Source organism: Hibiscus syriacus, unplaced genomic scaffold (genome assembly GCF_006381635.1).
Source record: "Hibiscus syriacus cultivar Baekdansim isolate YM2019G1 unplaced genomic scaffold, ASM638163v2 tig00111095_pilon, whole genome shotgun sequence".
Taxonomy (NCBI): Eukaryota; Viridiplantae; Streptophyta; class Magnoliopsida; order Malvales; family Malvaceae; genus Hibiscus; species Hibiscus syriacus.
Genome location: NW_024062980.1, coordinates 8,972,223 through 9,044,311, shown reverse-complemented (window position 1 = coordinate 9,044,311; position 72,089 = coordinate 8,972,223). Strand labels below are relative to the sequence as shown.

The 72,089-nt window shown below is 34.8% G+C and overlaps 2 long non-coding RNA genes across 2 annotated transcripts; both read right to left on the bottom strand.

The window, feature by feature from the left end:
• Positions 1–21,600: 21,600 nt before the first annotated feature.
• Positions 21,601–32,998, bottom strand: LOC120152628. The gene is made up of 2 exons (XR_005518694.1): positions 32,912–32,998; positions 21,601–21,801 (listed from the first exon to the last, which is right to left on the bottom strand). It is a non-coding gene; the product is annotated as an uncharacterized LOC120152628 (long non-coding RNA).
• Positions 32,999–41,140: 8,142 nt separating this feature from the next.
• Positions 41,141–60,037, bottom strand: LOC120152627. Its single transcript, XR_005518693.1, has 3 exons — positions 59,895–60,037; positions 59,562–59,706; positions 41,141–41,191 (listed from the first exon to the last, which is right to left on the bottom strand). It is a non-coding gene; the product is annotated as an uncharacterized LOC120152627 (long non-coding RNA).
• Between the last annotated feature and the right edge of the window lie 12,052 nt (positions 60,038–72,089).

The window sequence follows — 72,089 nt, the reverse complement described above, 5'->3', positions numbered from 1 at the left end:
TTCACCCAAAAATATTTTGGCAAATTGTTTTCACAAAGCAAAGTTTAGCCATTTCTTCTAAAGTTCAATTTTTCATCTCAACAACTCCATTTTGTTGAGGGGTTCTAGGTGCTGAAAAATTATGGCTAATACCATTAGAATTACAAAATTCAGTAAATCCAAGATTTTCAAATTCAGTTCCATGATCACTCCTAACACTAGTTATAGAGTAACCTTTTTCGTTTTGAATTACTTTTGAAAACGTGATGAATTTTTCTAATGCTTCATCTTTAGTACTTAAGAATAGAACTCAAGTATATCTAGAATAGTCATCTACCAATACAAATGCATATTGTTTTCCACCCAAGCTAGTAGTTCTAGATGGCCCAAAAAGATCTAAATGGATCAATTGTAATACTCTAGTAGTGGATACGTCATTAATGGATTTAAAAGAAACTCGCTTTTGTTTTCCTTTAGCACAAGCATCACAGATTTTATCATTATCAAATTTTAGCTTTGGCAACCCTCTAACTAAGTCTCCTTGAATTAGTCGTTGCAAAACATTCATACTAGCATGTCCTAGTCTCCTATGCCATAACCAACTATCATGCTCATCCTTAGCAACTAGGCATAAATTAGTCATATAAATAGAATCTAAATGCACCATATATATGTTTCCTATTCTATGACCAACACGCATAATCCGATTAGATACAATGTCAATGACTTTACATCCATTAGTTTCAAACATGACATTGAATCCCTTATCGCACAATTGACTAATACTTAATAGATTATGCTTTAATCCATTCACATATAAAACATTATTAATTCGTATGGAAGAGGTATTACCTATAGTGCTTATACCTTCAATGTGACCTTTTGAATTATCACCAAAAGTCACTTCTCATCCATTTTTGGAGTTTAAGCTTTATGAACCAGCTCTTGTCTCCAGTCATGTGTCTTGAGCATCCACTATCAAGGTATCATGAGTTTGTTTCCCGTGCCTTGTAGCAATACTCCTTTTTCTACAAACATAGATTAATTTTTTATTTTTGGTACCCAAATTCTTTTGGGTCCATATTTATTAGTTTCCAAAATCCTAGTCCCCTTAGGTATCCATTTGTGTAGGATATCCTTATCTTTAGTAGTAATGAGTTCTTTAGGAACCCATATACTTCTAATGATTTTTCCATTAGAGGTTCTTCAGGGACCTCTATGATTATAGTTTTTAAAACTTTTTCTAACAAAGTTGGATTTAAACTTTCTCCATTTCCAAAACGTTTTGTTCCAACTTTATCAAAAGAAGCTTTAAAATAATTAATTTGCTTTTGATGATCATCTTGAACTTTTAAAAGTAAGTTATGCAAATCATTATTTTTCTTTTCAAAATCATCAATTTTGATTTGCAATTCTTTAATCTTACTTTCAAGCTCTTTGTTGGCTTTGGACATAAGACTGTTTTCATTTTTTAATTTTGATATATCATTTTTGTTTTTTGAAAATGAGTCTTATAATCCGAAGCCAACTCATTATAATCCTCTAATAACTCATCATAAGATAAATCATCTAAATCAAATGAGTTAGAGGTTACCTAAGAGTTTTCCCCGATAGTCATCAAGCACAAGTTTGCTACTTCTTGTTCCTCTTCATCGGAGCCTTCTTCATCGCTCCATGTAGCTACATGAGCCTTGTGTTTTTCTTTGATTGACCCTTTTTTCTTTAATTTAGGGTAATCGTATTTAACATGCCCCAGCTTTTTGCATTCGTAGCAAATGATCGAGTCTTTCTTCTTTGGTTCAGTTTTGAAGCCTTCATTTCATTTGAATTTTCTTCCTCGGTTGGGCCTCATTAATTTTCTGAACTGTTTGGTAAATAATGAAATTTCCTCATCATCATCATCTTCATTCGAATCACTCTCATCTTTTATGGATTTGAGAGAAACTCCAACATTCTTCTTCTTCTCCTTCTCCTTTGGTGTCTCATCAATCTTATTGAGGTCTACCTCATCTTGAAGCATCATTTCATGATTGAGGAGTGAACCGATTAGTTCTTCAAGGGTTAAGGACTTTAAGTTCTTAGCCTCGATGATTACAGTCTTCTTTGATTGTCATGATTTTGGAAGTGAGTAAACCAACTTCCTCACAAGCTTTTCATTTGGAATGATCTCTCCATATGATTTGAGAACATTAACAATCGTGGAAAATCTATTCGTCGTAGCTTTGATGTCTTCATCCGGTTTCATCTTGAAATTTTCATAGCTATGAGTTAGAAGACTAATTTTATATTCTTTTACCTCGTCGGTGCCTTCATGAGTGACTTGTAGTTTGTCCCATATTTCTTCAGCAGTTGTAAAAGGTGAAACTCTTCCATATTCATCTGGTCCAAGAGCACAAAAAATAATATGGATGGCTTTGGAGTTGAACTAGAACATTCTTGTCTCTCCTTCACTCCACAATATTGGGTGAGTGGAGGCTTGTTGACGGCCATTGAATCGAGAACGAAGTCAGAGTTTGAAGCGCCGGTCATTGATGACTTGGATATCGATGTAACTCTTTTCAAATCAACTCAACAGGTGATTAAACCTTCAAATGAGTGAGGCTCTGATACCAATTGTTAAGTTAATCGATCGACGAATATAGCCAAGAGGGGGTGAATTGACAATTAAAATTTCGGTGGAAGCTTTTGCAGAAAATTGAAAATAATTGCACAATGATTTAGAGTGGTTCGACTTTCTCAACCAAAGTCTACGTCCACTACCTTAGCTATCCACACTAAGAATTTTTCAAAAATTCACTAATTTGTCTTTCTTTTGAGGACAAAGAGTAACCTTACAAATCCCTCAAGAATTATACCCCAAATTCTTGAGAACGCTCTCTCCCAAAGAGAACAATACAAATTTTGCAAACTTACAGGAAAATCCTCATAAGGAAAGATATTTGCACAATTCTAGAACATAGAAATAACACTCAAGAATAATACAATTGAGCACAATAAGTGTTCTTTAAAGCAAGGATGAATATTGAATGAAATTTGGCTTGAAATTGCTCAAACTTGAGGTTTGATGTTTTCTCTTTGATTCTCTCTTGATTTTTGTTTCTTGTTATTGATCAATGGCTCCAAAGCTTGTTTAAATACTCCTTCAATTGATTCTGAACGTTGGGGATGATTAGTGGAGTCAATAAAGTCGTTTAAGTGTGAAAACAATTAATAAAATGTGTTGGGAGTGTCTGTGCATCGATGCATAGTCAAGGTGCATTGATGCATCAAGTGTAAATTTCAAATATTTCGACCGTTGGAACCCTTAGTGCATCAATGCACTAAGGGTGCATCGATGCATAAAATGCATTCGATGTTTCAAACAAGCCTGAGTGCATCGATGCATGGTCTGTGCATCAATGCATAAAATGCATTCGATGTTTAATAAAAACCTGAGTGCATCGATGCATGGAAGTGCATCGATGCATAAAATGCATTCGAAATGGTGAGTGCATCGGTGCATCCCTTCCCAAATTTTATTTTTGGCTCATTTTTGGTTCAAAATACTTTGTGAAAATTGTTTCAAAAATATTTTTAAGTATGAAACACAAATTTACGCTTTAGTAAGGATTGAAATTGAACTTTGAAAGACTTGGAGTAATATTTTGATATTCAAATAATTATATCGAATATACTTAGAAAATTATTTGTAAAATCTTAAAATTTATTTATCTTAATTTGTTATATCGAAACATCAAAATGTTTTCAACAAAATTATTTACCACTCAATCTAAATAATTAAATTAACCTACTTACAGCCATAAGCCTATAAAGTAAACAAAGATGAATTGAATTTCAAAATGTAAAAATCGGGGAAGTCTAAGGAAAGGCAACCTAATATAAGGATAAGAAAATGCGCTACCGGAAATGTTAATATTTTTTTAACATTTTCGGTAGAGCGCTACTTAAAATGTTATTTGTTTCTACCAGAAATTTTAATATCGGGAATATTCATTTTAGGTAGCGAAATTAACATTTTTTGTAGAAAAAATAACATTTTAGGTGGCGTTCTACCGAAAATGTTTAAAAATATTAATATTTTTGATAATTCCTTTCCTTAGTCTTATATTAGGATGCCCGATCGTGATATATGAGTTTCAAGTCATATATATGATTGCCCAATCGTGATTCTAGTAAGAGATTGAATTGCTTTCTTTGAATGGAATATGATAGAAGTTGTAGATGAAAGTATGGCGAAGGTATGGGTTGGTAATGGTGTGGAATGTGTAAGATGGATTGAAAAGAAAACAGATTGCTACCCTCTAACTATATAGAGTTAGGAACCAGCAATATAAAGAGATGGAATCAAAGTGGAAGTAGATGAAACGTGACCCACTAGCTATAGATGAGCTAAGAACCAACGCTATAATAAAAGGAAATGGATAAAGACTACAAGACTATCTTGAAGCCGATAAAGTTCTACAAGAGAACAAGAATGAAAGCAACCTCTCAAAGATGTTTTATATATTCAAATGTGTGTCTACAAATGATCCCAAAGGTGTCTGTTTATATATTTCTAAGCTGCATATGAAAAGACTCAAAAGAATAAAACATTCTCATCAATTTAACAATGAAATGCACTTGAATGATTTGTCTTCTTATCTTCAAGGTTGGATGAATATTCTAGATCAATTTGGGGATGAATATAGACAATGTAAAGCTGAATTTGACATTAATTTCGTCCAAGGGGTGGAACACTCTTGCTATTTCATGCTGAAAATTGTCTTAATAAATGCTCCCTTGAAGAATATGAACATCCCTTGAATTTAGATGATAACAATCAGCTTTGAATGCCTTGAATGGGTGAATTTATAGTCCTTCAATGGCTTGTCACTTGGATGAAGTTGAAAAGACTCTTCATTGGCACAAACGCATCCAAATCATCCATGCATAAAATTCCCGTAACAAAATTCCAGTTTGCACTGTCTTCAATAAATCGATCATATCTCAAGCTCCTGATATCATATTATGGTGATTCAAAAGGCGTTGGAAAGATAAGAGATAGAGGAATAATTTCCAATTGATTTCTAGAACCAAACACATATGTATCTCATCCAGAATCAGATGACATTCTGACTGACCTTCTTGCATCTTATGAAACCGTTCAACTTCTCTCATGCACTTACACACAAAGGTGAACTTTATTCAATATTTAATTGAAAACATGCATGAAACAAATAAGAGTTAGTTTATAAATGAACTAGTGTTATGAATGAACTAGTTTAATTAATGAACTACTTCCCTAAATGAACTAGATGATTTAAATACAATGCATGCTTGAATGAACAACACCCTTATTAAATGCAATGAATGTTATGCAAACTTCAAATTCTCATGAAAATTAATACATAAGAAACGTAAAGTGTTCCTCCCTTATTATTCCTCCTTCATCACGCCCCAAACTTGATGTAAACATACTCTCCATGGTTGCTTGAAACTCCTTAGCCGTTGCTCGAGTGATGAGACCACCTTGGGTACTTCTCCGGGTCTTTGATATTGGCGATCATATCAGTCCCTCCCTCTTTAAGGCAATTATCCCCAAATCATCACCTATATCATAAAGAGACAAGTCAGCAACATTACAGGTTGCATTGGCATTAAACTCACCTGGAAGATCTAATTGATAGGCATTGTTATTGATCTTCTTGACTATTTGGAATGGTCCATCTCCCTGAGGCATTAATTTGGACTTTCGTTGAGTTGGAAACCTTTCTTTCCTCATGTACAACCACACCCAATCCCCTGGCTCAAAAATAATTCACTTACGACCTTATCTGGTTGTTGTTCGTATTGTCTAGTTCCCTTTTCAATGTTCTCCCTTACTTGTTGATGAAGCTTCTTAACAAACTCAGTTTTGTTAAGTCCATCTTTATTCACAATTTGATCAGTGGGTAATGGTAACAAGTTTATCGATGCTAATGGATTGAACCCATACACCACTTCGAAAGGCATGCATATCGTAGTATTGAACGGTTGTATGCAAACTCCACATGTGGTAAACTCTCCTCCCATGTTCTCAAATTCTTTCGAATGATAAATCGAAGTAACATGGAAAGTACTCGGTTAACTACTTCAGTTTGGCCATCCATTTGAGGGTGGCAAGTGGTAGAGAATAGTAGCTTAGTATCAATCTTACTCCATAAGGCTCTCCAAAAATGGCTTAAGAACTTCACATCTCGATTAGACACAATAGTTTTGGTTATACCATGTAGCCTTAAAATTTCCCTGAAAAACAAAGTAGCAATATATGAGCCATCATTAGTTTTGTTACAGGGAATAAAATGAGCCATTTTGGAAAATCTATCAACAACTACAAAGATGGAGTCTTTGTTGTTATTTGTGAGTGGAAGCCCTAGCACAAAATCCATTGAAATATCCATCCATGGCGCTTCCGGTATGGGTAGTGGTGTGTAAAGTCCATGTGGCATGACTTTAGATTTGGCCTTCCTGCAAGTAATGCAACGTTCACATAACCTTTCCACATCTCGTTTCATTTTGGGCCAATATAGGTGTTCTTGAAGTATAGCCAAAGTCTTTGCTATCCTAAAATGTCCCATTAATCCTCCTCCATGGGCTTCCTTAGTGAGCAATTCTCGCATGGAACCTTGAGGGTGCATAATCTCCTTTCCTTGAATAGAAAACCATCGTGCTTAAAGTATTTATCAATCGTCCCTTTCTCACAAGCTTTGTAAATTTCTCCAAAATCAGAGTCAGAAACATATAAGTCTTTAATAAAAGTAAAACCCAACAACTTAGATTCCAAAGTGTTTAAAAGAACATACCTTCGCGACAATGCATCGGCAACTATATTCTCCTTACCTTTCATGTACTTGATAACATATGGAAAACTTTCAAGAAAGTCTACCCATTTGGCATGCCTTTTGTTGAGTTTATGTTACCCCCGAATATGTTTCAACGCCTCATGATCGGTGTGAATGATGAACTCCTTAGCCCAAAGGTAGTGTTTTCATGTTTTCATTACCCTTATAAGATCATACATCTCCTTGTCGTAGGTAGGATAATTAAGTGTAGCTCCACATAATGTCTCACTAAAATAGGCTATAGGACATCCACATTGAGACGACTGCTCCAATTCCTACACCTGATGCATCACATTCAATTTCAAAAGTTAAATTAAAATCAGGTAGAGCAAGTAAAGGGGCATGAATTAAACAATCTTTAATGCTATTAAAGGACTTCTCTTGATCTTTCCCCCAAAAGAATTTAGAATTCTTCTTAATAACACTTGTTAGTGGGTCGGCTATAGTGCTGAAGTTAGGGAAAAATCATCGATAAAAACTTGCAAGTCCATAGAAGCTCCTAACTTTAGAAATGATTAATGGTTGTGGCCACTCTTCAATGGCTTTAACCTTCTCTTTGTCAACCTCCAAGCCTTTACAACTCATAACGAAACCTAGGAAAACAACCCTATCAATACAAAACATACATTTTTGTAAATTAGCAAATAATTTTTCCTTCCTCAAAACAAGTAAAACTGACCTCAAATGTTGAACATGTTCTTCCATGGTTTTACTATATATTAGAATGTCATCAAAGTAAACCACACAAAACTTACCCAATAATGGCCTAAGAACATGATTCATTAACCTCATAAATGTGCTTGGTGCATTAGTTAAGCTAGAAGGCATAACTAACCACTCATAAAGGCCTTGCTTTATTTTGAATGTTGTTTTTCACTCATCACCTTCCCGTATTCATATTTGGTGGTAACCACTCTTAAGATCAACCTTAGAAAAGAGGTTAGAACCGATAAGCTCATCTAACATGTCATCTAAGCGAGAAACAAAGTCTTTGGCACAAGTAGAACTAACACGGCACATGGGCTAAGGCTTTCCCTCACGTAGCATTTTTCCATCAACTCAGATACTTGCCTTTGCAATTCCTTAGTTCTTCAGAGTTGCTTCAGTAAGTTGGTCGGTTTGAAATGACAGATCAGGGAACAAAGTCAATTTGATGTTCTATGCCACGAATAGGTGGCAGCTCACTTGGTATTTCTTTCATAAATAGGTCATCAGACTCTTTCAATAAAGACATTACAAAAGCAGGAAAATTTTGATCAAGGTAGTTAGTGTTCAAAACATTTTCCTTGTACATGAGCACAAGTGCTTCCTTTGCCATCATTAAACACTTTTTCAACTCTCTCTCTTTAGAAAGAATGATGAATTTCCTTTCCTCATTTTGATCACAGTCCTTTATTTTTACCTCCATTTTGGTCTAATTTTCCTCTCAATTAAATTTGCTCTTCATGTATTTGCTTTGGTTAAAGTAGAGCTAAAGTGATCTTCCTTGCCCCATGGGTGAATGTATACCGACTGGTATACCCATCATGGATCACTCGCCTATCAAATTGCCAAGGCCTTACAAGTAGTAAATGGCTTGTGTACATTGGAACGACATCACATAACACCTCGTCTTTGTACTTCCCAATGGAGAAAGCAATTTGAACTTGCTTGGTCACCTTGAGTTCTCCTCTATTGCAGTTTATAAGGTTGTGGGTTCTTTGTTGTTGCCAAGCCAAGTGTATCTACTATTAAAGTACTAGCAACATTAGTGCAACTACCTCCATAAATAATAACAAAGCATACATTTCCTCCAACAAGGCAGTGAGTATGGAAGATATTTTCATGTTGTTCATCTCCTCCATTGGATTACACGTTTAGGCTCCTTTTGACAACAAAAACATATCTCTCCATGGTATGCTCTAATTTTTCTTTATCAATGGTTGCATCTTCATTCTCATCATTTTCTTGTTCCAATTCAACTTCTCCATCCTCTCGAAGAAGCATGGTGTTGCGATTTGGACATTGGCTTGCAATGTGTCCACGCCCCAAACACTTAAAAAATTGTATGTCACGAGAACGATTTGGAGTGGTAGTAGTCTTACCCTTGCTGGTTTCAGCAATGGTCTTACTTCCTTTGGGTGGTCTTCTTCTTTCGTGGGATGGCAATGTAGGAGTCTTCTTGTATGAACTTTGCTCTCATTTTGAAGTTGTACTCCTATAAGATCGTATGACACCCTTCCTTTTGAGCTGTTTTTCCATCTTTATGGCCATATGCACCATGTCTTCCATCTCCACATAATGTTGCAACTCAACCACCTTCGCAATGTCCAGATTAAGTCCCGCTAGAAATCTTGCCATTGTGGCTTCTTGATCCTCATTTATGTTGGCTCGAATCATTGCTACCTCCATCTCCTTGTGATAATATTCAACACTTTGGTTACCTTATGAAAGGTTTTGAAGACAGTTGAATAACTCCCGACGGTAGTGGGTTGGAATGAATCGTCTTTGCATCACTACTTTCATTTCATCCCATGTAGTGATAGGATGTTCTCCATTGCGTCTCCTACTTGATGTCAATTGATCCCACCATATTAGTACATAATCCATAAACTCAAGGGCAGGGAGTTTTACCTTCTTGAGTTCGGAATAATCATGACATCCGAAGATGTGCTCTACCTTCTTTTCCCTTGCTAGGTAAGCCTCGGGATTTGTCTTGCCTAGGAATGGTGGAATGGAAATCTTGATATTAACAAGATTCTCATCCATTAATGGGCAAAACCTTTGGGGCCTTATACCTCAATTTCCCATTTTTTGTTGTGATGCACAATCTTCTTCTGGTCTTTCCATTTCTTAATTTCCTCCTTGATTGACATCTTCTTGCTCTTGGAATCCTTGAGTATGCTCTTCTTCAATGCGGTTCATATGTTCATGTAGAGGTTCCAACTCTTCCCTCAAAATCCTGGTCAATTCACACACCATGGCTTGCATTTGTAGTTTTGGTTCAACGTTATATGTAACTTGAGAATTGTCTCCCGAATGATGAGACATAATTAGTAATTAAAAAAACCTCACAAATAAAAGAAAAAACCTCATCAAACACTCCAAGAAAAGTCACTCCGACACATACTTCACTCGGGATGGCTTTTACCCTTGATGATCACTCTTGCCTTTTACCACCCATTCTTTGATTTCAAGTCCTTTTGGGAACTTCCTCAAGGCTTACAAGTGTCTAGTGGACTTCGGCTAAAACAATTGTGGCTTGGTAGCAAGGATAGTGAAAAGAAATTGACTACAAAGAAAAGAGATGGTAAGTAAAGGTAACAAAATTGAATAATGGAATATAAAGATGAAGTAAATATTATTTTCTTCAAAGATGAAAAAAATTACTCCCTCCCTCTTTAAACTTTTTTTTTAATTATTTATTTTTAAATTTTTTTACTAACCTGGTAGAGAGAAAATGATATGGTACACTTATTGAATCGACAAGCTCTGATGTCAAATGATATGATCTCGATTATAAGTTTTGAGTCATATATATGATTAACCGATCGTGATTCTAGTAAGAGATTGAATTGCTTGCTTTGAACAGAATATGATGGAAGTTGTAGTTTTGATGAAATGAAAGTATGGTGAAGGTATGGGTTGATAATGGCATGGAATGTGTAAGATGGATTGAAAAGAAAATAGATTATGACCCTCTTACTATATGGAGTTTGGAACCAACAATATAAAGAGAAGGAATCGAAGTGGAAGTAGATGGAAATTGACACACTAGCTATAGATGAGCTAGGAACCAACGCTATAATAAAAGGAAATGGATGAAGACTACAAGACTATCGTGAAGCCGATAAAGTTCTACAAGAGAAAAAGAATGAAAGCAACCTCTCAAAGATGTTTTATATATTCAAATGTGTATACAAATGATCCCAAAGGTGTCTATTTATAGTATTTCTAAGCAGCATATGAAAAGACTCAAAAGATGAAAACATTATCATCAATTTAGCAATAAAATGCACTTGAATGTTTTGTCTTCTTATTTTCAAGGTTGGCTGAATATTCTAGATCATTTTGGGGATGAATCTAGACAATTTAAAGCTGAATTTGGCCTTAATTTCATCCAAGGGGTGGAAGATTCTTGCTATTCCATGCTGAAAATTGTCTTAATAAGTGAATTAACTCACCCTTCATTGCATGCTCCCTTGAAGAATATGAATAACCCTTGAATTTAGATGATAACAATCAGATTTGAATTGGTGAATTAAGAATCCTTCAATGGCTTGTCACTTGGCTGATGTTTAAAAGACTCTCCCTTGGCTCAAACTCATCCAAATCATCCATGCATAAAATTCTCGTAACAAAATTCTAGCCTGCATTGTCTTCAATAAATCGATATCTCAAGCTCCCGATATTGGATTAAGGTGATTCAAAAGGCATTGGAAAGCTAAGAGATAGAGGAATAATTTCCAATTGATTTCTAGAACCAAAAATATCTGTATTGCATCCAGAATTGGAAGACATTCCTACTGACATTCTTGCATCTGATGAAACAGTTCAACTTCTCTCATGCACCTAGACACAAAGGTGAACTTTATTCAATATTTAATTGAAAATATGCATGAAACAATTAAGAGTTAGTTTAATAAATGAACTAGTTTGATGAATGAATTAGTTTAATTAATGAACTACTTCCCTAAATGAACTAGATGATTTAAATGCAATACATGCTTGAATGAACAACACACTTATTAAATGCAATGAATGTTATGCAAACTTCAAATTCTTCTACAAATTCATGCATAAGAAACATAAAGTGTTCCTCCCTTATTATTACTCCTTCATCACGTCCCAAACGTGATGTAAACATACACTCCATGGCTGCTTGAAACTCCTTAGCCCTTGCTCGTGTGATGGGACCACTTGGGTACTTCTTCGGGTTTTTGCTATTGGCGATCATATCAATTAGCATTTCCGATATTGTCTTTCCTTAGTCTTATATTAGACTGCAGTACAACAGAACTACCCGTAAAAATCTAACTGGTGTCGAAGTTGAGAATAAATAAAAAATATAGCTGTAAAACTGAGTGATGATGACCCGATTACCACACAGTAGATAAAATATTTAAAGACTCTTTATATGATTTATTATCTAATTTATTATAATTTAAAAATATTTCTATAAAATAATTATACTTAAATACCCATATAAGAATATAGGACCATAATTATTATACATGTACCCAATGAGATGTATAATTATCATAATCGATTATGATTTATTTTTTATTTCGATCCTAGTTTAGGTACTGATATCATAATCAAATAACATTCCCAGTGATTATAGAATCAACGAAGGCCAAAGTGGAGACCCTCAACTCAAGCAAAATTAGAAAGGCAGAAACGAGAGGTTATAACTCTCAAATCTAAGGATTTGATAACAGTTTCTCTCCCAAGTGAAGTCAATATTTCTTGTTTCTCTTTATTTTATATCATATCTTTGATTTTTCTTCGATTTTCTAGTTTTTAATAATTCTACCTTTATGATATGTATTTTCTTGCCTTTTGACACGTTTTCAGTTGTTTTTGTTTATCTTTTTCTCAAGATTGGGTTTAACGTTCGTCATAATTGATCAAGATTATGTTTACTTGTTATCATGTTGATCTCCCCTACTTTAGACCATCTAATTGAATTTAAATACGTGATTTGTGTTCTTAGATTATTTTCTCACGTCGCTCAACTCTTATTTGCGGTTTCTCGGTGATATTTGAATAGCTTCATCCCCTTTTATTGTATGTTTACTGATGTGATCAGGAATGTTTGTATCTATCTATTGTGTGAGTTTTTTTTATTAAGTTTTTAACCTTTTCCTTGTATAGTCCTTGTGTGATCTTAAGTGACTATCTTTTGTGTGGTTATAAGAAAAATATATTAATTATGTATTTAGTTTATAATTATAATTGTAAATGTTAAACCATATTTTATAATATTTTGATATAACAAATTAAGGCAAAACGTTTTTGGACTTGATTGAATTTGTTCAAAGTTTTCAAAAATAATTCAAAGTCCATTAAACTAGAATTTGAGCACAAAAAGCTTTTCTGGGTACGTAGTATCGATATTGTTTTTACAATATCGATACTACATGAACAATACCGATATTGTTCACGTAGTACTGATATCAAAGGTAAGAGAAGTATCGATACTCTCTAGGTAGTATCAATACTACCAGTTGTTTTCCAAATTGCTCAAATACCAGAATGCAAAATAGGTACCGATACCCAACGGGGTATCGATACTACTGCCGATACTACTTTACACAGTAGTATCGATACCATGAGCATAGCATTGATACTGGTCAGGCCCAACGACTAATAACATCAGTTTATTTAAATATTATAAAGGAAGTATACGTACTCATTTAATGAGTATCGATACTCCCTGTCCTGAGCAGTTTTATTTTGTAGAAAAATAATCTCCAATGGCTCTAAATCATCCCCAACGGCTAGAAATGGCCACAAGCTCATTCCAACATATAAAAACAAGTTGAGGACACTTGAAGTATGGTTAGAACACCTATCCAAGCAATCAAATACAAGAGAAAAGTTTCTCTTTCTTATTTTTCTTTCTCTTGTAAATGTTAGTGTTTTGTGAGCTTAATCTTGTAAACATCCTACCTTAGAGAGGTTTTCTTGTTTACATTTTATACCTTTTGTAAAGGCGGAGTGATTTTATCTTAGCCATTGAAAAGATAAAGATTTGTTAAGGTTATCTCTTTATCCTGTGAAAAAGAAAGAACAAATTAGTGAATTTGTTAGAAAATCCTAAGTGAGTAGGTTAGGTAGTGGATGTAGACTTGGTTGAGAAGTTGAACCACTATAAATCCTTGTGCATCAATTTGTTTCATCTTTAAATCTCCTTAATCCCTAAATTTTCTCATATTCACTTCAAACCCCTCTTGGTAAATTATCTGGTTGATCATTGAGCTGCATTGAATATCCCAACAATTGATATAAGAGCTTGACTAATTAGAAGGTCTAATAATATTGAGACAATCCTCGAAGAAACTCTATCAATTCTTGATGCAATTGAGAAGATGGATTTTACCTCCAGCTCTTACTACATGGAAGATTCTCAACCGGTCAACAAGCCACCTTATTTCAATGGAGCAAATTATGCCTATTGGAAGAATAAAATGATGCTCTTCATTCAAGCCAACGATCCAGTGGCTTGGAACTCAATCATTAAATGATACTTCATTCTAACTGATGAGATGGATGATTGGAGTGATTGAGAGAAGAAGAAGTTCCAACTCAATGCAAAGACTATGCACGTTCTATTTTGTGAATTAGACCCAAATAAATATGGAAGAGTCTCCTCTTATTCTAATGCCAAAGAGATTTTGTACAAGCTCCAAGTCACTCATGAAGGAACCAATGAAGTGAGGAAAACCAAAATTAATCTTCTCAACCATTGCTATAATAATTTCAAGACAAAATCGGATGAAGATATCAAAGCTATGAGAGATAGATTTTTCGTGATTGTTAACGGTCTAAAGGGATTTGGAGAAGTGATCCCTAATGAGAAGCTTGTGAGGAAGATGATATACTCTCTTTCAAAGTCTCGGTAATTGAAGAAGATATTGATTATCGAAGCTAAGAACCTAAAGTCACTCACTCTTGATGAGCTTATTGGTTCTCTTCTCACTCATGAGTTGATGGTAAAGGAAGAAGAATAAGATGAAGAGAAGAAAAAGAAGGTAGGCACTGCCTTCAAATCCACTAATGAGAGTGGTCAAGACTTAACTGAAGAGGTGGATGATGCAGATGAAGAAGAAGAGATGGCCAAGCTCTTCAAGAGATTCATGACTTCTAAGAAAGTGAAGCATGAATCAAGGAAAAAGAAGGGACCCCGGTGTGCTTCGAATGTCAAAGAACGGGACATGTCAAGTATGATTATTCGCTCCTAAAGAATAAGGGATTAACCAAGAAAAAGGCATTTGTGGTAGATTAGAGTGATGAAGATGACAATAATAATGAAGATGAAGTAGTCAACCTATGCCTCATGGCCATCGAAGAAGATTCATTGGTAACTTATAACTCTAATGAATCAAATTCTTATTCTTTTAATGAGTTACAAGTTACCTATGATGAATTATATTTGGAATTTGAGACCATGAATTCCAAATATAAGTAATTAATTTTAAAATTCAAAATTGAAAATGATTTTATTTTGAAAGCAAAATTGGATTTTGAAAAGAAAAATGAAATTTTGAAAATTGATTTTGAGCTTTCAAAAATCAAAATTAATGATTTGGAAAAAGAAAATCTTGATTTTAAAGTTAAGCTTGAAAGCTTAACAAAGGAAACATAATTAATTTCTAAAACCAATTCATCATATTTAAAAATGGCAAAATGATCACATTGCCATTTCCATAGTCATTTGGAACATATTTGTCCTTTAAAGAAAGGAAAACGTTTTAAAATTAAACAAGTATGGGTTCCAAAGGGAATTAGAGACATTGAAATTAACGTTCAAGGATCCAAAACAATTTAGATACCAAATCCAAATAAATGTCTCTTGTAGGAAAGTGGAAGCAATTATGATGAAAATGGAGATACTCAAATGCTCTAGCCACACTTGAAAAGGAATGGGTAACCTCTAAACTTAATGTTTTTTGTTTTGCATAATTGGTTGCTCATTTAGATTAAGCATGCATGAGTTTTGATTTTAAATAATTTTATGTTTTTCATCTCATGTATGTTGAAAAGTATATTATGATAAACATTTTAAAGTTTTAATGATTTTTCTTAATTTTTTTGTTCATCACAATGAATTTTGGTCAAAATTGGTTTTAATGCTTCGTTTTTTTTAATTGTTGACCTTAATTTAAATCTTTATGCATGTGATTTATTGCAAATGATATCTCTCTAACAATTGATATCAAATTTTCAAATGCATAACATTTTTGGATAGCTTTATGCACATGCACTTAAATACAACAATTTGTATTGCATAAAGTTTATTAGACTTGGATATATTGAATTTATTGTGCTACTAACTTGTTTGTTCATCTTGGTTGAAATTCAATATCTTTTAAGTGTCATGCTTTTAAAGTCAAATTTTTGTTTGGAATGCTTTTATTGAGGGGGAGCTTTGATTTTTCAAATGATTCTATGCTAAAATTTACCACTTACTCTCCATTTTTATTTTTGAACTTTAAAGTTGAATTAATTTTGATATAACAAAATTGGGGAGAAGTATGAGTTTGAAAAATTCAATTTCTCAATGAAAAATGGGGAGCTTTAATATTTTCTAAATATTTCTCTTTTTCATGAAATATTTTATTAAGGGGAGTCTTGCCAAAAACAATTTTTCAAATGTTTTGTTGTATCAAAAGGGGAGAGATTGTTGAACCATGTTTTATACTATTTTGATATAACAAATTAAGGAAAAATGTTTTTGGACTTGATTGAATTTATTAAAAGTTTTTAAAAGTTTTCAAAAATAATTCAAAGTTCATTAAACTAGAATTTGAGCACAAAATGTTTTTCTGGGTACGTAGTACCGATACTATTCTTACAGTATCGATATTGCATGAACAGTACCGATAATGTTCACGTAGTACCAATACCAAAGGTAAGAGAAGTATCGATACTCTCTAGGTAGTATCGATACTACCAGTTGTTTTCCAAATTGCTCAAATTTCAGAATGCAAAATAGGTACTGATACCCAATGGGGTACCGATACTACTTTACACAGTAGTATTGATATCATGAGCATAGTGTAATATCCCAAATATTGAATTAGGGACTTTATTGAAATGATTTAAAAATATGAGGATTTATTCGAGTAAATGATAAAAGATGAGAATGATTTGGAATAGTGTTTAGACTAAAGTGTATCAATTGATATAGTAAGAGGGCGTTTTGGTCTTTTAAGAAGATGAATGAATTTAAAAATATATATATCCTTGTTAGGAATTTTAAATAGGGGAAAAAAGGAAAGTAAAACATTTTTTCCTTCTTCTTCTCCTTCACGTGAGTAGTGCTCTCCTCCATGTTATAAGGTAAACTTCCATTAGCTAGTTCTTTCTTTAAATTATGGATTGGTTTGGTAACATCAAGTGATAGGTAAGCTTAATGAAGGATTAAAGAAAGTTAAAACCATGAAATGGAGGAAATATGGGAAATTTTAGAAAATGTGTTTTGAAGTGATATGTTAATATATGAGTGTTTGTTGATGTTTATTTGTAGATTTGACTTGTCAAAAAGGTAATTAAGAGATTATAAGCATTGGATAGTATTAAGAACATATTAGGAAAAGTGATGTGATTATTAGAATTGAATGTTCTTGAAATATTTTAGATGTTTTAAGAGGATAAATGAAGGAATGTTAGTATGGATAGTTAAAGAAAAGTTTAATAGCATTGCATGGTGTATGTATAATGAAATTTAACCTTAAATTGGGTAATATTCAAGCTGAAAACTGGAAAATCTGGGTAAGGGTATCGGTACTGATAGAACAGTACCGATACTATAGACTAAAATGGGATGAATTAGCTTAGTAGTATCGATATTGATTGTAAGGGTATCGATACCAAGCAACATCGAACCTAAAATCTGTATCGATACCGGATGGGGGCATTGGTACCATAGTATGGTAGTATCGATACCATGGTAAGGGTATCGATACTAGGAAACTTCGAACCTAAAATTGGTATCGATACCGTAAGGGGGTATCAGTACCATAGTATAGAAGTATCGGTACCAGGGTAGTAGTATCGATACTATTGAGTTTGGAACGACCAATTAGGTTGAAATTGTTATGGAAATTGAGATAATGATATTTTGAATATTCTTAAAGTATAAGGTTAAGGAATATACTAACATTGGGTATGATGCATGTTTTAATGGATGCTTGAGTAGATCGGAACCAAGTACCGAAGTGATCAACTTTGCAATTTGGGTATAATAGCTAGATAATCCAGGTGATTACAATTAATTATGTACATATATGTTACAATAATCATAGTTATATGAATTATTAGTGAAAGTATGGTGATTACCAAATGGCACTAAGTGTGCATTCCATGAAATTCATCATGAGTTGATTAATAACCGTACAGACACTAAGTGTGCATTCCACGGAATTCGTCATGAGTTGATGAATAATCGTACAGGCACTAAGTGTGCATTCCACGAAATTCATCATGAGTTGATGAATAACCGTACAAGCACTGAGTGTGCATTCCACATAATTCATCATGAGTTGATGAATAACCGTATAGGCACTAAGTGTGCATTCCATGAAATTCATCATGAGTTGATGAATAACCGAACAGGCACTAAGTGTGCATTCCATGGAATTCATCATGAGTTGTTGAATAACCGTACATGCATTAACTGTGCATTCCATGGAATTCATCATGAATTGATGAATAACCGTACAGGGTACTAAGTGTGCATTCCAAAAAATTCATCATGAGTTGATGAATAGCCGTACAGGCACTAAGTGTGCATTCCACGGAATTTATCATGAGTTGATGAATAACCGTACAAGCACTAAGTGTGCATTTCACGGAATTCATCATGAGTTGATGAATGACCGTACAGGCACTATGTGTGCAAATTCACAGAATTCATCATGAGTTGATGAACTACCGTATATGCACTACATGTGCATGTTAATAAATGATTAAGAATAGGAAATTGGTAAATTACCATGTTAGTACTAAGAGTACAAATGTATAAAGTTTATAATAAATTATAAAGAGTTAATTGATATTATAACTAATTATTAGAGTTGAAACTAGTCCAAAATAAAAAGGATAATGGTCTAACTGTGCAATTGGCATAAATATGTCAATTATCTCAGTTAGATGAACGGTTAAATACTGTTGAGTAAAAGGATGATGGCCTAACTGTGCAATAGGCAGAAAGGTGTCAATTATGCCAGTTAGATGAACGGTTAAATACCATTGAGTAAAAGGATGATGGCCTAACTGTGCAATTGGTAGAAAGGTGTCAATTATGTCAATTAGATGAACGGTTAACTATCGTTGAGTAAAAGGATAATAGCCTAACTGTGTAATTGGCAGAAAGGTATCAATTATGCCGGTTAGTTGAATGGTTAAGCACTGTTGAGTAAAAGAATAATGGACTAGCTATGTCTTAGACAGAAAAGTATCAAATATGCAAGTTAAGTGAAAAGCTAAATACCTTTGGGTAAAGATAAATAATTATAATGTATGTGATATTGGCATATAAGTTATGAAGGGATATATATTATATATATATATATATATATATATTGTACAACAATGCATAATTATTATGCAAGGATGTTATAAAGGAAAACGTAAACAAAACATAATGGGCATGAAAGGATACCCAAATAAAAATACAAAATGGTGTATTAATAGTATCTAAGGTGCTGCTATAATGGTTATAAAAGATACATTGGTACAATACATGTATAGTACTTTTACATTTAATGTACACAGGGCAAATAAAGAATAAAGGGGGAAATATAAAGAAGGATAAGTATAAGGGACATAATAGAAATAATTTCCAAGATGGTATGAAAGAATTATGGTTTAATTGAGAAGGGCTTAATTGGTCTTTATGAATGATGAAATTAAATTCTTCATTTAGTATTCATATGATACTATTGTATAATTTGTAATATTCATGCAGTATTATGTCTCACTAAGTAAATACTTAACGTGTGTTTATTTCACGCGTAGGTAAAGACAAAGATTAGTGGCATAGGGAGTGTAAAAGTACCAGTAGCTTTCATCAATTAAAGGTTGACACATCAGTAACATTATGACAATCTTATTCATTTGGGAACTAAATTGGCATGTAATTAAACTATAGTAAATATTTTTGCAATGTACTTAATTGATAGTTTTAGTATGTTGCTTTTATAAATATCATATTTTGTTTTTGATCAAATTGAAACAAATTTTTACGGGTTTTCAAATAGTTTTATAAAGTGATGTGACCTATGTATCTCGTGTACGGAAAGGTATACGGGATATGTGTGTTACACATAGTATTGATACTGGTCAGGCCCAACGACTAGTAACGGCTAGTTTATTTAAATATTATAAAGGAAGTATCGATACTCATTAAAGGAGTCGATACTCCCTATCCTGGGCAGTTTTATTTTGCAGAAAAATAATCCCCATTGGCTCCAAATCATCCATAATGACTAGAAACGACTACAAGCTCGTTCCAACATATGAAAACAAGTTGAGGACACTTGAAGAAGGGTTAGAACACATATCCAAGCAATCAAATACAAGAGAAGAGTTTTTCTTTCTTATTTTCCTTTCTCTTGTAAATGTTAGTGTTTTTGTGAGCTTAATCTTGTAAACACCTACCTTAGAGAGGTTTTCTTGTTTACATTTTATACCTTTTGTAAAAGGGGAGGGGTTCTATCTTAGCCATTGAAAAGATAGAGATTTGTAAATGTTATCTCTTTATCATGTGAAAAGGAAATAACAAATTAGTGAATTTGTTAGAAAATCCTAAGTGATGAGCTTAGGTAGTGGATGTAGACTTGGTTAAGAAGTCGAACCACTATAAATCCTTGTGCATCAATTTGTTTCATCTTTAAATCTCTTTAATCCCTAAATTTTTCTCAAATCCACTTCAAACCCCTCTTGGCAAATTATCTGGTTGATCATTGAGCTTCATCGAATATCCCAACAGTAAACCTCCATTATAATTTTGAATATTTCCTCTTTTTAATAAAATTAGTGGCTTCTATAAAAATGATCTAGTTAATATTTTTTTTGATAAATATATAGTTTAATATTTAATGATAGAATGATATATTTATTATAACATTTTAATTAAATAAAATACTTATAATTTTATAAAGAACACATCGAGGACCTTAATGATAAAAGAATAAAGTTATTCTTATTAAAGGTCTTAGGTTCGAGTGATTACGTTTGAGAGTATATGTGCGTTGTTAATAGATTAAGAAATTTCTAAACATATAATATATTGTAATCACGTCATACTATTAAAAACCTTTTTTAAAAAAATTATTATTAAACTCTCGTAATTAAGTGATCTTTTTACAATAATTTACCTTAAAACTAACCCACTCAGTTGACTGAATCCAATACCTAAATTTTGGCTGCTTCCATCTTAGATATTAAGATCAAACGATAATTACCAAAGCAAAAGGCCTTTTGCTTTGTACTTTTTCAAGGGGATCATAAAGTTAATAAGAAAATGTAATATAAGTGGCAGACAACCAAATAGATAAAGATTTCATAATTTTAAAAGGAATCCAAAAGTTTCTGAAATTAAATAATAGAGGAAATTTGATACACAATCTAGAATTTAGACTACAATTTTATATTTGAATGTGATTTGCTTTATTTAATGTTTAAGATTTAAGATTTAGAGGTTAAAATGTAAGGTTATAGGATTAAAATAAACTAATTTAAATTTTATACAATTTATATATCAAATAATTTTTCATAATAAAATATTTAAAATATAATATTAATAATTATTTTCCTAATCCATTGATTTATTATTTTTTTCAAAGTTATCATCTGCAGAGAAAATTCATTTTTCCCTAATATTTAAAATTCCTAAAATACTTTTTAGACTTGATAAATCCATATTTGTATACTTTCAATGACATATTATATTCAGCTTAACTACTTATCCATAACATGTACATTTCATTCTTACCATCTGCATACCAAGTGAAGTCTTAATCCAAATTCTCATTTTCATAGTTTTCAAACGGAGAATTAGAAAAAAACAAATCAATTACCAAAACTAGAAACAAAATGTGTGCCAGTGCAACAATTGCTGCATATGTTAACAGTAGCACTATAACACTAAGGTATATATATTGCTAGATTTATACAAAAGCTGTAGTCATCCCAAAGCATTCAAATACAAAGAGTCCATCCAAGGCTTGAATACACCTTCATGAGCAGTATTCTGACAAACGTGGAATATATATATGTAGACACTAATTTCCGTCCATATTTTTTATTTTATACATATATACCTATACATATTATATGGTTTGCAAACGGTTTTTGAATATATATAATATATAGTTTTTAAAAAAGAAAACATTTTGAAAATATGGTAATATATAGTTTTTTAAATATTTTTGAAAACTATATAACATATAGTTTTTAAAACATTTTAGAAAATATATAACATATAATTTTAAAATCATTTTAAAACTTATATAATATATAGTTTAAAAACATTTTGAATAAATTATAATATGTAGTTTTAAAAACATTTTTGATAAATTATAATATATAGTTTTAAAAACGTTTTTTAAAACTTATATAATATTTTTAAAACATTTTGAAAACTATATATATAGTTTTGAAAACTTTTTTAATATAATATATTTTAAAATATTTTGAAATATATGTATTATATAATTTATATTATCAGTTATTATTATTTATTTTCTTTTTTATTTTCTTTTTATGTTTTTTTTCAGGGTCCAAACAGTCCAATAGTCTCGAGGGCCTGATCCAGCCTAAAGTTCAAAGTTAGGGTTTCAGCATATGTTAAGGCACCGCACGAATCACGGCAAAAAGGGAAGGGCACAGGTCAATCTGGACCGTTGGATCTGACCCAATCCAACGGCCAGAAAGCAAGTCAACATCCAGAAGCAATTTCAACGGCCAGAAGCATCAGTCGTCACTGGAAATGAAACCGGTCAAACATGCAACAAACACGTTCCATAACAGAACGCAAATCTCGCAAGAATCGAGTCACAACAGCTCAGTCTCCCACAGGCCGAAAATCGCGCCACCACACGGGACTGACCCATCCCGTGAAGTTCGGTAACGCTCACCGGCCGAGAGTATAATACCCCAGACAGAACGGGACAGGGGGATCCACGCAAATCTCAGAAGCATAAACATAGTAAACCAAATAACCAAAACAAGATCAACGAGAAACTCAAACGAAACACAAAGCCAACATAATCGCAACCATCAACCAAAGCAAAAGCATAACAATAACACAAAACCATCGAAATAAGTGAAGCCGAAGCCAACAGTATCCAAAGGCGAAGGCTCGGAATGCATCTCGCCGAAACCACCGGGAAAGTGAAAGGCCATCAAAGTAACATTTTCTGGTAAGGTTGTAAGGTTTTGTGTGTGGTTGATGTTTGTATCAGAAAGGAGATAAAGGAGGAGGAGAACGGCCAGATTAGGGAAATGAGGGAGTGATAGCCAAAATCGCATATAAGGGGTATATAAACCCCCCAGAACGACGTCGTTTAGGTGAGTCTAGGGCATCTCTCGGGTCACGCAGGGTAAACCGTGTAGAGGGGGCCTTACTTTGTATACGTTTCATCTTGGCCACTTAAAGGAAATCATATTTTACGTTTCAGTCCTTTTCACTTAAAGGAGATCTTTTGTGTTCCAATTCGACCTTCTATTGCCATTTTATTCCTATTTAGTCACTTCTACATATTTATAACTATTATTATTATTATTCTATTTCATTATTTTTCTGTTTTATCATTTTTTTCGGGATTTATATACATACTTATATATATACATGTATAGTTGTTTTTTTTTTTTTGATTTATTGTTTTGATTTGTATATAGTTTCTATTTATTTATTACAACTATCTTATTTTTTTTTTTTTTATGTTTTTCTATATATATACATATATATATGTATATTATTATTTCGCCTTATTATAAATTTTTTTTTCTTTTCTTTCGACTTTTTTGATTCATTTAATATTTATTTATTGTTATTTTCCCCCTAACGTTTTTGATTTTTTAGAAGAATTTCAACAAATCAGAGGTAAACAATTCGAATTGAATATTTTAAATTTTAATTTAATTTTTTATTTTTGCGATTAAGACAACCGACGAATTAATTGGTACCGAAAGGGCGGTTCAAGGGTGCTAATCCTTCCTTGACCGTAACCGACTCCCGAGCCCGACACGTTTCTGGTACAACGCAGATCAGGTAAGATGTGTCCGACCCCCTAATTTGTTTTAAAGTGGTCGGTGGCGACTCCAATCCTTTTTCAAGTCGAAGCCCAATTCCGGGGCCCAACCCGAAAGACGGTTACGACAGTTTGGCGACTCCGCTGGGGAAAGGTAAGTGAGTCAGGCCAGAATTAATTTTCCGTTGTCTTTTTATGCGAAAATTGTAAATTTAAATTTTAATTTATCTATTCGATTCCAATTATTTACCTTTGATTTGTTTCAAATAATAGTTGTACTGATGTTTTTTAATGATTTCAGATTTTTTCAAAATTGTCATCTCTAAGCTCTAAACCCGAGCTCCGAACCCTTTTAAGTGGGGGTGAAAGCGACGCATTCGTGTGAATTTATTCACCGCATATGCCTAGCAAGTAGCCTTCGGGATTCATATACCTTATGTCTTCGTGTGAATTTATTCACCGTATGGGCATAAGGGAATGTGTCCTCTCGAGTTTAACTTAGTCCACACAAGCTTGTAATGAGCTTAGGACTAAGGGTCTGGCAAGCCCAAGGGGGTACCGGCAAGGAGACTCGAGTACCTTTTTAGAACCTAAACCGGGAGACTATGGAGAATTAGAGCCCACCTCAAACCTCACTTCAAACCCTAGGCTGTTTTATTTCATGCTTTACTTTCTGTTCAAAGCATGCGAACTAGACAATATGCGGTTAGGATTTGTTTGAAATTAGCATACGGGATAGAGATCATCCGGTAGGAATTAAAGCATGTGGGGTAGATATCATGTGGGGTAGGATTTTTTCATTTTTGTTTTGATTTACTTCACTAACTCTTTTTATTTTTGTTTTATTTTATTTATTTTCATCATTCGCATCATTTAAAACGGGTGTTGATCCACCAAAAATGTGTTTGTTAAACATGAATAATCAATATAATGGACAAAGGGGTTACAATACAAAGAGATAAAAAACTCAGAAGTCCAGCCGTGGTCAAGAATACTCAAAGGCAAAGTTGCAGGGGCAATACGAGGAAAAGGTCACTGACCCGGTCGCTCCTTTTAAAAAAACAAGAACAAGATGGTGAAACCCTAACTGAGCGGGATGCCATTGCTGATGAATTCAAGAAGCAAGCTTTGGATAGTTTCTCTCGCTCCAATGGCATTTTAGAAACAAGCTCGGCAGATAGTGAGAGCCGGAGATGCAGTCCTTCGACCTTTTGGGGCAAGCATCATTATTTGCACATTTTAGCCAAAGGAGCCGGATGGTTCGGCAGGATATTCAACTAGTGAAAAAGACGAATCAACCTGTCAGAAGCTGTACATGACTCGTACCATCAAAAGAGTTTTTTGTCTCTTCAGACGTAACACTTTTGTCACCAATAGGGGTTATTCAGAATAACAGGCACATTTTTTGGATCAATGCCTCAGACATTTCATGCATCACATATTTAGACATTTTGCATTTCTTATTTTTGTGCATTTTGTTTGCATTCACATTAACTAATATATACATGTCGCATCAGAAAGGAGTAAATACTGGATACACCGCCTCAAGTACTGGACACACCCCATCCACATAACACTCGTTTGAAGAAGAGGATGGAAGCCAGAATTACACAAATCGAATATGTTAAAACTACAAAAGGAACTAGAAGACAAAATAAACCAGAACAGTCGAAATACTCTGGAAACAATCACAAAGAACCAAGAGTCCTTGGTTGATCAGATCGCCAAGTTAGTTGGCTTACAACAGACCAGTGCGCCTGGGGCAGGTTCATCGGAAGGGGTAACTATACAACCTACCCCACAGGTGGTTATCTCACCTGAAATCTTACCAGAACTTCGAGGGGACTCATCTGCTGCAAAAAAGCCCTCGTCCTCTGTATTCAACCCTAAGAACAATCCGGGTTATTACCATGTACCGGATTTGGACGAAGGTAAAAGCGAGGAAGATGGAGGAAAAATCAAACAATTGGAGGACCAAATGAATATAGTCAAAGGAGACCGTGACTACCATGAAATCGATGCAGCGGAACTTTGTCTAGTCCCGGACTTGGTTCTTCCCCCGAAATTTAAGTCCCCGAGTTCGAGAAGTTTGACGGGAATAGTTGCCCATCCACTCACATCACCATGTTCTGCCGAAAGATGACAGGATATGGAGGAAACGACCAACTTCTGATCCACTGCTTTCAGGATAGTCTGTCGGGCTCAGCCATTCGGTGGTACAACCAGCTAAGCCGATCAAATATCAAGAGGAAGGACCTGGCCAAGTCATTTCTGGAACAATACAAGCATAACAATGACATAAGGCCAGATCGAGTTATGCTACAAAACATGGAAAAGAAGCATAACGAGAGTTTCAGGCAGTACGCACAAAAATGGAGGGACTTGGCTGTGCAAGTTCATCCACCGTTAGATGAAAAGGAACTCGGAAACTTTTCGTGCAGACTCTGAAGGCTCATACTTCGGGCATCTGGTGGCGATCACATCAGGAAGCTTTTCAGACTTGGTTATGGCCGGAGAAATGATTGAGTCGGCCATAAAGCAAGGCAGATTAAGGATGGGGAAGCCAGTAAGAAGCCTCCTATGAGGAGAGGGATGGAGAGGTTAATAACATCAACACTCCAGCAAAGGTGTTATCTCCAGCCCAAAATCAACTGCAGCTGTACCGTTAGGTACTTCTAAACAAGATTCCAGGAGGGAAAGGGAACATTTCGACCCAATTCCCATGACCTACAAAGAGCTTTACCAGCAACTTCTTGACACCCATGTGGTGTCACCATATCCAGTAGAACCCATGAAGCCCCCATACCCCAAGTGGTATGATGAGAATGCGTATTGTGAATATCACGGCGGAGTCCCAGGGCACACAATTGAGAACTGTTACGCATTCAAGAGGGTTGTACAAAAGATGCGCAACCAGAACTGGATCGACTTCAACAACTTGGGGGCATCCAAGTGAGGGATATCATTTCATCATTTGAGGCATTCTGTTTGACTTTGTTTTTCTTCCATTTTTTTTTTTTCTTTTCTCAAGTTTTTGTAAAGACATTTTAATCAAATTTATGTTACTTTAAAGGTTGTAAGCAATGAATCACATTTGCAACTCACAATTCTTTGAATATCATCTGAATTAAGAAACTGTAAACGGTTCAAAGTTACGAATCTTTGACGAAGTAACATGATTTAAAACAAGGACTTTGACCTTATCCAGTTCTTAGAATTAACCAATTTCCCTTTCATAAGGTACGGACAACATGGGGCATCATTTGCATATGACAATTACTATGTTTTTTAAGATGTTCAATGACGATGATGATCTTACAAATGAAGAGTCGTATGTGAATCTAGTTAGGTCAGCTGCTTGAAAATTAAACTCTAAAGATGAAATTGTTGACTTTCAACAAATACCTGGCTATAACAGGTTCTTCTTAACAATCTTAAGAAATTAAATCCATAAAAACTGAGCTATTCCGCTAAGGCAATTGGTTATAGAGGAACTTGAAAGCCCTGGCCTTATGAGTAGATTACGTTCAAACCATGACATTGCTCGGACACTTGGCAATTCGGTGTTTGCTCCACTGCTCTTGTCAGGTTGAAAACTCTGTGATGAGATGAACCCTTCAGTTGACTTGATAAGAGTGATTATAATGTTAAGTTGTCCCTCTAAGGCAATTGGTTAAATGCCCCGGCTTTATGGATTCAGTAGCCAGATAATGACAAATTAAATCAAATTTATCTAAAATTTTCGGTAAAATGGACTAAGGAGTTAAGGAACACCTGTTATAGTCAACTACACACGAGCACTCAGAATTTCATTTTAGACCGTTTTTGCTGCCTTTGTTGGAAGAGCCTACAAAGCTTGAACAAATGAAAGATTTCAGAGGACTGAGATAAAAGGTCTAGTAATTGATCATGCTAGTTGCGTCATTTTGTCCGCACCCAATTAAAGTGCCAAAGCATGTTGCGATATTTAAAAAAATGACGTTTTTACCAAAAAAACCTTAGAAAGGAGGTCAACCTAAAGCCGACTCGTCCCTTTGAACATTTGTCAAAGATTTGTAACTCTGAAAGCATTAAAAGAGCTCTTGATTCCTTTGATATTTTTTTTGAACTCACATTTACAATTTGATTCAATTGCGAATAATACTTTACAACATTTTTATCATTTCTCCCTCCTGAAACAAGAAAAGGAGAAAAACGTTTCAAACAGAACAATCTCAGATATGAAATGTCTGTAAAGCCCAAGCTCGAGAAGCAAATGGGGCACGATCGATTACATGGAGGAGATTGGCAGGCAAAGCACGAGACTCCATCCAAGAATAACACATAATTTATTCATGTTGCATGCATCTTAGACATACTTAGGTGCATTACATTCATTTTAGCATGCATAATTTTGCAGCTTTCAGAGTCAAGCTTCGACTTCAGGATGAAGGCTACTCTTGCAGGCACCTTTAAAGAACAATGGTGTAACTCAGCAGCAAGAAGCTACACCTCAATCGACTTTACATATATACAGATCTCAGAACCAATTTCAGATGGGTTCGAGAACCAATTCAGATCAAATTCAGTTCAGTTCAACTCAACAATGAGCAACATCTTTTCAGTTAACACTTTCAAGCCAGATTTCAATTCCACGACGGAAGATATCCGGCTGTCAGAATTTATCAGTAGGTTTTCCCAGACCAGCTTAGGGGAACCACCTGAAGAATCATGATCGTTTTCGACCCGTAAAGGGAAGCCATTTTTAAACAAACTATTTGCAGCTTAGCTCAAGGCCAGAAGGGCTATCTGCCCACCAAGACCTTCGAGTTCGACTACGCTCAGCTCCAAGGCACATCATTTGCAGAATAGCTTAAGTCAAGAAGGGCTATCTGCCAAAGACCCTCGAGTTCGACTACGTTCAGCTTTGAAGGCACATCATTTGCAGTATAACTTAAGTCAAGAAGGGTTATCTGCTAACCAAAGACCCTCGAGTTCGACTACGCTCAGCTCCAAGGCACATCATTTGCAGAATAGCTTAAGTCAAGAAGGGCTATCTGCCAAAGACCCTCGAGTTCGACTACGTTCAGCTTGAAGGCACATCATTTGCAGTATAACTTAAGTCAAGAAGGGTTATCTGCTAACCAAAGACCCTCGAGTTCGACTACGCTCAGCTCCAAGGCACATCATTTGCAGCATAGCTTAAGTCGAGAAGGGCTATCTGCCAAAGACCCCCGAGTTCGATTACACTCAGCTTCGAGGGCACATCATTTACAGCATAACTCAAGGCTAGAAGGGTTATCTGTGACCAAGACCTTCGAGTTCGACTACGCTCAGCTCCAAGGCACATCATTTGCAGCATAGCTTAAGTCGAGAAGGGCTATCTGCCAAAGACCCCCGAGTTCGATTACACTCAGCTTCGAGGGCACATCATTTACAGCATAACTCAAGGCTAGAAGGGTTATCTGTGACCAAGACCTTCGAGTTCGACTACGCTCAGCTCCAAGGCACATCATTTGCAGCATAGCTTAAGTCGAGAAGGGCTATCTGCCAAAGACCCCCGAGTTCGATTACACTCAGCTTCGAGGGCACATCATTTACAGCATAACTCAAGGCTAGAAGGGTTATCTGTGACCAAAAGACCTTCGAGTTCGACTACGCTCAGCTCCAAGGCACATCATTTGCAGCATAGCTTAAGTCGAGAAGGGCTATCTGCCAAAGACCCCCGAGTTCGATTACTCAGCTTCGAGGGCACATCATTTACAGCATAACTCAAGGCTAGAAGGGTTATCTGTGACCAAAAGACCTTCGAGTTCGACTACGCTCAGCTCCAAGGCACATCATTTGCAGCATAGCTTAAGTCGAGAAGGGCTATCTGCCAAAGACCCCGAGTTCGATTACACTCAGCTTCGAGGGCACATCATTTACAGCATAACTCAAGGCTAGAAGGGTTATCTGTGACCAAAAGACCTTCGAGTTCGACTCCGCTCAGCTCCAAGGCACATCATTTGCAGCATAGCTTAAGTCGAGAAGGGCTATCTGCTAAAGACCTTCGAGTTCGATATTCAACTTAGAGGCAAATCAAGCTTACAGAATAACTCAATGCAAGAAGGGCTATCTGTCAATAAAACTGTCGAGTTCGATTCTAATCAGAATCACACTACTGTCCGGCTGTAATCGAGATTTTCAAGTCCAGAAGAAGACCTGGGTTAACTGTGCCTCAGTGATAAAAATCGTTTTCCAGCAACATAGCTTAAGTCGAGAAAAGCTATTTGTCAACAAAGACTTTTCGAGTTCGATTTTATTCAGCTCGAGGGCTTGTCAAGCCAGATGGTGAAGTCAAAGAAATATTTTCCAGCCGAACTTTTAACCAAGGTCCTTAAACTGAGGAAAGACCGAGGTTGACTACAATTGGGCAACAAGAAGTCGCATTCCGATTCAATTCCATATCATTTCAAGATTGACTTGACTTCACGACGGAGGGGTCATCCGCAGCTCAATCCGACAGGGGGTTTTTCTTCAACCCACTGAACGAAAATTTGTGTCTTTTTATCTTTGTCCTATTTTTCGTTCCACGAAAAAGGACAAAGAGGGGCAGCTGTAGACACTAATTTCCGTCCATTTTTTTTTATACATATACCTATACATATTATATGGTTTGCAAACGGTTTTTGAAAATATATATAATATATAGTTTTTAAAAAAGAAAACATTTTGAAAATATGGGTAATATATAGTTTTTTAAAATTTTTGAAAACTATAACATATAGTTTTTAAAACATTTTAGAAAATATATAACATATAATTTTAAAATCATTTTAAAAACTTATATAATATAGTTTTAAAAACATTTTTGAATAAATTATATATGTAGTTTTAAAAACATTTTTGAATAAATTATATAATATAGTTTTAAAAACGTTTTTTAAACTTATATAATATTTTTAAAACATTTTGAAAACTATATAATATAGTTTTGAAAACTTTTTTAAATATAATATATTTAAAAATATTTTTGAAATATGTATTATATAATTATATTATATCAGTATTATTATTTTATTTTCTTTTTATTATTTTCTTTTATGTTTTTTTTTCAGGGTCCAAACAGTCCAATAAGTCTCGAGGGCCTGATCCAGCCTAAAGTTCAAAGTTAGGGTTTCAGCATATGTTAAGGCACCGCACGAATCAACGGCAAAAAAGGGAAAAGGCACAGGTCAATCTGGACCGTTGGATCTGACCCAATCCAACGGCCAGAAAGCAAGTCAACATCCAGAAGCAATTTCAACGGCCAGAAGCATCAGTCGTCACCGGAAATGAAACCGGTCAAACATGCAACAAACACGTTCCATAACAGAACGCAAATCTCGCAAGAATCGAGTCACAACAGCTCAGTCTCCCACAGGCCGAAAATCGCGCCACCACACGGGACTGACCCATCCCGTGAAGTTCGGTAACGCTCACCGGCCGAGAGAGTATAAATACCCCAGACAGAACGGGACAGGGGGATCCACGCAAATCTCAGAAGCATAAACATAGTAAACCAAATAACCAAAACAAGATCAACGAGAAACTCAAACGAAACACAAAGCCAAACATAATCGCAACCATCAACCAAGAGCAAAAGCATAACAATAAACACAAAAAACCCATCGAAAATAAGTGAAGCCGAAGCCAACAGTATCCAAGCGAAGGCTCGGAGTGCATCTCGCCGAAGAAACCACCGGGAAAGTGAAAGGCCATCAAAACATTTTCTGGGTAAGAGGTTGTAAGGTTTTTGTGTGGTTGATGTTTGTATCAGAAAGATAAAAGAGGAGGAGAGAACGGCCAGATTAGGAAATGAGGGAGAGTGATAGCCAAAATCGCATATAAGGGGTATATAAACCCCCAGAACGACGTCGTTTAGGTGAGTCTAGGGCATCTCTCGGGTCAACGCATGGTAAACCGTGTAGAGGGGCCTTACTTTGTATACGTTTCATCTTGGCCACTTAAAGGAAATCATATTTACGTTTCAGTCCTATTTCACTTAAAGGAGATCTTTTTGTGTTCCAATTCGACCTTCTATTGCCATTTTATTCCTATTTAGTCACTTCTACATATTTATAACTATTATTATTATTATTATTTCTATTTCATTATTATTTTTCTTTTTATCATTTTTTTTCGGGATTTATATACATACTTATATATATACATGTATAGTTGTTTTTTTTTTTTTTTGATTTATTGTTTAATTGATTTTGTATATAGTTCTATTTATTTATTACAACTATCTTATTTTTTTTATGTTTTTCTATATATATACATATATATATGTATATATTATTTTCGCCTTATTATAAATTTTTTTTCTTTTCTTTCGACTTTTTTTGATTCATTTAATATTTATTTATTGTTATTTTTCCCCCTAACGTTTTTGATTTTTTTAGAAGAATTTCAACAAATCAGAGGTAAACAATTCGAATTGAATATTTTAAATTTTAATTTAATTTTTTATTTTTGCGATTAAGACAACCGACGAATTAATTGGTACCGAAAGGGCGGTTCAAGGGTGCTAATCCTTCCTTGACCGTAACCGACTCCCGAGCCCGACACGTTTCTGGTACAACGCAGATCAGTTAAGATGGTGTCCGACCCACCTAAATTTGTTTTAAAGTGGTCGGTGGCGACTCCAATCCCTATTTTTCAAGTCGAAGCCCAATTCCGGGGCCCAACCCGAAAGACGGTTACGACAATATAATATATATATGGACCAAATTGTAATCATTAGACTTTAATCCCACTTCAAGACCTATGCTACTCGGACTAAGGTGAACGTCAGATATGATTATGTGTCCCAAGACAGATACTTCAATTTTTCTAAGTTTTTCCTCTTTTTATAAGAACATACCCCCATACTCATTTTCGAATATATGTCAAACTTGCATACTTTAAGAAAAATAAAGAATTCGGATTTTAAAATGGGATCAAATTGCATTATACCCTTTTCCCCCTACTTCAAAATCCACCCTATTTTTCCCAGCTCTGGATTTTCTAGGAAAAATATCTTAGCATCTAAGAAGAATTTTGGCAGGATGAAAATGGATGAACATGAAAAGAATAAGATACTCCAATGATATAGGATACTACCTTCAACCAAAAGAAAAATCCACCTAAGAGACTTAAAACTTTACATCGATCACAGCCAAATTCATCAACTTTTGCTTTTAGATCTGCAGGAGTAAAATGTACGAGTACTGAATAAACACTTAAAGCTTAATATTCGAGCAAAATAACTTCCAGAAACAATCCATTCTGTGAGAGCTGCACTTTGAGGAATACCAGACAGAAATCTTGAAATGGTAAACATAAAATCTTATTAGACAACAAAGAAATTTAGGAGAACAAATTCGAGATTCCAGATCATCTACAACTCAGTAGCATTACAAACAAAGGACAATATCGCATTTCTCTTTCAAGTCTAGTAAAAGTTTTTGCATCAGCCGTTTAATAAGACTACACAACTTTTAAAAGGATACTTCTAGAAAGAGGCAATCAAAGTATGCATAACTATAATGCACAACACACAAAAGAATCACTCACCTTCATACCAATAAATGATGAGTGTTCAAAATCATTAATCTTTGCTCGTTATTTCTTCGGTTTTGAGGAATTATTACTGCTAAATTGGTTGTGTTATGTTTTTTTTTCATGTAGGTCCTTACTTTCTAGAATTAGTGACAAAACGGGCGCATTCTGTATTTTTTTAATTATTTGGTCACGGCTGGAGACATGGGCACGACTTTGGGCATGACGCGGTCTGACGTGGCAGTTTCTAGAAGGTCCAGTCAGCGACGGCTTCTAGAAGACTTTCTCCGCACGCCTTCTGGAAGATTGACGAGCAGAGTTGCATTAGAAGACTAGTTTAAGTTTGAATTTAAATTAAAAAAAATAATTATCTTTAGGATTATTTTATTTGTTTTCTTTGTTTTTCCTTTAGGCTTTGAGATGCTATAAAAAACCACTTGGGGTAAGCCTAAACTCATCATTCAGATTACAATATTCTTTTCTCTCTAGTTTTTATAAAAGCTTTCTCTTTTTACTTTTCAAGTTCTTTTCATTTTTTTTTTATTTTTCAAGCTTTGTTTTCAAATGCTAAGTATGACTTTTGTCACGCTTAGCTAAACTTTTCATAAGCTGAGAGCTGTCGCGATGACTCAATTCCAACGGGAGAATTGAAACAAGCCCTTAATATCTTCGGAATATCTCTCTCAATCTTTGCGCTTATTTTACAAAATCAAAACAGTTTTCGAATTCAAAGATTGACTTTGGCTAAAAGAATGTTGCGATTAAACGTGTGGGAGGAAGATTTGGCTTATAGAAAGCAATTCGACTTCCTGGGAACACACTTGGCGAGATAGCTTTGCCAAGAGGGATTTGAGATCGGAATTGACGGTTATTGAAGCAACAATCCGAGTCGGACGCCACGAACATAAACGGTAATTGATCTGCGACAATTGATGTTGTTAGAATCAATTACCAAAGTCGGAATCAAAGATTGCCTTGGGTATTCGGTATACAAGATAGAGTTACGGGGATAGCCCTTGTAGACAAAGTAACCGACGTGAATCCCAGAGGGAAAATCATATTCGATGATCTAAAGGAAATTGAGTCAAAGCAAAGCTTGAGGCTATTTTTACGGTATTTATTCACAATCTCTACTCTCTTATTTTTATTTAAATTATTTTTATTTATTTAATCATTTTTCTTTACTACTTAAATATGTTTTTACCAAAAATCCCCCCATTTTCTATATCCACGCCTGACATAAATAATTCAGACAGAAATTCAGAATTTTCTAAGTCCTTGTGGAATCGACCCATATTTCTCTATACTATGAATTTCCTTTATTTATTGATTGAGAAAAAGGAATTTATTTGACATCGAAAATGATAGTTGTCAAATTGGCGCTGTTGTCGAGGACTTCGCCAAAGTTACTAATTTTTTGTTTGCTTTTGATTTATGACCAGGTCTAATTCGGGAGCATTAGTGGAGTACGACCCGGAGATTGAAGCCAAAGCTAGGAGACTCCACACACAGACACTTCGGGAAAGAAAGAGACAACAATAAAATCCAGAAGAAGAATCAAACTCAGGTGAATCCGTTAATACAATTCTGATGGCCGATCCTACTACCCCGGAACTGAACAAGAGCCTTTTTGCTTTGATTTTCCTCAAGGAGAAACTCCGTACCAGTTGAAAACTGGCCTTATTCATCTCCTCCCTACATTCCGCGGACTACTAAACGAGGATCCACACAAACATCTCAAGGAATTTCATATGGTCTGCTCCAGCATGAGACCACAGAGTAACGGAGGACCAAATAAAACTTAGAGCTTTTCCTTTTTCATTAGCCGATTCGGCTAAGGAGTGGTTATTTTATCTTCCTCCTAATTCTGTTACTACATGGGCTCAAATGACTCATCTTTTTCTTGACAGGTTTTTTCCTGTGGTGAAAGTAAGTGAACTACGAAGGAGAATACTTGGAATCAAGCATCTTGATGGAGAGTCACTTTACGACTACTGGGAGCGGTTTAAGAAGTTATGTTCTAGTTGCCCACAACATGGTTTAACCAAACAAACACTCCTTCAATACTTTTAATAAGGATTATCTCCCCTAGAAATGAAGATGATCGATGCTGCCAGCGGTGGAGCCTTGGTGAATATGACTCCTACTGAGGCTAGAGACTTAATTTCGACGATGGCTGCAAATTCCCAATAACTTCGCACAAACAATGAACCTTCCCGAATGGTTCATGAGATAAGTTCATCTTCCTTAGAAGATAAAATAGACAAGTTAACTGAATTTGTACACTCTCTTGTTGCAGGAAAGATAGGACAAAACCGATTATGTGGAATATGTGCATTACCTGATCATCCAACAGACGGTTGTCCACTGATTCAAGATGATGCAGCAGCTCAATTCAACATAGTCAGAAAATTTCTGGGACCTCCCCAAAGAGCTTATAATCCTTACGGTAATACATACAACCCAGGATGGAGGGATCATCCAAACTTCAGTTATGCTCAGAACCCAAGACCGAATCAAGGCTATCAAGTGAGACCTCCACCGCCACAACAACTGCAGAAGTCATCATTAGAATCGATTGTCGAGAGGTTAGCACTATCCCAGGAAAAATTTCAGACTCGAACTGAAGCCAACTTCCAAGAGATGGACAAATAGATAAGCCAACTGACTCAAGCCGTACGAAGATTAGAGTCACAAAGGAGGCTATCATCACAAACTGAGTCGAATCCAATAGAAAATGTTAGCACCATCACCCTCCGAAGCAGTACAATTGTTGAACAACCAGACCCAAAGGAAGTAAGCGTAAGATCCCAGAAGAAAGAAGAAACTTTGAACTCCCAAATAGAAGAAGAAGCAGCTGACGCAGGATTCTAGAAAGAGAATGATGAAGAACAAATGGATGACACGATGCCATCCCCCTATGACGTACCACCGTCTTTTCCATCGAGGTTAGTTAAAAAGAATAAAAAACTGAGGAAAAGGAAATATTAGACAAACTTCGGAAGGTAGAAGTTAACATACCTCTCCTTGAGGTTATCCGGAAAGTTCCAAGGTATGCCCGGTTCTTGAAGGAACTCTGCACTAATAAAAGGCAACTTACCGGAAACGAGAAGGTGGATTTAAGTGTGAACGTCTCAGCAACTTTCCAACGACCGCATCCACCAAAGTATAAAGACCAAGGTATGTTTTCAGTACCTTGTAAAATCGGTGAGGTTAAAATCAAGCGAGCTATGTGCGATCTAGGTGCCTCTATCAATGTAATGACTCTCTCCGTCTATAATTTAATTTTCACCAAGCCTTTGAAAGAGACGAGAGTTACACTTCAGCTAGCCGACAATTCAATTATTTATCCTGAATGACTCATAGAAAATGTTCTAGTAGAGGTAGAAGAATTAATTTTCCATGCTGATTTTTATGTGATTAATATGGAAAATGATCGTAGCAAAATTGGTTCTGAAATTCTCCTCGGTCGTCCTTTTCTAAGAACGGCAAATGCAAAAATTGACGTTTGAAGCGGTATTCTTACTATGGAGTTCGACGGTGAGATCTTAAAATTTGATATTTATAAAGCAATGAGATATCCAGACAATGTGCATAGTATTAATTTTGTTGGCATTACTGAGCTTGTTGATGATGAATCTAACTTCGTTGATGATTTATGCAAGGAATCGGATGATAAAAAAGATGACATAAGAGAGTTGGAAAATATTTCAGTTGTCGATTCAAATTTGATCTTAACTCCTTTAAAAATTAAAGATTTACTTTCTCTTTTGCAGGTACCAAAAATTAAGTCGAAACCATCATGGAATCATTTGAAGAAATCATTTTTTGGTAAAAACGATGTTTTGATGACCATTCTTTTCGAAAAGATTCTTAATTTAGGAAATATCTGAAGAAATCTTAATGAGAATTTTTAAAAGAAATTTCTTAGTTGGAAAAAGCGAATGAAGTGGAAGTGTCTGTCACGGAACCTGTAGTCTGAATCAGGTCGTCGAGCTAACGACGTTAAACAAAAGCGCTTCATGGGACGCAACCCATTGTTTATCCGCTAAATTTTTATTTTTACTTTTTATTTTTATTCGATCAAGCATGTTTAATTTAATTTTTATTTTTATTTTGCAGGAACCAAATATTTTTATTCAAACTTAAACGACGAAGAATTGTGAAATTTTCATTCGAACAGTGCCAAATTCGGATCCTACAGTGCAGTACACGGTCGAACAGAAGAAAAAAAAGGAAGGAGAAGCATGTGCGCACCGTTTCATTAACAGCGCACGTTAGCAAAACCCAAGGGAGGCTTGGGCGCACGTTAGTAAAACCCAAAAACAATTTTCCCACCTTTTGTCTACTTTCTGCTGCCCACACTCCTCAATTCCCCCATCTTACTATGCCATGGGCCCCATCCCTATTATCACTCAACTTTTTCAAATTTCAAAACACCTATTATCATTAAACCCTAATCTCTATCAATTCACTTTTTAATTTTAAACTCAACTTTATATACACAAAAAAAACAAAAACAAAAACCCCATTTACTTCCAATTCAAACACCCCACGGAAGTAACCAAACTTAAACCCACCCCCTTTCATCTTCTCCAACTCGATAGCCATCCCCAAATAAATACAAAACCGTCGCTCCTTCTTCTCCTCACTGTCGACGGCATCACCGAACCTTACGACTTCGCTAACAAGTTCCCATGCCATCTGCTCCTCTCTACTCCATGATGGTGCGCACACGAAACCGACCCGACAACACCAACGTTCCTCCACCCCAGACCAAGCACTGTTCGTTGTTCCTCTTCGCTGCTCTCGTCGTCTTCGTCATTCTAGTCCATGCCAACTGTGGCAACCTCTTCCACTCGACCACGCCTACTGAATTTACATTTTGTTCCAATCATTCAGTAACAACGGATAATACTCCTAGGGTAAATTTATATTCTATTTTTATTAATCGATTACTAATGTACTATCCCGTTTATGGTTTTACAGGAGATTAGATGATGGTTTTCCACCGACGACACCACTTGATAATGTTTCCAGTTCAGGACATCAAACCGGGCAGCCCACTTCACCGTCCTAGCGTCTTTCACCATGGCCGAGGCCATAGCCGCGGTAGACATTAAATCCGGGTAGTACTCTATTCCTTCTCTTGCACTTTATTTTTTTGTTTTGGGGAAAAACGCTTTAAGTGAGGGGGAGTAGAGTATAGGATTGAATTTCACCTTCCTTATCTTTATGTTTCGATGCTAGTATGTGTTGATTGGATTTGTCGAAAATTTCATTAATTGTCTTTGTCTTGTTGAAATTTTTTGGAATGATATGCTTCTTTGGGAACACATGATTGTTTAGGTTAGGATATTCTTGATAGTGAATAGCATGAATTGTGTCAAGTTGGTACTTTTGTGATATTCCATGATTTTATTGGTTGAAATGTGATTAGCTCAATGCATGAAACAATCTGGTGAGATTTGAGCCTTTACGAGCATATCATTTTCGCTCGCATTTTGTTTGATTGAGTGTGTCGAATTTGGCATTGATATTCTAGAAACTGTATGTTGAATACTGTCGAGATTACACATGAACATGATGCTTAAAAATGATTTGGGCACCTTAGGATTAACCATTCCGTTTCCCCACTAAATAGCCTACCCATACATTTTTCCCTTAGTTAACCACTTTGAGCCTATTGCCATTTTTTTTTCACCATGTTTACAAACCCGAGCCTTTTATTTTATCACTCTTTTCTACCATTTTCAGGGCAAGTGAACAATTATCCATTGTATGCTCCATTAAAAAAATAGAAGTTCGAAAAATAAAAAAAAAGAAGAAAAAATGTTGTTCGAAAAAAAAAGGAAAAAAGACATGAAGAAAAAAACGGAAAAAGAAACAACAACAAAGAAAAAAAATGCAGTTCGAAAAGAAATTTGTTGGTTTATATGTCGTCTTTTTATCTTGTTGTGCTTAATGTTTTGATGGAGTTGACATTATTATTTCTTAGTTCCTTGCCTTGAATATTTAGCCATATATTTAGCCTTTTTCCCCACCTTTACCTAAGCCCCGTTACAACCAATAAAAGACTCTTTGATTTATGCATCTTGTTCTTATTAGTAGTGGAGATTTGATTTACTTGTAGGCTTAAGGTAATATCGTGTCAATTTTGACATTAAGCGTTTCTTTACCCCAAACACATTGAGTGATTTGAGTGAATCCTGATAAGGTATTGAGTTATAAGCATTGAGATTAATGAATGAATGGATATTACAATTGCACTTGACTTGTTCCAATTGGTGATGTTCAATTGATTGATTTCTTGACTTGAATAGTTATTGTGGTCTCTACCTTGCTTCCTTGAATGTGAAACTTGACAAAGAACGGTAAATGAAATTTTTGACTAGTTTGATTAATCATACTTGAGGACAAGCATGAGATAAGTGAGGTGGAATTTGATGAGTGTTCAGAATCATTAATCTTTTCTCATTATTTCTTCGATTTTGAGGAATTATTACTGCTAAATTGGTCATGTTATGTTTGTTTTCATGTAGGTCCTTACTTTCCAGAATTAGTAACAAAACGGGTGCATTCTGCATTTTTTTATTATTTGGTCACGGCTGGAGACATGAGCACGACTCTGGGCATGACGCAACAGTTTCTAGAAGGTCCAGTCAACGACAGCTTCTAGATGACCTTCTTCGCACGCCTTCTGGAAGATTGATGAGCAGAGTTGCATTAGGAGACTAGTTTAAGTTTTAATTTAAATTAAAAAACAATTATCTTTAGAATTATTTTATTTGTTTTCTTTGTTTATCCTTTAGGCTTTGAGAGGCTATAAATACCCACTTGGGGTAAGCCTAAACTCATCATTAGGATTACAATCTTCTTTTCTCTCTAGTTTTTATAAAAGCTTTCTCTTTTTACTTTTCAAGTTTTTTCATTTTTTTTATTTTTCAAGCTTTGTTTTCAAATGCTAAGAATGACTTTTGTCATGCTTAGCTAAACTTTTCATAAGCCGAGAGATGTCGCGATGACTCAATTCCAACGGGATAATTGAAACAGACCCTTAATATATTCGGAATATCTCTCTCAATCTCTGCGCTTATTTTTCAAAATCAAAACAGTTTTCAAAATCAAAGATTGACTTTGGCCAAGAGGTTGTTGCGATTAAACGTGTGGGAGGAAGATTCGGCTTATAGAAAGCAATTCGACTTCCTGGGAACACAATTGGCAAGATAGCTTCGCCAAGAGGGATTTGAGATCGGAATTGACGGTTATTGAAGCAACAATCCGAGTCGGACGCCACGAACTTAAACGGTAATTGATCTGCGACAATTGATGTTGTTAGAATCAATTACCGAAGTCGGAATCAAAGATTGCCTTAACTATTCGGTATACAAGATAGAGTCACGGGGATAGCCCTTGTAGACAAAGTAACCGACGTGAATCCCAGAGGGAGAATCATATTCGATGATCTAAAGGAAATTGAGTCAAAGCGAAGCTTGAGGCTATTTTTACAGTATTTATTCACAATCTCTACTCTCTTATTTTTATTTAAATTGCTTTTATTTATTTAATATTTTTCTTTACTACTTAAATATATTTTTACCAAAACCCCCCCCCATTTTCTATATCCACGCCTGGCATAAATAATTCAGACAGAAATTCGGAATTTTCTAAGTCCCTGTAGAATCGATCCTTATTTCTCTATACTACGAATTTCCTTTATTTATTGATTGAGAAAAATGAATTTATTTGACATCGAAAACGACAGTTGTCAATCAAGGTATGATTTTCCATCAGTGTTCGTTGAATATAGTTTCAATATTCCACAACGTAACTCTCTAGCACCTTGCACTGGTGTTTTGCTAGTTACTTCTTGCCATAGACTTTCATACTCATTTTGGTCATAGGGAATTTTAAGAAGATCCATAAGCTTCTCCCTAAACTGAAACTGAGCAGAAGTTCCATTGCCAACCCAACTATCTTCCTCAACCTTCACACACACATAAACCAGAAGAACGTAAAAGGATCAGCAACATGCAAAATTAAAATACAATCATAAAATAACAATTTAAAAAAAAAACTTCCAATGGCATGTAGATAAGGCCTATTAAACGTCTTGGCAGAGAAAATAATAGAATAGATGGAACAAAACTGAAGATACTAATTTTTTACCCATATTAAATATTATTATTATTGTTATTATAATTATTATTATTATTATTATTATTATTATTATAATTATTATTATTATTATTATCATTATTATTATTATTAAATATATATTAAATACATATATAAATAATATTAAATTACAAAGCCCAATCAACCGGCCCAAAACCCAAACCAAACTGAAACCCAAAATATTTAGGGTTTCAGTTAGGGTTTCCTAACCCTAATCCCTAGTCGCATCTGCCTCCCACCGCCTCTGCCTCCAGCCGCCTCAATGGTTTCCAGCCGCCTCCACCGCTGCCACGTCCCAACCGAAGGCACCAGAAGGTTGGCTATAGCCGCACACGTATTTCCAAATGGTGAGTCACCACTGGAAGTCCGGTGACTCACCGAACTCTATCCTTCGGACCGGTGCCATCACCCAACCTGTAAAGAAAAAGACAGAGAACAGATCCCAGAGAGATAAAACCGAGAAAAAAAAATATAAAATACTACCAACGATCTCAACAACAAACGCAGCAAAGAAACAGAAAGAAAGAAAAAGGAAGAAGAACCTTACCAGAGGAAGCCGATCGCCGGATCTCACCAAAACCTTCGAAAAACAGAAGGTATTTTTTTAGATTTGCTCCGATTGGGAGCTGTTTAAAGGAAAAGATCATCGGAACCGTCATTAGGACGGTCCGATCTATGTTTCGATGTAAAAAAAAATTCCCGGCCACCGAAGACGGTGGCCGGCGGCGGTGGTTGGCGGCGGACGAACGCCGGCTGACGGTTGCCGGCCGGCTGGGCTTCTCTCTGTTTTAGAGAGAAGCGAGAGAAAATTCTCTCTCTCAGAGAAGAGAGAGAGAAGGAAAATGATGAAATGAAGCTGGCCCTTCGGGCCAGCCGGTTTTTGGACTTTTATAGTCCTTCCCGAACGACGTCGTTTCAGGAAGGACTATGCGCGTAATTAGACAATAGTTAAACCCCGTCCACAGTCCTCCTAATTTGTAAACTTTACATTTTAGTCACTAAATCGAATTTATAATAATTTTAATTCAGTCTTCGAATTTCAATTTTACTCATTTTAGTCCTTTATATTAAAATAATATATTTAGGATAAATAATAGATTTAATCCCTATAATTTTGATTAATTATGAATTAGATTTTTAATTTTATTTTTACTGTAATTTAGTCAGTTATTTTATATGTTTTCATTTATTTTATTATATTGTTTTAGTAGTATTTTTATTTTTATTTTATTATATTGTTAAATATTTTTATATATTCATAAATATATATATAAATAGTAATTTTTAAATATTTATTTTTAATATCGAAGAAAAGGACAGTCTTAATACAACTGGATGTCCTATTCTGATATTTTGAAATTAAAAAGTAAATAATATTTAAATTAATATTTATCAATATCAAAGAAAAGAGCTGTCTTAAGGCACCTAGAAGTTCTTTTCTGATATTTTTTAAATAAATATTTTTTATATAATTTTGAAATAATAGGATTATAAATTAAATATATTTTTGAATTTTTAAATTTTAATAATAGAGACAATTTATAATTAAAAAGTACCAATTTTGGGCGTTGTAGGGGTGCTAATCCTTCCCTAAACGTAACCGACCACGAACCCCTTTTTATTATTAAAAAACATGAATTTTTGGTTATAAACGCAGATCAGTTCAATTTTTCAATTGATGTTTTCTTAAAACTCTTTTAAAAAATAATTTTTAGGTATTCGACCTACCTGATCCAAAAGGCCGATGGCGACTCCCCAAATTATTTTCAAGACCATTTATTTATATAGATTTTCCCGCCAAAATAAATATTTCGTACCCGGACGAAAACCGGTTACGACAGCTTGGCGACTCCGCTGGGGAATAGTCAAACTTTTAAAAATCAATTATAATTGTCTCTATTAATTAAAAATTAAAAATTCATATATTTAATTTTTAATTCTTTCTTTTCGAATTTTTTATTTATTTTATTTTATAATATTTATATGTTTGTTTTATTTGCAAGTATTTTATTTTATTATTTATTTTTCTGTCAAAGGTTTGAACATTTCTCCTCACACACAACACTTGCATTGCATAACATAAAGCTCTATAATAGAGTTATCCCTTTTAAGTGGGAGTGAAAGCGACGTCTTCGTGAGAATTTATTCTCCGTGTCAGACCTAGCAAGTAACTTTCGGGGTTCATATGCTCTATGTCTTCGTGAGAATTTATTCTCCATGTCAGGCATAGAGAAATGTATCCCCTCGAATTGAACTCGATCCACTTTAGTCTGTGATGGACTAGGATTGAGGGTTAGCAGCCTAAGGGGGCACTAACATGGACAATTCGAGTACCTTTACTCCTAGATCTAAAACCCTGCATATAAAAAACCTTAGAAACTCTTCCAATCCAAAGTCATGCCGAAATTTTTGTCTAAAATAGGTGTACACACAGGAGAAATGAATTCTAAACTTTCTTGTTTATTTATTTTCGTTAATGATTAAATTACATGTATATTTAAATTATTTAAATTTAGAAAAGCATGTTTAAATAAAAAAATATTTATGTAAATGTTATTATTAAATTTCTTTATTATGTAAACTAATTTATTCTCTTTTTTGTGTGTTCTTTATTTTTCTGTTTGCATAGCATCATACAGGATAAAAGACATTGATCCTTGTGTTAATTATCTCATTGGAAAGCCTTCATCTATGGATAAAAAGTGTTCAAATCAAGTAATTCTAAACTCAGAAGTAAGACAGTGGGCTGAAGACTTACAAAGACAAGAAGGAGACAGTCTGCAGGATGATTATGTATCTGACTTGGCCAGTTATGCTCCAGTTTCACTAAAAAGAAATGATATGCAAGATTTGCGAAGCATTTGGGAAAGTTGGGATTCAAACAAAAAATTGCAGATTTATCAGACTTACGGAGACATCCCATATTTGCTATATGTTGAAGTTGATGATGAATTACTCAGAGCCCTAATTCAATTCTGGAATCCAGGGTACAATTGCTTCACTCTCAATAAAGAGGACTGGGTCCCTACTATTGAAGAATACACAACATTGCTACATATTGAAGGGGTGTTGGAGAATCGAATCTATTCAAAGTCAATTAAAACTCAACCCTTTCGAGTTAAATTAGCAAAGATTGATGGGGTACGAGAAGAATGGGTAGCAGCCCGTAACAAACAAAAAGGCGAAAGCGAAGGCATTGCTTGGACCAACATTAAAGAACTTATTCAGAGCCATCCAGACTCTAAAGTACGATTCGATTTATTTGCTCTGGGTATATATGGTATGGTCATTTTCCCAAAAGTATTGGGATATGTTGAAACTGCAGTGGTAGATTTGTTTGAACAGCTACCGAAAAAGATTAATCCTGCTTCTGCAATTCTAGCAGAGACCTTCAGATCGTTAAATGCTTGTAGAAAGCTAGGAGGTGGACGATTCTCAGGGTGTACCCAGTTGTTATATGTTTGGGTCTGTAGCCATTTCTGGAGGACAGAAAAGGTTTCATACCGACGTTTTAATACGGATTACTCACCATTAAAAGAATTTCTGGAGCAGGAATGGCCGAAAGAAATTAAGAAAGATATGTGGATTAATGCCTTTCGAAATCTGCAAAGCAATGACATTGTTTGGCGAGCCCCTTGGCAAATCCAAAGGGAATTCTTTTACAAATGTGGAGATTACAACTGGATAATGTTGCTCGGATTATGGGGAGGAATTGGATATGCACCACTTCTAATCATAAGACAGTATGAAGGTTGTCAATTTGTACCTGTCACTGCTGGATTACAGTCATCTGAGTTCGCATTCCATAGCAAAAATTATAAAAGAAATATCATGGAAGCCGTTACAGCTTGGAAAACAACTTTTTGCATCCGAGCTAAAGCAGCAAAAGAAATGTTAACTCCTGATTATAAAGAATGGAGATCTGTCAGAAAAAACGAAAATATTCCTCTACCAGATCAAAATGAGGATATCTCTATGGAAGATCGCATTAAGGTGGTTCCGTCAGAGATTGAAATCTTGAGAGCTGAGTTTGAAGCAGAAAGAGAAAGCTGGTCAAAAGAATTAGAGCAAATGAGACAAGATAAAGCTATATTGGGGGTTGACATTGACTTTCATTCATCACAATGTGCAATGTTGAGAAAAGATAAAGAAAAAGGTGAGGATGAGTACAGAGCTTTACAGAAAAATTACCAGGAGTTATATAAATCCCGGAAAGCATCAGGATCAAGCCAAGCAACAATACAGATGACCAGAAAATTGAACATTGAGAAAAGACGAGTTGAAGATCTGAAAGGAAAGAATAGCCGTCTACTCAAAAGCCTGGAGAAAGGAAAGAAAAAAATGGAAGATTTTGAGGTCGACATAAGAGATCGAATTATAAAACACAAGGTTGAACACCGTGAGATCATGAATGAAATGCAAAGAGAAAGAGATCGAGCCAAAGATTTAGAAGAGATGAAGAATGACATCTTTGTTAAATTTGAAGGCGAGAAAAATAGCATGTTCAAGGGATTTGAATCTGAAATGAACCAGTTGATTGCTGAACTTGAAGTCAGAGGCCAAAAGATGGAAGAATCCAATATTGAAAAAGAAAAATGGGAGCTAGAAAGAAAAAATTTCAACACCAGACTTGAGGTAGAGCAGGAAGTGGCTAGCAATTGGATGCAAAGATGCAGAAACAAAGATGTTCAAATCCAGAAGCTTAATCAAAGAACGCAAGAAGCACGAACAAAACTTGAAGAGGATCTGGATCAGTCTAGAAACAAAAACTCAGAGTTTAATGCTTACATTTTGCAACTTGAAGAATCATTGTTTCAAGAAAAGGTTCGTCTAGGACCTAATGATCTCAAAGAAAGTAATGAGGAAAATGCTTCACTGCGAAGACGCATTAGAGATCTTGAAAAAATTCTACACAATTGTCAAGTCAGAATCACTGAGTTAGAGCAAACTCTTGAAGAAACAAATGAAAAATGGCAAAAGTCAACTGAGTTCTATGTGGAAAGAAGTGAAGAAAGAAGCAATATGGTGTTCGAGGCCATGGTAAAAATGAGCGAAGTTGCTAGATATATTGGGGAACTAGCTGTTGAAGCCAAAATAATTGAGCATCATGTCGATCCAGTCTCTAAGTGCGGAAAGAAGGTGTCATGGTTAATGAAAGAAATTATAGAGCTTAATAGGAAAGCTATGCCTTATCTGTAGTTATGAACTATTATAAAGAAACTTTTGTATGCCGATGAAAGTTGTTCTATGACAGTTAACTTTTTGGGATCAATGTTTTTTTACATACATGCATTTTGCATACATTCATCATTCATTTCATAATTTTCGCTATGAATTATTATTTTATTTATTAAGATAAAATTTATTAATTAAAATTTGAAAAATAATAATATTAAAAGATTTCTCAATCGCAGTTATTCTGGCCAAAAGAGAAATACAACATCAATACGGTACTAGACAAGCTACTAGGAGAATTATGGAGGATAAAATACAGCGTATTGAGGAACAGCATCATAAAGAACAAGAAGAAATGAGAATGAAACTGGAAAAAATTGAAGCCAGTATTGCAAATTCACAAGACAGTATGATGAAGAAAATAGAGGACATGTTTAAAAGGCAGGCTATCAGTGGAAAAATGCCTGAAAATCCTGTATCTTTTGATCAAGAACCTATGTATCCTCTAGGTTTTCCACCAGAACCAATTTATCATTCTGGTACTACACCTATACAAATCAATGCTCTTACATCTGCATTACAAGAAGCCAAACCACATGAAGATCAACAAGTGAATCCTGCATCTTCAAGCAAAAATCCGCTTATATCAGATGTGAAAATAGGGGATCTTAATACTGATCATTTGATCCCAGATTTGAATGAGCTGAATGAGAAACAAAAAGTAAATGAAGAATTGACCAGACAGATCAAGAGCTTAGAAGAACGAATGAAATCTGTGGAAATAACTGAATCATTCTATGGGTTTGACGCTAGTGAGTTGAGTTTGGTTCCAGACTTAATCCTCCCCATCAAGTTCAAAGCTCCTGAATTTGATAAATATGATGGTACTACATGCCCTTCATCCCATATTACTGTGTTTTGTCGCAGAATGGCAGGATATGTGAAGGACGAGAAATTGTTAATTCACTGCTTTCAGGATAGTTTGACAGGACCGGCTTTAAAATGGTATACTCAATTGACCAAAGCCAATATTAGATCCTGGAAAGATCTGGCTAAAGCATTCTTAGAGCAGTATCGCCATGTAACAGACATGGTTCCTGATAGATGGACTCTCCAAAATTTAGAGAAAAAGAATAATGAAGCATTCAGACAGTATGCCCAGAGATGGCGTGACACGGCGGCCCAAGTTCAACCACCTTTGTCAGAAAAAGAGGCCACAGTAATATTTGTTCATACCTTAAAGGCTCCTTATTTAAATCATCTAATGGGGAATGCAACCAGAAATTTTGCAGATTTAGTCATTTCTGGAGAACTCATTGAAAATGTCTTGAAAAGTGGCAAGATTGAATCAAATGATGGGTCTAGTTCCAAAAGACTTACATACCGGAAAAAGGAGAATGAAGTCAACAATGCAAATTCTTACAGCAAGGATTCATCGAAAAGTGTTACAATAACCCAGCCAAGGGCTAAAAAAGAGGAAATAAACACTAATCGAGCAGATTCCAGAGGATCTCGAAAGGAAAATGAAAGGTTGTCTTTTACACCTTTACCAGTACCATATGCAGAGATCTATGATTCGCTGTTAAAAGCAGATGTTATACGGCCCTATCCTTTGGTTCCCATGCAACCACCATTCCCTCCTTGGTATGATACAAAGGCACACTGTGTTTACCATGAAGGAATTACAGGTCATTCTATTGAAAACTGTTTAGCATTCAAAAAGGGTGGTACAAAATTTGATCAACACTGGGAAGTTGGAATTCAATACACCATCTGCATCAAATCATCCATTGCCAAATCATGGAGATAAAAACGTAAATGCAATTCAGGAAGAGAACAGAAAGAAAGCAAAGACTGACATTTCTGAAATTAAATCTCCGTTTGTTTGGATATTCCAACAACTTTCTTTAGCCGGTATAATTCCACAACAATTCAAGCCAAAGCAGAATGAAGGCAAGAATTATTGTGAATATCATCAGGAGAAAGGGCATAAAATTCAACTATGTCCTGAGTTTAGGGATTTGGTGCAAAAATTGATGAACAATAGAGAAATAGAATTCTTTGAAGAAGAACCAGGGAAAAAAGAAAATGATGTTTGCTCATCAGAGGATTCTAAACCGAGTCAAAGAATAAATGATCCTGTGATCATTAATGTGAAATCATCTACGGTGATTCCTGCACCAATAAAGCCGAAAGTAGTTATCACCGCTCCTCTACCATTTCCATACAAAGATACCCGCAGGGTACCTTGGAATTATACTACCAATGTTTCAATGGTATGAGGATCTGTTTCTCTAGAAAAAACAGAAGAGAAAATACAGAGTTTGGGTACAACATCGACGTCTGAAGCAGTGAGTGAGGTCAGTTTCTTTACAAGAAGTGGGGAGATGTTACTCTCCCGAAACATCCAATGCTTCAGAACAAGTGAAAGCAAAAGGAAAAGCCATGGCAATACCTCAGAAAGTATTTGAGGATGAATCCCTTCCAGCATTTAATGAGCCTGTGACAGAAAAACAAGCTCAAGAATTTTTGAAATTTTTGAAACATAGTGAGTATAGTGTGGTTGAACAACTACACAAACAACAAGCGAGAATTTCTATTCTTGATTTATTGATGAATTCAGAAGCACATAGAAATGCTTTGATGAAAATCCTCAATCAAACATTTATCCCCGAAGATATATCCCTCAATAAACTTGACAGAATTGTGGGACATATAGCCGCTGACAATTACATAACGTTCACGGATGATGAAATACCAGAAGGTGGAATGGGGTCAGTAAAAGCTTTGAACATCACGACACATTGTCATGGTCATGTGTTGCCAGGAGTATTGATTGACAATGGATCCGCTCTCAACTTGATGCCTCTAGTCACACTTCAAAGAATGCCCTGTGGATCAATCACACATGAAGAGTTATCAGAATGTAGTGCGAGCATTTGATGGTACTCAAAAAGAAGTGCTTGGGAAAATGGAAATACCGTTGTTAATTGGACCAGTCGTGTACAGTATTGACATTGTGGTGATGGACATCCACCCTACATATAATTGTCTATTAGGGAGGCCATAGATTCATTCAGCAGGAGCCGTTCCTTCTTCATTACATCAGAAATTGAAATTTGTTGTTGATGGACAATTAATATGCGTAGGAGCTGAAGAAGAAATCATTGCGTCAGTAACAAGTGATGTTCCATATATCGAAACCAATGATGATGCTCTTGAATGCTCTTTCCGAGCTCTTGAATTTGTAAATGCAACCTTTATTGCAGAAGGAAGCAAAATTCCATATCCCAGATTGTCTGATTGCACCAAGATGACGGTACAACAAACTTTAGGCATCGGAGCTAAAGCTGGGAAAGGTTTAGGAAAGAATCTTCAAGGAATTTCAGTTCCTGTCAGTATAAAGATGAAGAAAGATCATTTTGGGCTGGGGTTTAAGCCCAATCTTCAGCAAAAGAACAAAGAGATGAAAAGAAGATGTGAAGACAGAAAGGCAAAATTGAAAGGGGAAGAAATCCTTTGGAAACACATGTCTTTCCCACAGTTGAAGACCACATTCAGATCAGGGGGAACAATTAATGTAGAACAGCAGCTTGTTGAAGCCTTTAAAGAAGAAAAGTTGACGAAAGATCAAGACATAGTTGAAGAAGCTATGAATGGATTATTTATCAACATGATCATGAATGACAACAAAACTGGCAAATATTTGGATAGGATTCGCCCATGTCTTCCTGGAGAAACACTCACCAATTAGACCACTGAAGATCTTCCTATAGTTTTTAATATTAATGCAGAGTAATATTTAGAACTAATCTTTATGTTTAGCCCAAAAATATGAAAACTTTTTGTTATCTTGTAAAAGAAATTATGTTAAATATAAGAAATTTTCTTTAAAATTTTCATATGGCAATCATTCTTTACATTTTCTTACATTTTTACATTTATTTATTTCATAAATTTACTATATTTTTTCGGAAATATGTCCGACTTAAATTTGCAGGTGTCACCGTATTAATAGCATGTGTATTCCTAAATTTAATCCAGTGATAAATTTAGAGCAGCCTATATGTCTGGAAGAAATCAATGGGTGTGAGAATGAACTAGAATGTGATGTTCCTACTGAACTATTAAGATTGGTAGAAAAAGAAGACAAACAAATTCTACCCCACAAAGAAGAGGTTGAGACTGTGAATTTGGGAACAGATGAAGAAATAAAAGAGGTGAAAATTGGTACTACTCTGACCATCCAGATAAAACAAGAATTGCTAAATCTCCTTCAAGAGTTCAAAGATATCTTTGCCTGGTCTTATCAAGATATGCCTGGTTTAAGCACAGATATAGTGATACATAAGCTTCCAATCAATCCAGAATATAAACCGGTCCAACAAAAGCTCAGAAGAATGAGGCCATAAATGTTGTTGTAAATCAAAGAAGAAGTAATGAAACAGATCAATGCAGGTTTCCTACAGGCATCTAAATATCCAGAATGGGTAGCCAACATTGTTCCCGTACCAAAGAAAAATGGGAAGGTTCGAATGTGTGTGGATTACAGAGATCTCAACAAAGCTAGTCCAAAAGATAGCTTTCCCTTACCCCACATAGACACATTGGTGGACAATACTGCAGGGCACGCATGGTTTTCATTTATGGATGGATTTTCAGGATATAATCAGATAAAAATGAATCCTGAAGACATGGAAAAAACAACATTTATAACCATGTGGGGCACATTCTGTTATAAAGTGATGCCATTTGGATTGAAAAATGCAGGGGCAACATATCAAAGAGCCATGGTAACTTTGTTTCATGACATGATGCACAAAGAGATTGAAGTATATGTAGATGACATGATTGCCAAATCCAGAACTGAAGAAGAACATATTCAAAATCTGAGAAAGCTTTTCCAGAGATTGAGGAAGTATCAATTAAAGCTCAACCCCGCTAAATGCACTTTTGGGGTAACTTCTGGGAAACTTTTGGGATTTGTGGTCAGCAAAAAAGGAATCGAGATTGATCCTGATAAAGTAAAAGCAATTCAAGATCTTCCACCACCCAATACAAAAAAAGAAGTTCGAGGCTTTTTGGGGAGATTAAATTATATATCTTGGTTCATTTCTCAATTAACTGACAAATGTGATCCAGTGTTCAAATTACTTCGAAAGAACAATCCTGAAGTCTGGAATGAAGAATGTCAAGAAACTTTGGATATTATTAAGAAATATTTATCCAATGCCCCCATTTTAGTATCACCAATACCTGATAGACCATTAATTCTCTACTTAACGGTCTTTGAAAATTCGATGGGATGTGTACTAGGACAGCATGATGAATCTGGAAGAAAAGAAAAAGCTATCTATTATCTGAGCAAGAAATTTACCGATTGTGAAGTTCGATATCCACCAATACAAAAATTATGTTGTGCTTTGGTGTGGACTACTCGAAGACTCAGACAATATATGTTATACCATACTACTTAGTTGATATCAAAACTTGATCCTTTGAAATTCTTAATGGAATCACCAGCTTTGACAGGCAGAATGGCTAGATGGCAGATGTTATTATCTGAGTTTGATATTATCTATGTCAATCAAAAAGCGATAAAAGGAAGTGTCATAGCTGATTTTTTGGCCAGTCGTGTATCAAATGATTATCAGCCTTTGAACTTCAATTTTCCCGATGAAGATTTGTTATGCATATCCATGAATGAAGAAGTCAGAAGAAATGATGAATTTGCAATTTGGAAGCTTTATTTTGACGGAGCATCTAATGCTTTGGGACGAGGAATCGGGGCAGTGTTAATTTCTCCAGAAAATATTTATTATCCCTTTACGAGTAGACTGGAGTTCTTTTGCACCAATAATATGGCAGAATATGAAGCTTGTGTCATGGGATTGAAAGCAGCTATAGAAAGAAAAATTAAATTTCTCAAGATATATGGAGATTCATCGTTGGTGGTGTATCAATTGCGAGGAGAATGGGAAACAAAAGATCCCAAATTGTTGGAATACCGAAATTTTACCCTCAAATTAGTGAAAGAATTTGAGAAAGTTACCTTCAATTATCTCCCTCGAGAAGAAAATCAAATGGCAGATGCTTTGGCTACATTAGCTGCTATGTTTCAGGCAACTAAGAAAGTTGATATGATGCCAATCAAAATGCAAGTGTATGAAATTCCTGCACATTGTTATAGTGTGGAAGAAGAGGTAGATGGTAAACCATGGTATCATGATATCCTGCAATATATCAAAAATCAAAGTTATCCACCAAATGCATCGGAAATTGATAAAAGAACCTTGAGAAGAATGGCTGCTGGATATTTTCTTGATGGAGAGATTATGTATAGAAGAAGCAGTGATCAAATGCTATTGAGATGTTTAAATACCAGCGAAGCTCGAAATGTCATTGAAGAAGTACACAGCGGAATATGTGGAACACATGCAAATGGTCTTTCCATGGCCAGAAAAATAATGAGATATGGATATTATTGGGCTACTATGTACACAGATTGCATTGATTATGCAAGGAAATGTCATAAATGCCAGATATATGCAGACAAGATTCATGTACCCCCATCTCCTTTACATGTAATGACAGCACCCTGGCCATTTTCTATGTGGGGAATAGATGTCATTGGGGCAATCACACCAAAAGCATCGAATGGACATTGCTTCATCCTTGTGGCAATTGATTATTTTACCAAATGGGTTGAAGCTGCTTCATATACTAATATTAAGAGGTCCACAGTCTGCAAATTCATAAAGAAAGAGATAGTTTGCCGATATGGCCTACCAGAGAGGATCATTACAGACAATGCTCTGAACCTGAACAACAAAATGATGATCGAACTTTGTGCACAGTTTAAGATCAAACATGCAAATTCAGTGGCATATCGTCCAAAGATGAATGGGGCAGTTGAAGCAGCAAATAAGAACATCAAAAGAATCATTACAAAGACTACTGAAACTTACAAAGATTGGCACGAGAAGTTACCTTTTGCTCTATATGCATACCGAACTACTGTTCGAACATCTACTGGGGCAACGCCTTTTTCTTTAGTCTATGGAATGGAAGGAGTCTTACCAATTGAAGTTGAGATTCCATCGCTTCGAATATTGAGAGAAACAAAATTGGATGAATCTGAATGGATCCAAGCTAGAGTTGATCAATTGAACCTTATTGAGGAGAAAAGATTGAAAGCTATTTGCCATGGACAGATGTATCAAAAACGGATGATGAAGTCTCATGACAAAAAAGTACATCCAAGAGAATTCCAAGAGGGTGATCTAGTATTAAAAAAGATCTTGCCTATACATAAAGATTTCCGTGGGAAATGGATGCCTAATTGGGAAGGGCCATACGTTGTGAAAAAGGTCTTTTCCGGAGGAGCGTTGATCTTGGCAGAAATGGATGGAAAAATTCTGAAAAATCTAATAAACTCGGATTCTGTCAAGAAATATTATGCTTGAAAAAAAAAGAGAGAAAAGAAAAGAGAAAAAGAAAAAATGGGGGTCAAGGTGAAAACCCGCAAAGGGCATTTTGTAACCAAAGGAAGGATTTGAGTTGAAAACCTGAAAAGGCGGCTCAAATGAAGTTTGATATTAGGCATCCGGCAATTGAACTCTCTTAAGATTTTGACAGTTTGGGAGAAACTTCACATCTACAAGCATTTTGACAACGTTTGAGATCTTCCAGACAAAAGCTTACATCATTTCTCTAAATTGTGTTAATATGATTAATTTAGAGATACTTATGCTTATAATTTGTTGAGACATTTGAATTTTTATCATTCTTATGCTTGCCATAACTTTGAATACAATTCTATCTATTTTAAGTTCAATCTATTTGAGATTCAATTTATTTTTGGAAATTCAATTTATTCTTTTCTATCGAATTAACATAATTTTGAAATAATTTAAAGATTTCTGAATATCACTTTATGTTAATACTTTTAAATACATGGAATACAAAGTAAGCAAATCATCACCATCTTAAAGCCATGAACATCAAGATTGTTACACGGTTGCTCCAACCAATCACCATTCAATTCTTGCACATCTGTTTTCAAAGATATACTAAGACAGTAGAAGGCGACCTTTGTAGCATTGATTCCGGCAAAAAGAAACAAGACATTGATATCACTGGGAAACATGTATCTATACAGATCCTTGTGTATGGTTTTTAAGGAAACCTAGAAGCATTTCCACCTCATTAGGTTCAAGTGGAGCAACTTTATTCCTTCCAACCCATACTAGATTCCATTTTCAACACTCATCAAGAACATACTTCTGGACACTTGAAGGTGGTTCATTGTCATAAGCTTCAAGAGCCTTACAGATCCTTTCTGTCAATTTGGCACTTCCTGTACATGTTTATAAACAGTTCAACTTTATTCTTGGATCCCATGAAAGCCATCATTTCTTTGTCAATGGAAAAGCATCAACACATGGAGGAAGCAGAATAAGAGAAAATCTGTTCTTAATTGGCAGAATTAAGAATATAGCCTTTTTTAGTGTAGCAGCATGGAAATGCTTCAAGTCTACAAATTCTGGCTCTACATCAAATAAGTATTGTGATATCCTAGTCCAAACATTAACTGAAAGATGAATTTGCCAATAGCATCTTCTGGAAGTGTTCTTTGAGTTATCTGATCTGGTTGGACAGAACAATCATTGAATTTAGAAGATGAATTTGCCAATAGCATCTTCTGGAAGTGTTCTTTGAGTTATTTGATCTGGTTGGACAGAACCAATCATTGAATTTAGAAGATGAATTTGCCAATAGCATCTTCTGGAAGTGTTCTTTGAGTTATTTGATCTGGTTGGACAGAACCAATCATTGAATTTAGAAGATGAATTTGTTAATAGCATCTTCTGGAAGTGTTCTTTGAGTTATCTGATCTGGTTTAGCAGAACCAATCATTGAATTGGGAAGATGAATATGCTCATAGCATCTTCTGGAAGTGTTCTTTGAGTTATCTGATCTGGTTTGGTAAGAACTACAGAACCAATCATTAGAATTAAAAGATGAACTGCATGATCGTCTTCATTAAGAAGTTTCTTTTCAAGCTTCTTTTGCTTATTCCTTTCCCAAAAATCATAGCACAAGTTTTGCCTTTTCTTGTAACTGGGATCATCACATAATGGCTTCCCATCTTTTACCGGAAGAAAGCTATTTGAAGTTTCAGCCTCTGAGAATCACATTTTTGTCAAGTATAACAGTTTATTCTCTTCATCAGAATCAGAAGTCAAGATTTCTCGGTATTAGAAGAACTATCGATATCTGTGAAATCATCTTGAAAGGTCACTTCATAATCAGATGAATTGTTAACAGAATCAACATGTTGCCTGAATACAAGCTTTTCAAGAGCCTATACTATTGAGTTTTATTCTCAAGAGGTTTTGTGACATTATATCTACATCTACATTTGTCAAAGACGATAGATTCTTTGTTTTGAAGAAGAAAGATCTATTGGGTTTTTACAATTGAAGAAATACTCAATTCACCAATCTGAAATCAAACAACTTAACATTCATGCATCATATTTAGGCATTTGCAAAAATAGATGCATTTTCATTCATTTTTATTCTTGTTGAATTTTTAACAGGAATTTCAAAGATTTTAGCAAAGATTCAAATCTATCATTTGATGGATTGACATTTCCAGAGAAAGTTCATAATGAGAAGAACTCATCTGAAGAAAGAAGAAGAAATTCATAATGAGAAGAATTTGTTCAACCTTCTGCCTAATTCTATCACTTGATGGATCAGCTTTTCCAGAGAAGGTTCATAATGAGAAGAACTCATCTGAAGAAGGAAGAAGAAATTCATAATGAGAAGAATTTGTTCAACCTGTTACCTGAATTCATCACTTGATGGATTGACATTTCTAGAGAAAGTTCATAATGAGAAGAACTCATCTGAAGAAGGAAGAAGAAATTCATAATGAGAAGAATTTGTTCAACCTTCTGCCTAATTCTATCACTTGATGGATCAGCTTTTCCAGAGAAGGTTCATAATGAGAAGAACTCATCTGAAGAAGGAAGAAGAAATTCATAATGAGAAGAATTTGTTCAACCTGTTACCTGAATTCATCACTTGATGGATTATCTTTTCCAAGAGAAGGTTCATAATGAGAAGAACTCATCTGAAGAAGGAAGAAGAAATTCATAATGAGAAGAATTTGTTCAACCTTCTGCCTAATTCTATCACTTGATGGATCAGCTTTTCCAGAGAAGGTTCATAATGAGAAGAACTCATCTGAAGAAGGAAGAAGAAGTTCATAATGAGAAGAATTTGTTCAACCTTTTTCCTGAATTCATCAAATTGATGGATTATCTTTTCCAGAGAAGGTTCATAATAAGAAGAACTCATCTGAAGAAGGAAGAAGAAGTTCATAATGAGAAGAATTTGTTCAACCTTTTTTCTGAATTCATCAAATTGATGGATTATCTTTTCCAGAGAAGGTTCATAATGAGAAGAACTCATCTGAAGAAGGAAGAAGAAGTTCATAATGAGAAGAATTTGTTCAACCTTTTTTCTGAATTCATCAAATTGATGGATTATCTTTTCCAGAGAAGGTTCATAATGAGAAGAACTCATCTGAAGAAGGAAGAAGAAGTTCATAATGAGAAGAACTTGTTCAATATTTTGCTTGAATTCATCATTTGATGGATCAACATTGCCAGGTAGAGTTCATAATGAGAAGAACTCGTCATCTGAAGAAGGAAGAAGAAGTTCATAATGAGAAGAACTTGTTCAATCTTTTGCTTGAATTCATCATTTGATGGATCATCATCCCCAGCAGAAAGTTCATAATGAGAAGAACTCATCTGAAGAAAGAGAAGAATTTATTCAATATCTCCATTATGATCAAGTGAAGCCAAATGGATAAAAAAATTTATTATCTTTTCATCTTTGCCCTATTCTTGTTAACACAAGAATGAGCAAAGAGGGGCAGTTGAAGATACTAATTTTTTACCCATATTAAATATTATTATTATTGTTATTATAATTATTATTATTATTATTATTATTATAATTATTATTATTATTATTATTATTATCATTATTATTATTATTAAATATATATATTAAATACATATATAAATAATATTAAATTACAAAGCCCAATCAACCGGCCCAAAACCCAAACCAAACTGAAACCCAAAACATTTAGGGTTTTAGTTAGGGTTTCCTAACCCTAATCCCTAGCCGCCTCTGCCTCCCACCGCCTCTGCCTCCAGCCGCCTCCACCGCTGCCACGTCCCAACCGAAGGCACCAGAAGGTTGGCCATAGCCGCACACGTATTTCCAAATGGTGAGTCACCACTGGAAGTCCGGTGACTCACCGAACTCTATCCTTCGGACCGGTCCGAGATGAGCACCGGTGATGGCTATAAAGCCATCACCCAACCTGTAAAGAAAAAGACAGAGAACAGATCCCAGAGAGACAAAACCGAGAAAAAAAAAATACAAAATACTACCAACGATCTCAACAACAAACGCAGCAAAGAAACAGAAAAGAAAGAAAAAGGAAGAAGAGAACCTTACCAGAGGAAGCCGATCGCCGGATCTCACCAAAACCTTCGAAAAAACAGAAGGTATTTTTTTAGATTTTCTCCGATTGGGAGCTGTTTAAAGGAAAAGATCATCGGAACCGTCATTACGACGGTCCGATCTATGTTTCGATGTAAAAAAAAATTTCCGGCCACCGAAGACGGTGGCCGGCGGCGGTGGTTGGCGGCGGACGAACGCCGGCTGACGGTTGCCGGCCGGCTAGGCTTCTCTCTGTTTTAGAGAGAAGCGAGAGAAAATTCTCTCTCTCAGAGAAGAGAGAGAGAAGGAAAATGATGAAATGAAGCTGGCCCTTCGGGCCAGCCGGTTTTTGGACTTTTATAGTCCTTCCCGAACGACGTCGTTTCGGGAAGGACTATGCGCGTAATTAGACAATAGTTAAACCCCGTCTGCAGTCCTCCTAATTTGTAAACTTTACATTTTAGTCACTAAATCGAATTTATAATAATTTTAATTCAGTCTTCGAATTTCAATTTTACTCATTTTAGTCCTTTATATTAAAATAATATATTTAGGATAAATAACAGATTTAATCCCTATAATTTTGATTAATTATGAATTAGATTTTTAATTTTATTTTTACTGTAATTTAGTCAGTTATTTTATATGTTTTCATTTATTTTATTTATATTGTTTTAGTAGTATTTTTATTTTTATTTTATTATATTGTTAAATATTTTTATATATTCATAAATATATATATAATAAATAGTAATTTTTAAATATTTATTTTTAATATCGAAGAAAAGGACAGTCTTAATACAACTGGATGTCCTATTCTGATATTTTGAAATTAAAAAGTAAATAATATTATTTAAATTAATATTTATCAATATCAAAGAAAAGAGCTGTCTTAAGGCACCTAGAAGTTCTTTTCTGATATTTTTTAAATAAATATTTTTTATATAATTTTGAAATAATAGGATTATAAATTAAATATATTTTTGAATTTTTAAATTTTAATAATAGAGACAATTTATAATTAAAAAGTACCAATTTTGGGCGTTGTAGGGGTGCTAATCCTTCCCTAAACGTAACCGACCACGAACCCCTTTTTATTATTAAAAAGAATGAATTTTTGGTTATAAACGCAGATCAGTTCAATTTTTCAATTGAAATTTTCTTAAAACTCTTTTAAAAAATAATTTTTAGGTATTCGACCTACCTGATCCAAAAGGCCGATGGCGACTCCCCAAATTATTTTCAAGACCATTTATTTATATAGATTTTCCCGCCAAAATAAATATTTCGTACCCGGACGAAAACCGGTTACGACAATATATAACCTTGCACTGGTGTTTTGCTAGTTACTTCTTGCCATAGACTTTCATACTCATTTTGGTCATAGGGAATTTTAAGAAGATCCATAAGCTTCTCCCTAAACTGAAACTGAGCAGAAGTTCCATTGCCAACCCAACTATCTTCCTCAACCTTCACACACACACATAAAACCAGAAGAACAGTAAAAGGATCAGCAACATGCAAAATTAAAATACAATCATAAAATAACAATTTAAAAAAAAAACTTCCAATGGCATGTAGATAAGGCCTATTAAACGTCTTGGCAGAGAAAATAATAGAATAGATGGAACAAAACGATGAAAAGAAAATATGTTTACCAATGATTGATGACATTTTGATGATACGAACGGTGTATGTTGTCCTTCATGATAAGGACCATCATCCAATTCAGGTATCTCCAAATCAGAAGCACCTTCATCATCCGTCTGATGTATACTCTTGTCATCACTTTCATACCTAAAACTTTAAATGTCCTTGCCAGATTTCATCTTCTTAAAAGGTTCTCTACTTATTTTGTTCTCATCAACCAGGCTCCTCCTCTCTCAACTAGCAGCATTTCTTACTTTATAATCGCTTCCTTCAACTCCAATCTTTGCGTCCTAGTGTTTGTTTTCGTCAAAACCCCATCAGAAGTTCCAGGAAACTTAGTCTTTACTCTTTGCGAAACACTCTTAAAATTTCCCTTGCTTTCCGAATCCCTAAAGGACCCTTCTTCGTTTTCTCCATAACCCAGCCGCAGGAGCCAGATATATACTCAACAGAGGATGATTCCCCAATCACATTATCATCATAGCCAGGTTTTAAATTACTCATATACATTTCATAATCCGAGTCCAACTCCAAATCCAAATCCTCTTCCATGTCATTTCTGTTATAATGTTTGATAAATCCCTATATTCTCCAATATACTAACTTCTCACTCATAACATTCAATACTAAAGAAACAGAACCTCTCTTTTTCGCTCTCAAGCCTATGAAGCAACCAACACTCTACCTGCATTATAAGTTTTATAAATTGAGAGTAGATTATTTATTCTTCAATCAGAAGCGGGTATCATATAGCGGTGGCGTAGAGGTCTTCCGGCAGCTATTCCGCAGGCGGAAAGCGGCCGCAAAGTTCCGATGAGCTATAGTTTTGTTTAAGAAAATCGTTGAAACGGAGTAACAAGTAGTAGGATTAGAAGAAAAAAAATCAAACATAGCAAATAACACAAAACCTCTCTCTCTGTCGTGACTCAAGTAGAAATCAATCTTCAAAGTTTTAGGGTTTCAAAAATTACCTTATTTCAGTTTCTTGGTTCTGTCCTAAACCTGAAGGCAAAGAGAATAAGGGTTTGGGTCAGAAAATTGATTATCTGGCGGCGGCGACGAACGAAGAATGTTTTGCCCGCGAAATCGCCGAGCTTCAATCCAGTATCTGTCAGGTCCCTTAATTATAGGGGCTATACCAATTTAATCCATATACTATTTAATACATTAATTTGATCCCCATATTATAGGAATTATTTCATATTAGTCCCTCTATGATATAGATTGATTTTTATTAATCCATTTAATATGTCACGTTCATCTTTTATATTTGAAAAACCATAAAAATAATTTACAGATAAAATATTTTCTGAATGAAGTATTTTGTCTTTTTATTAAGGTTCTACAATGTGTCATTTAACTAAATGTAAGCTCAATAAAGTATCCTTTAACAAATTATAATCTCAATAAAGTACAGGGGCGGACCCAGGGGGTTGCCAGGGGTAGCCCGGGCAACCCTCAAATTGTGAGGAACATTGATCAAATGATATTATTTTAGTATTTTTTATATATATATTTTATGATTTTTAGGTAGAATCCCTATATTTCAGATAAATTCTTATAGAAAAAAATTTATACAACAAAATTGTCTACTTAGTGTTAATTTTTTCTAATTTGTTTTAATTAATACAAGTGTCACCTTTAATATTGTGTAACCCCTAAAAAAAATTTATAAGAATTTTTTTGTACAACCCCTGAATTTTTGTCCTGGGTCCGCCCCTGATAAAGTATCCTTTAACTAAGTATAATCTTAATCTCAATAAAGTATCTTTTAACTAAGTATAATCTTAATCTCAATTAAGTATCTTTTAACTAAGGTTCTACACGGTCATTGAGAAAAACATGTACTTGTATTCTTTTTCGTCAATTTATATCTTCAGGGAAAAAATGTAATTTCATTTTGGGAATTAGTCTACCTTTCTGGGTACATCAGAAAAGTTAAAACCAAAATATTATCTTCTTAGAATTGCTTCTCCTCTACCATCAACCCGTGACAGAGGAATGATATCTCTGGAGGTTCCATAAGAATGATGGCTCATTTGTTTGCTTCTCTAGTATATTAGCCAAGCGATTTGCAGATATATTTCCTTCCCGCCAAACATGTCTTACTTCACTAATCGTTCTCTTAGAATGTCCTTGTAATCCTTAGCTAAGACGTTATGAACACCCTCCTCCATTATATCCCCTTTCAAGACTTTGACGCGCGTTTTAAATTGTAACTTTTTCCTTGTTAATTTTCACATTTTATGAATTTATTACTGCTGATTTGAGTTTTGTTTTAACTATTTTTGTGCAAATGATTACTTTCTGGAATCATCAGAAAAGGGGTGTTGTTCGGATTTTTTTTATTATCCGATCACGGTTGAAGACATGGGCATGACACTGAACACGACACGGTCTAACATGGCAGCTTCTAGAAGGTCCAGTCAGCACACGGAGCATTCTAGAAATAGCTCAGTCAACATAATCTGAGGAGATTTTCTAGGAAATTAAGTTTGAATTTAAACATTTGAAATTATCTTCCAAAATTTTAGGATTATTTTTTTTTAACTTCCATGTTATATGTTACTTCGTTTTCGTTTTCATAAAAGTTTTTTTTCTTTTTCCTTTCCACTTTCTTTTATTTGGCTAATTTCTTTATAGACGAGAGCTAGTAATGAATCAATTACATGCGTGAGAATTGAACAACACTTAATTCCCTTAGGTTACATTCTCATTTTTCTGGTTGATTTGTTTGGCAATCGACCTTACTTACAAATTTTAAACACTTTCAAATCTAAAAGAGCCCGTTGCCTGGATGTAGTTTAAATATATAGTTGGGAGGAAGGATCGGTATGTGGCAATTTGATTTCCTGTAAACACACTTAGCGGCGGTCCGTTAAGGAAAAACGAGATCGAATTTGATTCTCGTCAAGACAACATAATTCAAGTTTGTCTTTTCTAGTACTTAATTCTAATTGTTTCAACGACAATAGCTTTAGTTAATCCACTTAAGAATCATCTTTCGAAGATAGACTTGGGAAGATAGGTTATATGATAGGTTGTAACCGACATGAATCCCAGAATAAAAATTCATTTCGATGATCAATGAAATTGAAATAAAGTTAGCTAGAGACAATTTTCTCATTATTATTTTTAATCTTTATTTACGCTTCCATTTATTTTATTTTGATCATTATTTTTTTTACTTTCATTTTCTTCATCTCATTCATTCCAACTCCCTTTATTTTTATTTATTTTTATTACAGTTTCTTGGATTAAAATCGACACGGAATTGCATAAGAAATTACTAAGTCTCTATGGATCAAGTCTATGTGGATCGAATCTCTTTACTATACTACTTATTTATTTTATTTGAAGATAATTATTTTATTTTGACGATTAAAAGGATGCTTGTCAGATTTCCATAGGCTTGGCTGTCATAACGTCCGTTTTCCATAGCTTAGAAATAAACCCCTGATAGGATTCCCATAGCTTAGCTGTCATAACATCCGTTTTCCATATCGGCATCGTGAAGCCTCTAATCCAATCACCTTTATCGGATTAAGTCTCCTGCTATTGCACGATCACTTTCAGCTTTGAAAGCTCCGTCTGTGTTAAGAGTCCAACTTCCCGCAAGTGGTTTCATCCAACGCACCCAATGAGGTTCCTTAATCGCTAGCCTTTGGTTTGCTGAAAACGCCATTACAGACTCTTTTGCTAGCTTGATACCATACTGAATCACCATTTCGAGATTCGTTTGAGCGTTTGAAAAAACCATGTCATTTCTATTCTTCTATAGGCCCCAAATTATGGTTGAGAAAATAGTTCCCCAACTTGTCCACTACCCCTGTCCTTGTTGGAATTACAGTTTTTCTTTAGCCAACTTTTAAACTCCATTATACTAAACTGGCCGTCCACTTGGAAAGCTTTCAGGTCCACCCAAACTTGCTTAGCCATGATGCATTCACGAAGAATGAGCTCGATCGATTATGTAACGTTGCGACATTTTATGCAACTTGCGTCTTGTGTCATCTTCTTTATTTGGACCTCATTTGTATTCAACTTATTTAGATAACAAAAGCCAAACAAAAAATCTAATTTTCTGCTAAACTTTGTTCTCCAAATTCAAAGAGCATTGTCCCGACTTCACACAATTAATTTCCTTTTCGTGATGGCTTTGAAAGTCGAGGCCACCGTAAACTGTATATCATTCGAAGGTCCTCAAATAACCTTGTCTTGCATTTGTCTGTTGAGCCCCGGAAATAGGGTCCCTTTGATTTAGTTTTTAACTTCTTATGATATAATGTTATCAATCTCATGCAAGTTCCACAACCTTTATTCAGTTAAATAGGAGTCTAGACACCCGTTTTTGTCCGAGTCTTTTTTCTTATTTTTATTTATTATTATGTTATTATTATTATTATTTATATTATTATTTATTATTATTTTGTTTACATTTTTGTAGGCCTAAAGTTCAAGCCCAACTATAACACAAGTTACCCAGCAGCCCAAATTACAACCAACAAGCCCACCCATCAAGCAAATCCAGAACCAGATCCAGTAACCCGCTGCTAACCCGACTCGGAGAGGGACCCGAACCGGCCCAGCGACCCGGATCTGACCCGATCCCCTAGGGTTTCTGAAACCCTAACCCTAGGGTATGATGTTTCCGCCGCCAGTCTCTGATGCTGTCACCGCCGACTACTCCCATCTGCTCCAACAGTGCCTCAATCAGTCAAAGGACAACATACATCAAAAACCTCAAATAAAAAATGGAAAACAAATCACCTAAAATCCCGAGGGGATTTAACATATATCAAAGGCATCAACAGATCAATGAGATGGCAATAGAAAAGGAAAAAACAGAGGAAAAAGGGGATTCGGTTATAACCAGAAAAAAAGAGAAAGGTATGGAGTTTGTAAAAAAAATATAGAAAAGAGAGAAAGCAAGGAGTGAAATCAAAAAAAGGAGAGAAAGAAAAGAAGAGATAAGAGAGAGCGTACCTCGGTCGATCGCCGATGAAAGCCGAGGGCTTGGATCCTTGCTCAGGGCTTGGAGACACTTCAAATATCGTCATCTTCTCTCTATCCGACACCGATGTACGACGGTGGCCGTGGGTCAGTGGTGGCCGGTGCGGTGGTTCCTCGCTGGCTCCTGAGAATGCTCTAGAATTCTCTCCTTTCTTTCTCTTTCTCTCTCTGACAAATGAAACAAAATGAGGAGATGGGGTAGATTATAGCCTGGGCTTGGCCATATATATGGCGGCTGAAACGACACCGTTTCAAGGAGGACCTAGGAAGCATTTTGTGTGTGGGTTATTTACAGTGTTTTGAAAACCAGACCGGACCGAACCGGTCGGTTCAACCGAGAACCGTTGTCTAGTTCGGTTCAAACTACACCGGTTGAATCGCTACTAGTGAACCGGCCGGAACCGCTGAACCGTTCGAACCGGACTGGCTAAAAACCAGAAAAAAAATCGGAAAAATCGAGAAAAACCAGAAATTTTGTTTTTTTTTTAAAAAAATTAAACCAAACGACGTCATTTGTTAAACGAACCAAGTCAAACTCGAGTATTGCTGAGCTCAACTCAAACTTTAAAATAAGCTCAACTCGACTCAAACTCACGAACTAAAAATTATCAAGTTCAACTCGAACTCGAAATATAATATTGAAACTTGAACTCGAAAAGGCTTGAACTAAAAAAAATTTAGAAATTGAAGCCTAAAATTCGAGCTTGATTGAAGTGAAAGAATAGTTCACTCTATGCTCACCAAAAGGCTCCATGATTTTGAATGCCAAATTACCTCTATTATTTATAGAAGTTAGTTGTGATGCTCTTCTATGTTTCTTAGCCATGTGAGATTGTTTTGTTCTCATATTTTTACTCTTTAGACTTTTGGGATGTTCTTTTATGTTTCTTAGCCATGTGAGATTGTTTAAAAAAAAATTAAACCAAACAATATCATTTTGTTATGATTTTTTTTAGCCCCAAATTTATTTTTTAATTATAGTTATATAATTATTTTTATTATTTAATATGTTTTACCTTAAATATTATGTTGTAGTTAATTTGAATCATTTTGTTTCACTTGATTTTATGGTTTTTAACTTATATATGTTATGACTTGCTTTGAATATGACTTGTGATATACAAAATTATTTTTTATTAAATATTTTTGGTATTTTTATTTAATTTTTTAAATAATTATGACGTCGTCCGGTTCTTCTGACCGGTCGAACCGGTTCAACCGGTCGAACCGGTTCAACCGGTTGAACCAGTGAACCGGTAGCATGACCGGTTCGCTAACCGGTCCGGTTCTGAAAACCATGGTTATTTACCATACAAGTCCTTTATATCTTGTAAAATTTTATTTCCTTATTATTTCGATCTCCTGTTTTACATAAGTTGCAATTTAGCCCTTGTTTACATTTGAATGCTTTAATGTTTTATTTAAGCATATGTCATTGTATTTTATTCTATTTATACTCAAGTAGTCTATTTTATTAATTATTTCATTTTAGTCACTAATTTCGTGTATTATATATTTTTGTGGATGTTTGAATTTGGACATGGCATTTACAAATATTATATTTTAGTCCCTATTTGGTATTTTGGTTTAATTATTATTTGATCCTTGTTGTTTCTAGTTTATTTTATTTCAGTCCTTTATATTATTTATGGGTTATTTTCATTTTTGGTACCTGGGTTATTTAATATTTGCAATCTAGGCTATGTTTTATTTTTAATTACTGATTAGTCCTTTAAGTTTTTGTTTTATCCATTTTTGGTCCCTGAAGTTTCTATTTTTACCATTTTAGTCTCTAGGTTTCTATTTTATTTGTTTTGGTCCCTAAGCTTTCACTTTCTTGTATTTTAGTCCTTTAAATTTCATTTATTATTGTTTCAGCCCTTAAAGTTTTTGTTGTTACTACTTTAGGCCTTTAAGTTTATGTTTTTGATATTTTAACCCATTCAGTTTCTGTATTTGCTATTTAGTCCCTTAAATTCCTATATTTTCTATTTTAGTACATCAAGTTTCTATTTTTCTCCATTTTGTTCCTTGTAATTTGAAATACTTACTTTTTTCTCATTTTATTTCAGTTTGTAATATTTATTTGTTTTCATTTTAGTCCCTTATGTACATGTATGCATGTATGTGTATTATGTTAATTTTACTTTACATATTTATATATGTATATGTTGTTTATTACAATCTGTTTATTTATTAATTAAATTTCAGTCGAAATACCCTTCGATTATTTTCAAGAACGTTTATCGTAGAATGAGTGTGAAAAGTACCACCTTACGGAGGAGGTGAGATTCAATACAACATTCGAACGAAAGGAAAATTTGAAACAAATCAATTTCTATTTTACTAATTAATTTGTTTCTATTATAATTCAAATTATGCAATGAGTATTGTTGTAAATAGCAATTTATTTCATTTCATACAAATTGTCTATATTTTATATTCAATTTTTATTTTGTTAATCGATGAGGGAATATTTTTTACGGATAAGAAATAAACGAGATAGCTTTCTCGACGGTGGATTGCTAATCTCAAAGTTTCTTTTCAAGTTAAAGAATTTTCCCTAATTAAATAATTCGAGGCGGATCACATGGTAACTTTATATTCGATTCATATTTTTCACCATTACGACAACGTGTAAGCGACACAGTACCAATTTTTTGGCGTTGTGGGGGTGTTAATCCTTCCCCACACATAATCGACTCTCGAATCCATTTAATCGAATCTTTGGTGACGCAGACCAAATTTTGTCTTATAAAATGATTTTTCTTAAAATTGTTTTAAAAGGCGTTTTTAGGTATTCGACCTACCTAACCCAAAGGTTGATGGTGACTCCCATTCGATTTAATCCAAATTAATTCAAAATAACACATTTTTTCAAATTAAAGTCATAAACTATTTTTTAAAATAATAAATAATTGTTTTATCAAAAAAATGGTTATGACAGCTTGGCGACTCTGTTGTGGACCTTTTTTTTTAGAGTCAGGTTGTAAGTCGCTTACACATTATCGTTGTGATCGAAATTATGAGTTTGAGTCTTTAGTTATCTTATGATCCGTTTATTGAAGTTTTTAATTACTTCATTTTTAATTGTCATACTAACATTTGAATTTTTTTCTTTCAGATCGATCCAAGTTTTTGTCGAGTTTTATATCTTTTTCGTTTATGAGTCAAAGGTATGTACATTCCTCCTCACACACATCATGTGCATTTGCATAACATGAGCTCTAGTAAGAATTTATTCTTCGTATGAGTTTTAGCAAATAACACATGGGATACATACTTTATACCTTCGTAGGGATTTATTCCTCGTATGGGTATAAGGCAGTGAGTCCCCTCAAATTGAACTCGTTCCGCTCGAAACTTATAATGGGTGAGGATCGAGGGTTTGGCAGCCCAAGGGGGCACCGACATTAAGGACAATTAGGGTACCTTTTTTTCCTGTTAGAGCCAAAACCATGCATATAGTGAACCATAGAACGGTTACCCTAGGTATAGATATACCGAATCTATGCCCATCAGTAGGTACCCAAACTAAGTGTACACAAAGGAGAAGTGTTTCTAAACCCTTACCTTTTACTTTAAGTTCGTAGAATATATTTATTCTCTTCGAATAAAAGCATGCGAACTAGATACCATGCAGTTAGGATCAATTGCTTGAAAAATCATTTTTGGGTAGAAAGCATGTTTGGGTAGGATCGCTATCTATTTAAAGCATGCTCGGGTAGATATTATGACAGGGTAGGTGTTATATTCATCTATGAATAGCATTCTTATTTGTATTGATTGTCTTACTTGTACTAACTAATCTCTTTTCTTTTATTTGTGTACACTAACTTATTTCTTTTGTTTGTGTCATTTTTCATCCTTTTTGCATTACATTTCATCATCATGACATAATGCAAAAGTGTTGATTTGCAAGGGGATATTCGAGAGAAAATTTTCATAGGAAGAGATAAAAAAATTTCAATCAATCGGTCGTGTACACAGACATGCGCCGAGGGCTAAAAGAAGTTCAGAGAGTACAAGAATAAGACTTGCTCGAAGATCGAGAAACATTCGAGACTGGAAAGATGATACATTGATCTGAGGAGGAATCCAACATTAAAGCTTTATCTACAATCATGTCATCGCTAGTCATCAAGGAGCGACGTACTGATTTCAACACTGCAGAGGCATTAAAGGAATTAGTTTATAGAGCATTGAGGGCATCAGTTCCAAATATGAAGATCCGATATGAAGCAGTGAGCTCGAAGATCGTGCAACATTCGAGACTGAAAAGATGATCTATTGATCCGAGGAGTAATGCAGTAGTAGATTCTCATCCACGATTATTTCATCGCTAACATCAAAGAGTGACGCACCGACTTCACCATTGTGGGGCATCAACCGAGTTAGGTTACAGAACGCTTGAGGAGCATCATTATCGATGGTGAAAATCCAAGATGAATCAGTTATCCATTTCAGACACAGCATCTAAGCGAAAGCATGTCTATAAAGTGAATTGTCTTGTAATATGAAGGTTTTTATCTCTGGTGAAAATTATTCTACAATATTCATCGTTGGGATCAACATTTTTGCATCTGCATTTGCATCTTTGCATCTTGCATCTGCATTTCAATTTTTAAGCATTTTCACATGCATGAAATTAATTCATGGTGAATTAGATGAAGTGGTCCTAATCATGTGACGACTTTGAGAATAGAAGCAAGATTCGAATAAATTAATGCAGTGGGAGCTTCTTCAACTAGTTGTAGGACTGAGCTTGCCAGGATGATCTGAGAAAAGAGTCCCCATATCCTGAGGGCTAAGATGGTGAAGCTGTGTGCAGTTACCATATAGGAAGCTCCAGATATTCCGCTGAAAATGTAAGGCACTGAAGCGTAAGATCTAGAACCTGATTTACTCAGGAGTGTGGGCAATCGAAGAATTATGGGGCATTGCATCTACCATTTGCACCGAGAGATTGTTTTGTTTGAAATCATTTTTTGTTCTGTCTTTAATATGTGTTTAAATATTTTTAATCTTAATGATTGAATTTATGCTACATTCTAAGGTGGAATAATTGAACAAATTTTAATCTTTAGTTATTTGAATATCAAATGAATTACTTATTCTTTTAATTCTTCAAGAATTATAGATTTTTTATATAGGACAAGAATAGACCTATCTTATCATGTCTAAACCAAAATAAAATCTCTCGATTTTTACCCAAAATAATTCTTGATCACTACCAAAGACCAAATTTTGACATTCCTACTCTTTGAGACCTTGAAACATTGCATTTATCCTTTCTGTTGGGACTGTCAGCGTACTCCATGACGCAGCCAAAATAAAACTCGACGGTCTCACCAGCGATCCAAGTACGTAAAACCGAAATCGGGAGGAAGGGATGTGAATACTTATAGCGGGTTCCTTGAAAAACAGTAAGGACAGCAACGAGAAGTGGTGATCACGAACTGTTCGAATCAAAAGCCTCCACAAAAACGCATCTCGACCTCTACGTAGTTTACCCGATTAAGAGAAAAGTTTTCTTTTCCTCAAAATTTGTTTTGAGAAAATAGATGAAGTGAAAAATGACTGCTAGACCTTGCCTCCTTTTAAATATATCAATTACCCTAACATCTTAGGGTTTTTAAAGTTATTTTGAATTAATAAATAAAATATTATTTAATTAATTCAAATTAAATATACATTAAAGACATAATCCAAATTACAATCTTTAATGTTTATTTAAAAAACTTATTTAATTATTCTAAATTATATATATCAATTAAAAGAGTTGTAATCTAAATTACATTCTTTTAATGTTTACTTACTATATTCGAGATAATTAAAATCATATGTATCTCAAATATACATATCTTAACTATAGATATATTTTAGTAACATACAACAAATTGTACATCTTTGCTCATTTCAATCCTAGGGTGTGACCCTGTAGGCTCTTGTAATGTTAGTAGTAATTATTAGAACAATTCTAATATTACATACAATGAGTGACATCTAGCAATATATCATTGTTACCTAAGTTACAAGAAATTATGATTTGACATATCATCTTCGTGATTAACTCTTTTATGTATTACATCCTTTTGTCCTTTATATCTAGAATAGGAACAAGTCTTAGAATAGTCACACTTGTATAGCCCATCTATTGTTTCTTGATATCTAGAGTAGATTATAATTAATGAATAATTTACGAAATCACATATCAACTTATTCGAGCATGGCCATACATTTCTAGTCTCACTCAATCAAATGGCATGTGATATATTTTCTATTATGTAGGAAGGACAAATCCTATCTTAACCATATACACCCCACTACATAAATTGAGATATGTTCAATAACAGTCTTTGTAGTGCAACCAGGTACGGAGCATGTTTAACTGTATCAAAACATACAATAATAAATGTTGGGATGATATTGATCTCAAGTATGAGGATCATACATATAGTCATCACCATGAGCAATATTATGACTGTTACATGATAATCCAAGACATATGCTCATGATGGGTCAATCCAATACATTGTTCTCTCACAATATAATCATGTATCAATTCTGACATCTCTATGTCAATGACAACTCCTTGTCATCAATCAATAACATGTTAGTCTTAATCGTATTATTATTGTCCATGCTCATAATAATACTTGACTATGGATCTTTTAATAATGTTATTATATGGACTTTATTATCTTTCAGTTTATGTTAAACACATACATATAACTGAAAATAATATTGGCAATGCCTTTATTCAATAAAATCGGTAAATAAATGTATTATGACAATCATCATATGAATGGTCTTTGGGCATACTCTAACAATCTCCCACTAGCACTAAGACCAATCACTCACATATCTAATATCGAGTGACTTAGTGTGACGATCATGCCTCTGCTGTGTAAGAGGCTTCCTCAAGGGATCAGGAATGTTGTCATCCGTGTGTACTCTGCATATTTCAACATCTCCACGATCTATGATCTCTCAAATGAGATGAAAGCGCCTAAGAATATGTTTGGATCGTTGATGAGATCTGGGTTCCTTTGTGTTGAAAACATTTTGATGTTTCGATATAACAAATTAAGTATAAATGAATTTTAAGATTTTACAAATGATTTTCTAAGTATATTCGATTTAATTACTCGAATATCAAATTATTACTCCAAATCTTCAAGATCAAT